Below are 72,089 nucleotides of genomic sequence, written 5' to 3'. Positions count from 1 at the left end.
GTAGGACCTTGTTTTTTATCCATTCTAAATGTAATAGTTTGCATCTACCAACCCCAGTCTCCAAGTTCATCCCTCTCTCTGTTCCCAAAGTCTATTTCTAATGAAGGTCAAGTCCCATCTGCTTTTCTCTATACTCAGTTTTGCCCCACTGTTATTCCACATCTCACAATTATAAAACATACTGTGAGTCTCAGTTTCAGTATCTGTAAAACAGTGCATAGTGCATCATGGTGCTATTGCGGAGTTAAATCACTGAACCAGACCCGAGGATTGGCCAGTATAAGCACTCTGGCAGCCATGCTGACTATTACTTACTCCCAGCACCGCCCCTCGGGCTGGATAAAGTCTAAAGGATGAGGGTGAGCACGTGGCAGGGTCATGCCATAGAGGTAGGTCTGAGATCACCCTGCCCCAGTCCTGACACCTTGGTTGCTACAGGGAAGTGTCCATGAACAGGTGGCTGAGTCCCCTCTTAATAACTGCTTAAAGGTTTATATATAAAGATATATTAATATGTAAAGATACTTGTTCATTCTACTTGGGCAAGTCCCTTGACTTTTCCCTATTGAAGTTCTTCATTCTTTTGTAAATCACCCTAATTTTCTTACATCTATAAGACGCATAAAGGGAAGGTGTTGATAGTGATCTACAAAATGAGATAAGTCCTTGTTATGACTTTGTTAAATTAAAATTTGTTAAATAGAGGCCTGGGGAGCTGAATGGAGAGCCTAGATTTAATAAAGAAATTGATATTAAAGAGGTTTATTTTTTATACATCCTGGAAGGGGCACACATTTGTAGGCCACACTGGGGGAGGGGGGGCGGTGAATCAAGACAGGGTGCAGGTGGAGAGAGAGGCAGGACCTGGGGCACATGCCTTTATTAAGGTCCGTTGAGTAGAGTGTTTTAGGGTTTCTGGGCTAAGGCTGAATTGATCAATTCAAACCAAAAAAAAAAAATGGGGTTTTGGTAAGTTCCACAGGGGTCTTATCTAAGGGGTACACAAGGGGAAGGTCCTAGGTGGGGAGACTGTTTATCACAAGGGCTGTTGAGGAAGTCATATCAGGAACTTACATTTACTTGCTCTTCTGTGGGCTGTTATCAGTGTACATGCTTGCATGAGTGAGCTAGTGACAGTTTAAGGCCCCCACAGGCTGCTTGGTCAAACAAAATGGATGCTGAGGCAGCAAAACTATGGAGCAGCTTAGTTAAACTCTCAGCACTCCTTTAGTGTGTACCCTCTGGTGTCAATAGTTTCTTTCTTTTGCTTCCCTGCCACCTGCACTACCTTCCTGGTGACCAGGGGTTGTAGAGATACTATCTGGTGCATGCTAAGTTGCTTCAGTTATGTCTGACTCTTTGTGACCCCTAGACTGTAGCCTGCCAGGCTCCCCTGTCCATGGGATTCTCCAGGCAAGAATACTGGAGTGGGATGCCATGCCCTTTTCTAGGGGATCTTCCTAACCCAGGGATTGAGCCTGAGTCTCCTGCATTGCAGGAGGATTCTTTACTGCTGAGTCTATCCAGGCATATTTTTTCTCCTTTGGTAGTGACTCTGAGGCTAGCAGTTATAGTTCAAACCAGCTGAAATCTAAAGTTGGCACAGTGTCATAATCTACTTTGACACCCTACTTTCATTTTAGCTATTACAGATAAAATAACCAAGAGATTGTGTATTTAGCTTGCTTCTTATTAATTTTGCATATCCTTATATTTCAAGTGTGGTGGTTAATTTTATGTGATAACCTGACTGAATCACTGGGTGCCCAGATATTTGGCTAAACATTATTTCTGGGTATTTCTGTGAGGGTATTTTCAGATGAGATTAAAATTTAGATCAGTATTTGGGCTGAGTAAAGCAGAGAGCCCTCCCCAGTGTGGATGGGCCCATCCAATCTGTTGAGGACCTGCATAGAGCAAAGAGGCAGAGGGTGGGAAAGTTTACTCTCTTTTCTTGACTAAGCTGAGACATTGGTCTACTCTTGCCTTTGAACCGGGGGTGGGGTGGGATGGGGTGGGGGAAGGGGTGTGTATACCGTTGATGCTCCTGGTTCTCAATGCTTCAGATTTGGACTGGAATTTATACCACCTGCTTTCCTGGAGTTCTAGCTTGCAGACAGCATATTGCGAGACTTCTCAGCCTCTGTAATTGCATGAGCCAATTCCTTATAATAAAACATATGTGTGTGTGTGTTTGTATATATTTCGTTCATTTGGTTCTGTTTCTCTGGAGAACTTTAATACATCCAGTGAGGCAATTCCTCAGGAGTGAGGTCTGTCATTTCTAAATTCCACTGGTAACTTTTACCTCCAGTAACTGATCAAAGCACAGCTGTTACTTTATACTGTGAGTGACTTGGAGGCTATCCAGGCATCAATGGCTCAACAATTCTTATCCACTCATCCTTCCTTTTTCCCAAACAATACTTTTACCATGTTTCAGTGAGTCAGGGTCATTCTAGTGAATGTCACTTTTGATGTCAAATATGGGGCCTCCAGGAGCACCCTCAGTTTGATGATTAAGTAGAAGGACTCACAGAACTCAGAAAAGTGGTTGTGATTTCATCAAAATATAGTATACCATAATCAAAAGCTCATGACTATGGTTTACTATAGTGAAAAAGCACATATTTAAATCAGCAAAGGAAAAAAAATGCAGAGGGCAGATTGGAGAAGAAACCAGGCCTAGCTTTCAGTTATCCTCTGCCAGTGGTATTGCATGGTCGGCACTTGTTTTTTCTAGCAGTGATGTGTAACAACATGTATAAAGTACTGCCAACCAGGGAAGTTTATTGGAGCCTTGGTATTCAAGTTTGTATTGGTGGTCAGTCACATAGGCATGTAGCACCTGCATGACTCACCTTAACTACTTAGTCTCTAGCCTTCCAGAGGTCAAACCAATATAGTGTGACCCAAAGTCCCAGAGACACAGAATGTACATTCAACATAAATTGGGTTTTAGCATAAAGTATCTGGTGCAGTCCAAGATCTCAGATACACAAAGATGCTCTTATCAGGCAAGATATCCCAAGGATTCAGAGGTTATCACCCAAGAACTGGTTAAGGGCCACTCCTGAAGACGTTTGGAATATGCAGGGTTTGGGAAGCCCAGGCCTGCTGCATTAAATCTTTACTGCATGGGATAAACAAACATCTCACTAGGGACTATATAAATTTTCACTCCTGTTTAGAAAGGCCCCAAGGGGAAGAACAGAGTGTTGAGAAACCAGAGTGGCAAGCATCTTTATATTGGAATGTGTGAAAATGTTGTCTCTTCATATGAAGTACTTGTTGCCCTCTTATGATCCAGTAATTCTATTTATATTTCTAGAAATTCATCAAAGACAATAATTACGGATGTTCACAGAGATTTAACTTTAGGAATCTTCATCACAGATTTTTTAATTAACACCAAGAAATTGGGAATAACCTAAATTACAACCTTGAGTACTGGAGAAAGAAATGATACCTCCAAAGTACGGAATGCTAGAGGATCACTAAAAACAATACTAAAGAGGAAGTTTCCTGATTGCCTAGTGCTTAGGATTCCAGGCATTCACTGCTGTGGCCCTGAATTCAATCCCTGGTCATGGAACTAAGATCCTGCAAGCTGTGTGGTATGGCTAAAAAAAAGCAGTACTAAAAATGATTATGGTACTCCTGAGACATAGCAACCAAATGAAACATGTGGGTTCAGCATTGAGATCTGGATTAGAAGAGGTATTGGTAGTGAAATAATTTTACCAGGGCCGAGTTCAAGGTAAGATCAAAAGGACTGTGTAGGTGCGATAGTAAACAAGGGCTTGGGTTCTACTTCAGACCTGAAAGACATGGATGTTGTAATATTTAACAAAGATCCATATTCAAGATAAAACCAGAGGGATACTGGTGGTGAATGACTTAATAGAAGTCTAGGTTCTATAGCAATGAGAGAGGAGCATGATGGTGAAATAGTTGACAGAGGCCAATTTAAGATCATAGCCAAGAAACACTGATGGTGGAGGAATTAATAGACAGGAAATATTGAATCCTAGACTAGAGATCCATTGATGGTGGGCAGGTTAACAGTAGTCCAATCTTAAGATCCAATACAGAAGAACACTGATGGTAGAAAAGTTAACAGTAGTACAGGATTTGATATCTAGATGAAATTCATAAAATATTGAAGAGTGTTGATGAAAAATTAATCAGTTGATCTAAGAAAAAATTGGAAATTTTTATTTGAGCTAAATTTGAGGAATATAACTCAGGAAGAGCATCTCAGAAAGCTCTGAGAACTGTTGTACTTGTTAGAAGTCAAGGCACAGTTAAATAAGTTTTTTGAGACAGAGGGCTTTGCATTAACTTACACATTATTGACAGTTTACATAATCAAGATCTGTCAGCCAGGTGGATCATGTGACCCCTTACAAGATCAGGAAGGAATGCTATCTTTTTAGGAGTTGTTTCGTTGATGCTAGGAGAATGTTGCTCTTTATGGTTGAGTAGGTATTCCCACTGATGGGGGAGGTTTGGTCAATGTATAATTGCAGATACATAATGCACAGTAGTGGGGAGGAACATAAATGCAAGCTTAGTTGCGCAGTCATGTCCAGCTCTTTGCAATCCTATGGACTGAAGCCCATCAGGCTCCTCTGTCCATGGGATTTTTCAGGCAAGAATACTGGAGTGGGTTGCCATTTCCTCCCCCAAGGGATCTTCCCCACCCAAGGATTGAACCCACGTGTCCTGCATTTCCTGCATTGCACGTGGATTCTTTACCCACCGAGTCACCAGGGAAGCCTGGTTGAGGGGAGAGAGGAGGTCAAAGGGTAGAAAAGAATGTTTATGTTTAATTTTTTCTTGTTTTGCCATAAACTATGAATTTTATTTCACATGAATTAACAGAGGCCTAGTTTAGATCATGGGTTCTACTTGTAGAAGCATTAATAATGAAAGAGTAAACAGAGGCCTATGGTCAACATCAGTTCACAGGGGCATCAGTGGTGGAAGAGTTAACAGAGAGTTGGGTTTGTCTATAGAGAAGAGCTCTTTTGTTAGAATAATTAATAGAGTTTTGGATTTAAGTTTAAAACAGAGGGTCTTTTGTGTGTGTGAGTGTGGCTACACTGCAGGGCCTGTGGGATCTTAGTTCCCTGACCAGGGATTGAACCCAAGCCCCCTGCATTGGAAGGCAGAGTTTTAATCAATCACTGGACCACCCAGGAAGACCCACAACAGAGGGTCTTTGCTGATGGAAATGTTGAGAGGAACCCAACATTCCTCTCAACTCGAACCCAGTCTCAAGATGAGACTGTGTGCATGCGTGTTATGTTGCTTCAGTCATCTTCAACTCTTTGCAACACTGTGGACTGTAGCCCACCAGGCTCCTCTGCCCATGGGATTCTCCAGGCAAGAGTACTGGAGTGGGTTGCCATGCCCTCCTCCAGGGGAACTTCCCAACCCAGGGATCATCCAATCCCACATCTCTTATGTCTTAGGCATTGGTAGATGGGTTCTTTACCACTAGCACCACCCGGGAAGCCCAAGATGAGACTAGAGGAGCATTTGAACCATGTCCCCATAAAACGGAATTACCCTACTGAGTTTATGATTAACCTCTCTATCTAAAATTTTATTCCCTTCTTGCCCCTTGCTGTTCCCCTCAGGACAGATGAATATCAAAAAAGAAGGATTGAAATTGAGCAGGACCCTGTGAGACCCTACTGGCTCAAAAGTCCCTCTGTGTCCCCTGTTTCTTGTTTGTAGAAAAAGACCTTAGTCTCCTAGACTTCCCTGAGTTCCAGAGAGCAGACTCAGTTACTAATTAGGGAAGTTATGGAATGCAGAAACAAAGGAAAAGCAGAAAAGAAACAAGAATTCAGTGAAAAGACAGTCTTATTTCCTGCTCAAGGTTTTATATATATATATAAAACAATCTGACACATAACTTTGCATTGTTTGGGGGAAACTAAAGCCCCCTACTCAGGTAAGGGGTGGTGACTCCATGCTGAGCATAAGCACTAGACCTTAGACTGGTTGGAACCAGGTTGATGATTAAAATTCCTCAGACATCACCCTGTTATGTTACCACCAACAACCAATCAGAAGAAAGTCCATGAGCTGATTACACACCCTGCAGCCCCCACCCCTTATGTTGCTTTAAATATCTTTCCCTGAAAGCTGTCAGGGAGTCTTTTGAGCATGAGCTGCCCCTTCTCCTTGCTTGGCATCTGCAATTAAAGCCATAATTCCCTTCACCATAACCTGGTGTCAGGAGTGCTGTGTAGTAGGCAAGCATACTCAAGTTTGGTTTGGTAATGTTCTGATGATTGAAAATATAATACAAGGCTTTATTTGAGGACAAACCAAAAAGACCTTTATGGTGAAATTTGTTCCATATGTCCAGGAACAAAATCCAGACCAGAGGAGTATTGATGGTAGAAGAATTCACAAAGTCACAGATTTTACTTAAGAATCATAGGCCATTAATAATGGAAAGGTTAACAGAGACCTGGATCAGCAGTGATGTGGGGATTATTAACAATTGTGGTAGACTGCTATATTATTGTATCCAAATGAGTCATGCTTTCCAATGAGTCACTCCTGGTATCCATGCTCTTGTGTAGTCACCTGAAGAAGGCCTGAACTGAGATTGGACCATAGCGACATAAATGGTGGAAAGTTGAATAAATATTCAACTTTTTGGTCTGTCCAGAGGGGCATTAATGTTGGAACCATTAACAAGTACTTGAACTGACAATAAAAGCTAGAAATACTGATGGCAGAACAGAGCTCAGAGGCTTTGAGACTTTAAGCAAAGAACCATTGATAGTGGAAGAGTTAAGAGTAACCTAAATTTACAGTCAAGGCAGAGGGGCACAGTGGGGAAAGTATTATCAGAGGCCTAGGATTTGATATCTAGATTAAAGAATCATTGCTGATGGAATGGTTAGCAGAAGGATTCAAAACATAGACTAGAGGGCATGGGGAGCAAAATGGTGACTGGAATAGGAGGTCATAGCAGACGGATGATGGTGATGGAAGAATAAAAACAAACCCAAGTTCAAGTTAACAACAGATGATAGAAGAGTTAACAGAGACAAATGTTTGAGTTCACAAAAGAAAATTGTCAATGGATGAATAACAGAGGCCTGGATCAGAGTAGCAATGATAGTGGAATAGTTCAAGAACACTGAGATTGAAGTCATTGATGGTGGAAAGTTTAACAGAGGCCCGGGCTGAGATTATAGCAGAAAGCTAGTGAAGATGGGATGCTTAGCAGAAGCCTGAGTTTTAGGTCAAATCAGAAAAGCATTAATGATTAAATAGTTAACAGGGGCCCAGGTTCCAAATCAGAACAAAAGGGTTGTATTAGTCTGGGTTTTTTCAGAGAAACAGAACTGATTGTGTGTATGCGTGTATGAGTGTGTGTGTGTCTAGTGGTGTGTGCACATTTGTGCACATGGGCATGCATACATAAAAAGATTTATTGTAAAGTTATTGGCTCACACAGTTATGGAGGCTAATAAGCCCCAAGATCTACAATCAGAAAGCTGGAAACCCAGGAGAGCCAATGGTGTAAGTTACAGTCAGGGTGCACAAGAATGGTGTCCATCTCAAAGATAGTTAGGCTTAGAGAGTGCATTTTCCCTTACTAAGTCTTTTCTTTTATTCATGCCTTCAATAGATTGGATAGGGCCACTCACTTTAGGGAGGGCAGCCTTACTTGTCTACAATTCAAACGTTAATCTCATCAAGAAACACTCTCAGACACACAGAATAATATTCAGCCAAAGTCATGGTCCAGTAAAATTGATATAAAAAATTAATCATCACAGAGTCATTGATAGAGGAAGAATGAACAAAATCCCAAGCCATCAGGCCAGAAAGGCTGTTGGTTTGATGTTAACATAGCATAGTTAACAAAGACATAGGTTCTAGTTCAGAGTCAAGGGGCACTGATTGTATAAGTGAAGGTGGAGGCACAGTTTCAAGGTCTAGAACAGAGAGTTACTGATGGAATAATTTGAAGAAGCCCAAGCTAAGGTCATGCCAGAGCAGCATAGATGGTATAATACTAAAAAGAGGCTTGATAGACAAGAGATGTCTAGTGTTGGTGAGAGTGTGCAGAAAAGGGAACATTTATACATTGTTTGTGGGAATGTGAATTGGTACAGCCACTTTTGAAATGTGGTGCTGGAGAAGACTCTTGAGAGTTCCTTGGACTGCAAGGAGATCAAACCAGTCAATCCTAAAGGAAATCAGTCCTGAGTATTCATTGCAAGGACTGATGCTGAAGCTGAAGCTCCAATACTTTGGCTACCTGATGCGAACAGCCAACTCACTGGAAAAAACCCTGTTGCTGGGAAAGATAGAAGGCAGGAGGAGAAGGGGATGCAGAGGATGAGATGGTTGGATGGCATCACCAACTCAAGGGACATGAGTTTGAGCAAGTTCTGGGAGATGGTGTAGGACAGGGAAGCCTGGTGTGCTGCAGCCTATGGAGTTGCAAAGGGTCAGACATGACTAAGCAACCGAACAACAATAGCCACTATAAGGAAAAGTGAGGAGATTCTTTGAAAAATTAAAAATTGATCCAGTATTCTCACTTCTGGGTATATACCCAGAGGCAATGGAGTCAGAGTCTCTGAGAGATATCTATACTCTCATGTTCATTGCAGCATTATTCACAATAGCCATGGTATGGAGACAATCTAACTGCCTGTTGACAGATGAATGGATAAAGAAAATACATGAACACACACACTATAGAATATTATACAGCGATAAAAGAAGAAACTCCTGCCACTTGCAACAACATGGATGAACCTGAAGGGCATTATGCTTAGTGAAATAAACTAGACAGAGGGATACAAATATGTATGGTATAACTTATATGTGAAGTCTAAAATAAGCTAACTCATAGAAACAGAGAGTAGAATGTTGGTTGCCAGGGGTTAAGAGATGGGGGAAATGGAGAGAGGTTGGTAAAATGATACAAGTTTTCAGTAAAAAGAGGAATAGGTTCTGGGGATCTAATTTATAGCATAGTTACTATAGTTAATAATACTACATTGTATACTGGAAATTTGCTAAGAATGTGGATCTTAACTGTTCTTACCACCACTCCCAAGGTAAATATGTGTGGTGATGAATGTGTTAATTAACTTAATTGTGGTGCTCATTCAAAGTCGTGTCTGACTCTTTGCAACCTCATGAACTGTAGACCGTCAGACTCCTCTGTCTATGGAGTTCTCCAGGTAAGAATACTGGGGTGGATAGCCATTTCCTTCTCCAGGGGATCTTCCTGATCCAGGGATTGAACCTGGGTCTTGTGCATCACAGGCAGATTCTTTACCACTGAGCCACTAGGGAAGCCAGTATGTATGTATGTATGTGTATATATATATATATATGTGTGTGTGTGTGTGTGTGTATATATATATATGTATATATATATATATATATATATACTTTTTGTTTGTCAGTTATACCTCAATAAATAGGGCAAAACTGAGAAGCTTGGGTTCAAGTTCATACCTGAAAAGCTGGGTATTAAAATATTTAACAATAACCCAGATTCAAGGTTAGACTAGAAGGGTATTAATGGAAGAATAGTTAACAGACACATGGGTCACAGGAGGAGCACTGATAGCAGAACAGGTAATAGGTGTCCAGGTTCAGTATCAGCCCAGAGAGAATTTGAAAGTAAAAGCATTCATTCTAGGTCCTGAGTTGAGAAGAACATTAATAATAGAACTGGTAACAGAGGTTCATGATTTTAGATCTAAGCCAAATGGACACTGATTTTGAAAGAATTCACAGACCAAAATTTGAAGTCAGACCAGAATAAAATTGATAGAGGTAGATAAATCAGATGCCTGGGATTTGAGATCTAGACCAGAAGGTAATTTGTGGTGGAGTGGTTAACAGGGGTCTGGGATTAAGGTCAATCCACAGAGACCTTGATAGTAGAACAGTTTAAAACATACTTGAGTTTGAGGTCTGTCCAAAGGGGCATTCATGTTGGAAGAGGTAATAGAGGCTCTGAGTTTGAAGTTACAGCTGAGGGACACTAATGGAGACATAGTTAACAAAAATTCACTTTCAAGGTCAGACTCAAGGGGCATTAATGGTGGTAAAGTGACCTGACTTCAAGGTCACAGCAGATGGATATTCACAGTGGAGAAGTTGACAGAGATCTTTTTCAAAGCAGAGAGGCATTGATGAAGGAATTGACAGAAGCCAAGGATTTGAGACCTAGACCCAAGGGTGATTATTGTTTGTATTACACTAATTATTAAAGAGTTAATTACTATAGTTTCAAGGTATAGGTGGAATAGTTTAGAGAGGCTGACTTTGAAATCAGTCTAGAATATCAGAGATACTGAAAAACTTAATAGAGGCATTGATCAAAGACAAGATAATAGAACCAAAGACAAGTTTTAAAAAGGAAGGAAACTGATGGTAGTCAAGTTAACAGAGACCCAAATTGGAGGTCAGTTTAGGGGGACAGTGATGATAGAAGAGTTGTCTGATGCTTGGGATTTGGTATCCAGATCAAAATGAAATTGATGTTGGAATAGTTAACACAGGGCCAGATACAAGTTTAGAGCAGAGGGGTATCGATAGTGGTATTGTTAATAACAGTCTGGATTCAAGATTTACACCAAAATAGCATTTATGATGGAATAGTTCATAAAGGGCTGGAATTGATGTGAGATCATAAGGCTATTAATGGCACAATATTTAACAGAGACCTGGGTTCAAAGAGTGGGACATGACTGAGTGAACTAAACTGACTGACTGGGTTTAATGTTAGACCAGAAAAGTGTTGGTGAAAGTGTTTACTAAGGTACAGTTGGGATGTCAGATTATGGTGAAATAGATAAGAAAGTCTCAGGTTTATGGTCAGGAATATGAAACAGGTGATGGTGGAATAGTTTGTAGAAATCCAGATTCATGGTTAAAGCAAAGGGATTTGGTTGATGGCTCTTCAATGTGGCAGAGCCTATCCCCACCTGTCACTCTTTGTCCAAACATTACCACCTGTAGTCCTCCTATTGGCTTCAATGCTGGTACCACTTCTCCCAGGCTTGGGGTCACTGCCTCATATCAGGGCTATATGTTGGCAAGGTCAGCCCCTGCCCATCACTCACAACCCAAGAGTCACTGCTGTCTAGGCTTTTCATTGATCCTTTAATGGTTTCAGGGTGTGCTCCCAGGCTGTCACTCATAGCCTTAGCATTACAATTTCCATTGAGTCTTCAATCCAGTAGAACTTGACCTGGCCTGTCACTCACAGACCCAGCATCACCACCTTCCATGTCTCTTATTGGTCCTTAGACCCAGTGTCACCTTCCCTGCAACCTCCCATTGGGCTTCAGTAGGATGAAACCAGCTTCTGCCTATCACTCACAGCCCTCCAGAATTTCTACTGTTCCTTCAGTGCTGGCAGGGCCAACCTCATCTGACCATCAAACCCCAGCACTGCAATCCTTCAGATCTACCACAGATTCTTACTGCTGATAGAGCCAACCCTAGCTTGTCACTTGCAGCCCCAGGGTCAGCACCTTCCAGGACTCCCATTGACCCTTTTATTTGGGCAGGATCCACCCTAGCCTGTCATTTGCAGCACCAGCATTACCACTTTCCAGGCCTATGATTGGCTTTTTTTTTTTTTAGGCTATTCTGGGTCTTTATTGCTGCACAGCCTTTTCTCTAGTTGTGGCGAGTGGTGGGTACATGGACTCCTCATTGCAATGGCTTCTCTTGTGGAGCTCTAGGGTGTGTGGGCTCAGTATTTGCATCTCCCAGACTCTATAGCACAGGCTCAATAGTAGTGGCCCTCAGGCTAATTTGCTCCATGGCATGTAGGATCTTCCTGGACCAGGGATGAAACCTGTGTCTCCTGCACTGGCAGGCAGATTCTTTACCACTGAGCCACCAGGGAAGCCTTCGCTGGCTTTTCAATGTGACAGAGCCCATTCCAGGCTGTCACTCACAGTGCTAGTGTCACATTGCCACTGTCTCCTGAGCCTCCCATTGCCCCTTCAGTAGGGCAGAGTCAACTCCTGCTTGCCACTTATAGCCCAAGCATAATTGTCTTCCAGGCCTTCCATTGTCTTCCCAGTGTCTATCCTTGCCTGTCACTTTCAGCCACTGGCCCCTCAAATGGGTACAGTTCACCTCTGCCTGTCAATCACAGTACTAATATCCTCTCGGCCTCCCATTGGCTCCTCTGAGATCTGCCAAGGCCAATCTTTGCCTATCACTTACAATCTTTCTGGGCTTTCCTTGTGGCTCAGCTGGTAAAGAATCTGCCTGCAGTACGGGAGACCTGGGTTGCATCTCTGGGTTGGGAAAATCCCCCAGAGAAGGCAAAGGCTACCCACTCCAGTATTCTGGCCTGGAGAATTCCGTGGGCTGTATAATTCATGGGGTTGCAAAGAGTCGGACACGACTGAGCAACTTTCACTTTCACTTTACAATCTTTCTGCCCCTGGAATCCCAACGTCTCTGACAGAGTTAACAAAAGTCAGAATAGATTCAAGATACAGATTCAAGAGCACATTTGATCAATACTGATGGTGGAAAAGGGACTCATAATTTGAAACCCATACATTAATTACAAAAGAATTAACATAGTCACAGTTTTATGATCCATAGCAGAGTCATTGATTGTGAAATGGTTGTATGAGATCTACCTTTGATACTCAGGCAAGAGGAACACTGCTGATAGAAGGGTTAAGAGAAACCTGGACACTCTGAATAGTCAGGAGGAGTAGTTAGAGGGAGTAGTTATATCAATACCAAAGATGCAGTTTAGACCTCAGGGATGTTGATCGTAGAAGTAGTAACAGATTCATGAGTCTAAGAAACAGAGAAGCATTGGTGGTGGAAGAATTAATAGCTAATTTGATTTAAGATCTAGATCAGATGGGCATTGGTATTGGAAAAATTAGCAGGAACATTATTTCTTTGTCACATGTAGTAAGTTTAAAATGGCCACAATCCTTTTCATTTTCTCCCATTCTTACACTGGGCTGGCCTGGTTATTTACTTTGACTAGTACAATGTCGGAGAAGTCACTGGCAACCCACTCCAGCACTCTTGCCTGGAAAATCCCATGGATGGAGGAGCCTGGTAGGCTGCAGTCCATGGGGTCATGAAGAGTTGGATGCGACTGAGCAACTTCACTTTCACTTTTCACTTTCATGCATTGGAGGAGGAAATGTCAACCCACTCCAGTGCTCTTGCCTAGGGAATCTCAGGGATGGGGGTGCCTGGTGGGCTGCCGTCTATGGGGTCGCACAGAGTCGGACACGACTGATGTGACTTAGCAGCAGCAGCAGCAGTACAATGTCACAAAAGTGATGTTATGCTTGTTATAGCCCAAATCTAAAGAGTTTGAGATTTGCAGTTTCTGCCTTCACTCTTGTAGAATTCTTCCTCCATTATGCAAAGAAGTCTAGGATGGAAATCTAAGTGGAGCAGAGAGGCCCAGCCATTTTAGCCATTACAGTCACCCCAGGTAAGGCCCCTGACACGAGAGAGAGGCCTTCTTGGACGTTCCAGCTGACTGCAGCTGCATATGTGAGCCCAGGTGAGAACAGCAGAGGAATCACCGGGGCAATCCTCAGACTCCTTACAATAATACATGGTTGTTGTTGTAGGTCACTAAGGTTTGTGGTCATTTGTTACACAACAATATATAACTGAAATCTCATATAAGTTCAGTTCAGTTCAGTCGCTCAGTCATGTCCGACTCTTTGCAACCCCATGAATTGCAGCACGCCAGGCCTCCCTGTCCATCACCATCTCCCGGAGTTCACTCAAACTCACGTCCATCGAATTGGTGATGCCATCCAGCCATCTCATCCTGGGTCGTCCCCTTCTCCTCCTGCCCCCAATCCCTCCCAGCATCAGAGTCTTTTCCAATGAGTCAACTCTTCACATGAGGTGACCAAAGTATTGGAGTTTCAGCTTCAACATCAGTCCTTCCAATGAACACGCAGGACTGATCTCTTTTAGGATGGACTGGTTGGATCTCCTTGCAGTCCAAGGGACTCTCAAGAGTCTTCTCCAACACCACAGTTCAAAAGCATCAATTCTTTGGTGCTCAGCTTTCTTCACAGTCCAACTCTCACATCCATACATGACCACTGGAAAAACTATAGCCTTGACTAGATGGACCTTTGTTGGCAGAGTAATGTCTCTGCTTTTGAATATGCTCTCTAGGTTGGTCATAAGTTTCCTTCCAAGGAGTAAGTGTCTTTTAATTTCCTGGCTGCAATCACCATCTGCAGTGATTTTGGAGCCCCCCAAAATAAAGTCTGACACTGTTTCCACTGTTTCCCCATCTATTTCCCATGAAGTGATGGGACCGGATGCCATGATCTTCGTTTTCTGAATGTTGAGCTTTAAGCCAGCTTTTTCACTCTCCTCTTTCACTTTCATCAAGAGGCTTTTTAGTTCCTCTTCACTTTCTGCCATAAGGGTGGTGTCATCTGCATGTCTGAGGTTATTGATATTTCTCCCAGCAATCTTGATTCCAGCTTGTGCTTCTTCCAGCCTAGCGTTTCTCATAATGTACTCTGCATCTAAGTTAAATGAGTAGGGTGACAATATACAGCCTTGATGTACTCCTTTTCCTATTTGGAACCAGTCTGTTGTTCAATTCCAGTTCTAACTGTTGCTTCCTGACCTGCATACAGATTTCTCAAGAGTCAGGTCAGGTGTTCTGGTATTCCCATCTCTTTCAGAATTTTCCACAGTTTATTGTGATCCACACAGTCAAAGGCTTTGGCATAGTCAATAAAGCAGAAGTAGACGTTTTTCTGGAACTCTCTTCCTTTTTCCATGGAGTTTTAATGGTGGAATAGTTATCAGAGGACAAGGACAAACCAGGGTCCATTGATGGTCCAGAAAGGCATCTGTAACAGTGATAAGAGCCTAGACTGAACAGCAAAGGTTTGATTTCAAGATCACAGGGGTAATGATTATGGATGAATTAACATACAACCAGGTTGAATTTCAACCAAGTGATCACCAACAGTGGAATAATTTTAAAAAGCTCAAGTTCAAGTTCAGACCAGAAGAGCAGATGGTAGAACATTTAGGAAAGCCCCAGGACTCAAGCTCTCTACCAGTGAGATATTAATCTGGAAAACATAACAGTAGCCCTGACTCAAGGTGAAATCAGAAGGACCTTAATGGTAGAAGAGTTAATAAAAATCTAATTTCAAGGTCATTCCAGAGAGATTTTTATTTTAGATGATAGTTTAGATTTCTAATGTACAATGTGAAATAATTTTTAAAAATAAACACTTTGAGTATTTTACTTTTATACTGTAGTATAATGCTCTGCAACTTTTAAGCTTCAAAATAAATGGTAAATATAGTATTTACTTTAGAAAGTCCTGAAAAATGAAAGTTAAAGTGGCATAGAGAGTTTGGAGAAGGCCTTCTTTGAAAGTTTTGATTAGTAGCTACTATCCAAATAATAGGCTTCCCTGGTGGCTCAGCAGTAAAGAATCTGCCTTCAATTTAGGAGCCACAGGAGATGCAGGTTCAATCCCTACGTCGGGAAGATCCCCTGGAGAAGGAAATGGCAACCCACTCCAGGATTCTTGTGTGGAGAATCCCATGGATAGAGAAGCCTAGTGGGCTATAGTCCATGAAGTTGCAAAAAGTTGGATATAACTGAAGTGACTTAGCACATACACATGCATCCAAATAATGTCAAGAAGTTTTAAACAGGGCAAAAGATGAATAAACTAAGGGAACATATGCATAAAGCAAAGGGTTGTGATTAGATATGCTGCTAAGCTGCTGCTAAGTCACTTCAGTCATGTCCGACTCTGTGCGACCCCATAGACAGCAGCCCACCAGGCTCCCCCGTCCCTGGGATTCTCCACGCAAGAACACTGGAGTAGGTTGCCATTTCCTCCTCCAATGCATGAAAGTGAAAAGTGAAAGTGAAGTCGCTCAGTGGTATCCAACTCTTAGTGACCCTATGGACTGCGGCCTATCAGGCTCCTCCATCCATGGGATTTTCCAGGCAAGAGTACTGGAGCGGGGTTACATTGCCTTCTCTGGATTAGATATGAACAAGGCATTATTTGTAGGGAAGAACTAATTATAATACAATGGAACAGCAGCAACTTTATTTCACCTAATTTACGGTACCATCAGTTGTAAGATGTAACATTATTTCATGTACCACTGAGGATAAAAAAAAACCTTTGCCAATGGAGTCATTTCTTCCCATTAATAGTAAAACAACCTGATTTCACAGATGTTTCATTTTGAATAACAATGGATGTCCTTAATAGAATGAAACATGACATTTGTTGGGAACTTGTATAATGCAAATTTAGATGCATGGGTGAAGCTTGACTGTGTAAGGCTTTGTTTGTCAGGCTGATCACTGTAAAATTTTTTCTCATTCAATATCATTTAGAGACATGAAAACTAAGATCTAAAAGTAGGGGATCTTTTAATTTTGGCCATAATGGAGTAGCTTGTATCGGACTTACTCTCTTGCTGAAACAACTATATAGGCTGAATAAATATATATAAAACTTGTTTGAAGGCACTGGAAGCCTACTAATGCATACAGGACTTGAGGAGCTATAATTCTTGAAAGAAGGGAAGCACAGGGAGTTCTACTTTTACCTTGATATTTTCCAAATGGCAGTGCAAGACAATAAGAGGGAAGAGGGACCATTAGAAAGTGACTACCTTGCCAAAACAGTTGGAAGTAGGAGTTAAAAAACCTCAGAGAAGAAGGGGCTGCAGACAGAGAGCGAGCCAAAGTATCTGTGTACAAATACCCTTTTGTCTAAGTTCTATGTGTGCAGGGTAAGATTCCAAGAAACCCAACAGAAAACTATATCTTGGATAGTAAAGAGATGAGTGGAGCTTTTGGTAGCTATTTGGTGCTAGAGAAACAATGGAGTTCAAGCCCCATCAAGGTAGAGAGGCCCTGGCAAGCACTCTAGGCTTTCAGTTGAGACTCAAAAGAGCCGTGTCCTTGGAGTAAGAGCTACAATTTAGTACTAAGGGTTACACCCTATGAGTGAGGGTGTAAGTGGAATAGACTAGCTTCAACAAAGCTAAAATCAAGTCTCAATGGGATCAGTGTGATTTCACCAGACTCTATACGCAGCCAGAAGAAACTATGATTAACAAGTTCAAGAATATGGAGGGAAGGATGGACAAATAAATGTAAAGGTATAAAAATTCAACAGAGAACTACAATCACTAAAAGAAAAAAGGATCAAATGGAACTGCTAGAGCTCCGAATTCTAATATCAGATGTTAAGAACTCATTGGAAGGGCTTAACTTTGTATTGAACACAGCAAAAGACAGGATTAATGAACTAGAAGATAGGACAATAGGAAAAAAAAGTAACACAAAGAGAAAAAAGTAAAGCATAACAATAATCATGATATAAATAATATAAGACCTGAATGGAAGAAAGCTATAGTGGAAGAGTTCCTCTACCATGTACTGGTGGCCTTGTATGTATCCACATGAGCCACATAGAGCAGGTTGGAATTAGAGCTGAGTTGATGTCTTGGCAGAATGCTGTGTTGTTCCTGGAAAATGAGAGCATGAGAGGCTTGTGAGGAGCTTCTATAGACTCATTTCCTACTTGCTTCCCTGTCACCTCTGGGAGACCACTTCTCTCTCCTCCGAGCTTCTAATGAGCTATGAGATTTTCTGCCTTATTCTCTTAAAGTAGAACTGCAGCCTATAAAACTTCTTAGCTGCAGCGTGTTTCAGTATCAGAGGGTCCTATCATTTTTGTTGCATTCATCAGGCCCCTTTGTTTTGTTGCTGCCCTGCATAGGGTTTTAGGGAGCTGTAATCTTTGGTTGATCCTTTTGTTTGCTACTTAAGTCAGTAATAAACAGTCTGAATCTTAAAAAGGGTTCATTGTTTCTTTACCAGCTGAATCTGTCAAGCTTTGGCCTGGCCTTGCTTTGTGCTTGACAAGAGGATAGAGCAAATAGAGGAAGAAGTCTTAGGTTAGTGCAAGTAATTGCAGTTTCAGACTGTGAATTTTAAATCATTATAAGTAGGCTCAAACACATCTTTATTAGTAAAAAAAAAAAATAGGAACCAGTACAAGCAACACATTTTTGCCAATGAGAAATAAGTTTGTTTATTCCTGTAGCATAAAAATCTGTGCTTTGGGATTCAACTAACTCTTGGAAAGCATTTTCTTCATCCTGTTGGTTGTGGAAGTGTTTTCTCTCCAAAAAGTTGTTGAGATACTTGAATAAATGGTAGTTGATTGGTGAGAGGTCAGGTGAATATTGCAAATGAAGCAAAACTTTGTAGCCAAATTTGTTCAACTTTTGAAGCATTGGTTGTGTGATGTGCAATCGGGCATTGTTGTGGGAAAGAATTGGGCCTTTTCTGCTGACCAATACTGGCTGTAGGCATTTCAGTTTTCAGTGCATCTTATCAATTTGCTGAGCATACTTCTCAGATGTAATTGTTTTGCCAGGATTCAGAAAGCTATAGTGGATCAGACGGGCAGCAGACCACCAAACAATGACCATGACCCTTTTTTGGTGCAAGTTTGGCTTTGGAAAGTGCTTTGGAGCTTCTTCTGGTCTGATCACTGAGCTGGTTTTCGCTGGTTGTAGTATATAATCCACTTTTTGTCACACATCACAATCTGATTGATAAATGGTTTGTTGTTGTTGCATAGAATAAGAGAGAATGACACTTCAAAATGACAATTTGTTTGATTTTCAGTCAGCTCATGAGGCATCCACTTATCGAGCTTTTTCACTTTCCCAATTTGCTTCAAATGCCGACTGACCATACAATGGTTGATATTGAGTTCTTCAGCAACTTCTCTTGTAGTTGGAAGAGGATCAGTTTTGATGATGGCTCTCAACTGGTCATTGCCAACTTCTGATGGCTGGCCACTACACTTCCCATATTCAAGGCTCTCACCTCCTTTGCAAAACTTCTTGAACCACCACTACACTCACTATACTTTCATTAGCAGTTTCTGGGCCAAATGCATTGTTGATGTTGCGAGTTGAGTCTGCTGCTTTACAACCCATTTTGAACTCAAGAAACTTGCTGCAATTTGCTCTTTGCCTAACATCATTTCCATAGTCTAAAATAAATATAAAATAAATAACAAGTAATAAGTCATTAGCAAAAAAACATAAAGTGAGAAATGCACATGAAAATGATGTATAATATAGCCACATTTATTTAAGAATGTATTCTAATATCAATGGCAAATTTCAACAATGCAAAAACCGCAGTTACTTTTGCACCAACCTAATTTGTAGAAGTACTGTTTGAGTATTTTACAACATTAATAGAAGTCATCAGGGAATAGTTTCAAGAACCACACCAAACTGTAAGTACTATAAACACAAATAATACCACATCTAAACACACCATACTCAAATTGATGAAACCCAAAGTTATAAAGAAAACCTTAGAAGTTGTCAGAGAAAAAAGGACAAAGGAAAAACAATAAAATGGATGGCTGGGTTTTCAAGAGAAATTCTGGTAATCAGAAAAAAAGGGAATGATATCTTTGAAGTCCTGAAAGGAAAAAAAAAATTGCCAACTGAGAATTCTACACCCAATTCTATACTGGTATTCCAAAACAGCAGGTGAAATAAATACAAATATTTATTACAAATATTTATTACAAAATTTAATACAAAGCTAAGAGAATTCATCACCAGTAGACTTACACTACTAGAAATACTAAGTGGAGTTATTTTAATCTGATCCCAAATGAAAGCAAGAAATATAGAAAGGAATGAAGAGGCACAGAAAAGTTGAACATAAAAGGATGAAAAAATATATACAATGAAATCACTAATAGAAAGCTGTTGTAGCTATAATAATAGCAAAGCAAGTAGGCTGTAAGGTAGAAGTATTGGTAGAGATAAAGAGGGAAATTTCATAATGATAAAAGTGATAAAAGCTTCAGAAGATTCAGCAGTTCTCGAATTTTAATCTACCTGCATTATTAGTTTTTGTTGCTGCTGTAATAAATTATCACAAACTTAACAGCTTAAAGCAACACCCATTTATTAGTTCACAGTTTCCATGGGACAAATGCCCAGGCAAAAATGTGGCTCAGCTGGGTTCTCTTCTGAAGGTTTCATATAAGGTTGAAATTATGGTGTTGGCAGGGCTGTGTTCCTTTCTGGAGGCTCTAGGGAAGAATACACTTCCAAAGTCATACAGTTTGTTGTCATAATTCATTTATTTTTTCACATAGTCCCCTCCATCTTTAAGATGACAATAGCATGGCAACTTCTTTCTATGCTTTGAATCATTGACTTTCCCTTCTGCCTTCCTCTTCCACCAGTATCTGCTTTTAAGGGCTCATACAATTACACTGGGCCTATATGGATAATCTAGGATGATCTCTCTAAATTAAGATCAACTGATTAATAATCTTAATTACATCTGTAATGTCCTTTCTGTCATGTCAAAAACATTCATGTGCATGGTAACTCATCATATTCAGTTTCTGAGGATTAGGACAGGGCATCTTTGGGGGTTCATTATTTTGCTTACTACATCACGTAGTAGCATAGGTTCAAAACATATAAAGTGAAAGTTGATAGAATTAAAAAGTGAAATAGACAAACCCATAACATAGCTACAGATTTGAACACACCTCTGTCAGGAATAGAACAGAAGAAAATCAGAAGTGATATAGAAGAGCTGAACATCACAGTTAACCAACTTCATATAATTAGCACAAATTCATATAATTACTATGCCCAATAACTAAAGAATTCACAGTCCTTTCAGGTGCATGAGGAGTATTTATCCAAATAGATCCCATGTTGGTCCATAAAGAAAGTCTCAACAAATTTCAAAGGATGAAGTTATACAGTGTAAATTCTCTGACCATGTGGAATTAAACTACATGTCTATAATAGATAACTAGAAAATCCTGAAATGTTTGAAAATAAGTCACACACTTATAAATAAGCCATAGATCAAGAGCAAATTACAACTGAAACTAGAAAATATCTCAACCACATGATACCATCTCATTGATGCATTAAAAACCATTTGACAAAATCTAACATCCTTTCATGATTAAAAAAACACTCAACAAACCAGGAATAGAAGGCAACTTCCTCAACCTGTTAAAAGGCATTTATAGAAAACCCATAGCTAATCTCATTCTCAATAGTGAGACTGAAAATATCCTCCTAAGATGGAGAACAAGACAAGAAAGCCCAGTTTTGTCACTTCCGCTAAATATTGTACTTGAAGGTCTAGCCAGAGCGATTTTCAGTCAAGAAAAAGAAATAAAAGGCACCAAAATTGAAGCAAACCTATTTCTATTCCAAGATGATATGATCACACACACACATTCCTAAAGAATCCACAAAAACCTATTAGTGCTTATAACTAAATTCAGCAAAGTGGCAATGTACAAAATCAACATATAAGAATCACTTGTATTTCTATACACTGGCAATGAACAATCTGAAAAGGAAATTAAGAAAAACAATTCTATTTGTAATCTATTTTATTCTATTTATAGTAATTCTGTTTATGATCCATTTTATAAGATCAAAAAGGTTAAAATACTTATTAATAAATTTAACCAAACAGGTACAAGACTTGTACACTTAAAAATACAAAGCATCATTGAAAGAAATGAAAGACCTAAATAATGGAAAGACTTCCAGTGTTTACAGACTGGAAGACTTAACATTGCTAAGATGGCAATACTCCCCAAAGCAATCTATAGATTCAACGCAATTCCTATCAAAATTCCAAAGGCCTCTTTTTTTGCAGGAATGGATACGCAGGTACCAAAATTTATATGAAATTACAAAGGACCCTGAAATAGCTAAAACAATCTGAAAAAGAACAAATTGGAGAACTCACACTTCCTGGTTTCAAATCCTACTACAAAGCTACAGTGTGATACTGGCACAAAGATAGATGTACCTGTCAATGGAATATAATTGAAAATCCAGAAATAAACCCACACTTTTATGGTCAATTGATTTCAATAAGGGTGCCAAGACAATTCAATGGGGGAAAGAGAAGTCTCTTCAGCAGTGTGCGAGGACATCTGGATTTCCACATACAAAAGAAGGAAATTGGAACCTAACTTCATATCACATGTAAAAATTAATTCAAAATTTACCAAAGACATAAATATAAGAAGTAAAACATTCTTATATGAAGAAAACATAGGGGTAAATCATTGTGACCTTGAATTTGGCAATGGTCTCTGAGATATGACACTAAAACCATAAGCAATGAAAGACATATTAGAGAAATTAGACCACATCAAAATTTAAAACTTTTGGGAACTCACTGGTGGTCCAGTGGTTAGGACTCTGGGCTTTCACTGCCAAGGGCTTGGGTTCAATCCCTGGTGAGGGAACCAAGATCCTGCAAGCTGCACAGTGTGACCAGAAAATAAAAATAAAAACTTTGGTGCACCAAAGGACATTATCAGGAGAGTCAAAAGGCAACCTAGAGAATCAGAGGAAGTATTTGCTAATCATACATTAGATAAGTGTTTGGTGTCCACAATGTATAAAGAACTCTTACAATTGACAACAAAAATCCATTTACCAAAGACATTTTTTTCCAAAGACATTTCTCCAAAGAAGACATACACATGGCCAATAAGCAAATGAAATATTCTCACTGTCTTCAGGCATTGCATGTGTGCTAAGTCACTTCAGTCATGTCTGACTCTATGGACTGTAGCCCTCCAGGCTCTTCTGTCCATGGGATTTGCCAGGCAAGAATACTGGAGTGGGTTGACATGCCTTCTTTCAAGGGATCTTTCTAACCCAGGGATTGAACCTGCATCTCTTATGTCTCCTGCATTGGCAGGCAGGTTCTTTACCACTAGCACCACCTGGAAAGACCTCACTAGTCATTAGGAAAATGTACATCAAAACCACAATGAGGTACCACTTCACAGCTACTAGGATGCCTATAATAAACACAAACAGAAAATGACAAGTGTTTGGGAGAATGTGGAGAAATCGTACACCTACAGTGCTGGTGTGGAATGTAAAATAGTGCAGCAACAGCGGAAAATAGTTCCTCAAAAAGTTAAACATAGAAATACCATATGATCCAGCAATTCTACACTTAGGAATGTACCCAATAAAATTAAAAACAGAAATTCAAACACAATTTGTACACAAATGTTCATAGCAGCACTATTCACAACAGCTAAAAGGTGGAAGCAACTCGAATGACTATCAGCTGATGAGTGGATAAACCAAATGTGGTATAGCTGTACAATTTTTCCATGAAAAGGAATAATTACAGATACCATACCACCACATGGATGAATCTTGAAGACATGCTAAGTGCAATAAACCAGATACAAAAAGCCACATAGTGTATGATTCTATTTGCATGAAATATCCAGAATAGGCAAATCCATAGAGACATAAAGTAGATTAGTAGTAACCATGGGCTGGGAGTAGGAGGGAATAGGAAATGGGTAAGCACTTTTTTGGGGGGTGATGAAGATGGTCTGGAACTAGATATTGGCAATGGTTGCACAGCATTGTGAATGTACTAAATGACACTGAATTGTACACTTTAAAATGATTAAAATAGTAAATTTCATGTTATGTGTATTCTACCACAGTAAAAGAGATGTTGACTGCCTCTCCCTTTCTCCACAGTTGTGGTGTGTGTGTTTGATTGATTCTGTTCCTCGCTATGACTTTCTTCTCATAAGACTTTCAGGATCAAGTGATTCCTGGCCAAGAAACAAAAGCAGAATAGTCCCATTCCCTAATGGATTGGGAATAAACTGGTAATAAAATCAGGTACAACTCCAAGAGGAGACATTGGAGACTAGCAAACCTGGGTCTGTAAGGAATTGCACATGAGATGGCACACATATTTATGCTGTATCAGAGTCACTAGCATCTTACCATACCAAGCTGAAAACATTACTACTATCTGGACATTTGCACAGGTTTTATTAGAAAAGTGATTTTTTCCCTCTGTTTCTATGTTCTCTTTGTTTCTTCACTAGCAGATTAGTTCAGTAATAAATATGTGAGAACATTGTTTGAAATAAAAAGGTATTAGTATGAGGTACAGGACTTCTCTGGTAGTCCACTGGTTAGGATTTTGCCTGCCAATGCAGGGGGCACGGGTTTGATCCCTGGTTGGGGAAGATTCCACACACCATGGGGCAGCTAAGCTCGTGCACCACAACTACTAAGCTTGTGCTCTTGAGTCCACGAGTCACAACTACTGAGCCCACCTGCCCTTCAGCCAGTGCTCTGAAACAAGAGAAGCCACCACAATGAGAGGTCCGTGCTCTGCAACTGGAGAGTACCCTGACACTCACCACAACTAGAGAAAGCCTGCACGCAGCAATGAAGACCCAGTACAGCCAAAAGTAAATAAATAAAATTAATTTATTAAAAAATAGTTCAGTTAAAAAAAAAATGAGGTACAGAGTGTGTGAATAGTAGCCATGAAGCAGAGTAAATGAAAGTGAATAAACAGTGGTACTGAATGGGGTAAATCTGGGGCACAGTGAGAAGGAGTAGATTTAAATGATTGCTAGAGTCAGGAGGAATGGGAGCCATGAGGGGCAGAGTGAGCAGGAACGGAGGTGACTGGAAGTGTTGGACTTTATACCTGAGGGAGGCCTGTGCTTCTGGAAAGTAGTGAAGAAATCCCCCAACCCTTTTGTGTTCCTGAAAAGGGAACTACAAAGTTCCCTGTTTTAATCAGCTCAGGTTGCCATAACAAAATACCATAGACTGGGGGTCTTAAACAACAGAAATTTATTTCTCACAGCTCTGGAGGCTGGGAATTCCAAGATAAAGGGATGGCTGATTTGGTTCCTGGGGAGGGCTCTTTTTCTGGCTTCTCACTGTGCCCCGACACAGCCTCTTCCTTTCTGCAGTTTTCTTATAAGGGCACTAATCCCATCTGACCTGAGTCCCATCTTCATGATATAACTGAATGCTAATTACTCCCTAAGACCCTATTTCCAAATAATAGCACCTTGAGTGTTAAGGATTTAACATATGAATTTTAGGAGGGACACAATTCAGTCCATAGCAGTCCCCCATACTTCTGCATATTCCAAGATAAACCCTGTCCCCGTCCTTCCTCATGACTCACATATGACTCTTTTTTTTTTACCTGCTTCTTTAGATAGCATCACTGACTCGATGGACTCGAGTTTGAGCAAATTCTGGGAGATAGTGAGGATGGAAGCCTGGTGTGCTGCAGTTCATGGAGTTGCAAAGAGTTGGACATGAATGAGTGACTGAATGACTGAACAATAACAACATAAAACCCTAGATTCCTTTCCTTGCCATTGAGAAGTTTCTCTTTAAAGAAAGTCTTCCCTATTGCAAAAGCCTGGAAAAAACAATGTCCTTTAGTGTCCCATGCATTTTGCCTTTCACATGACTAAGTAGTAGAGTATGATTAATATAGAAAGTGAAAGTGAGGTCACTCAGTTGTGTCTGACTCTTTGCGATCCCATGGACTATAGTCTACCAGGCTGTGGGCAAAGTTATACGTGTGAGTATGGGCTTTGTAAAGACGTGAATTTACTGGGCGATTACTTGGAGGGGTGCTCGGATATGACCAATAAAAGTCTCTGGGGGTACGTGGTGAGAGGTCTGTAAGCTGAGTGACAGCATCTGTCAAATGCGTGACAGGGGATGTGGGGTGAGTGATAGGGTGTGTAGTGTGTTTTTGGGGGGGGTGTGTGATGACACGTTTGTGGGGTTTGTGATGGGAAGTCTCTAAAGTCAGTGATGGGGGAATCTGTAGAGTGAATGATGAGGGTATTTGGAGTGATGGGAGGGTCTGTAGGGTGTGAAATGGGGGGCGGGTCTCTGGAGTCAGTAATGGGTGAGAATGAGTGTTGGGAGGTCCCGTGAGGTCCCTGATAGGGTGGTGATGTTGAATGATGGATGGAGGTCTGTGGGGAAAACATGTTCTTTCCCATTTTTTGGCTACAGGTATGGCCATTTTAGCTGGCATTTATGGACTTCTAGCCTGATGATTTGGTGAACTTTCAATCTAACTTTTCCATGCCATCTCCAACTCTTCTGTTTTCTTTACTCAACTGTTCTGCCTTTTTAGACCACTGCCCTCACTCCACAAGTCAGACATGACTAAGTTCCAGGCAAGTTGTTATTTGCACCCCTCCCTGCGACCTGTTAGGACACTTAGAGGTAAGGAACCAATAGTGATTAAGAACACAGACTCTGGAGCCAAAGTGTCCTTTATAGCTTTCTAACTTTAGGCAAGTCTCCAACTTCCCTGTGCCTTAGTTTCCCCATCTGTGAAATGGGGATGATGATGAAGAGAGTGGTAATAATAATACCTACACCATTATGATTGCTGTGAAAATCAATTGAGTGTTTAAACAATACCTGGCACACATATAATAAGCCTTATGTTTTTAGTGTATTATTATTAGTTAGGACTAGAAAAATGGGGCAAAAACCAAAGCAAAATTGAAATTGTATATATGTAGATCATAGGATCTTTCATAATTATGTTGAGCTAGTTATTTTCTGAGCTTCTTGGAAGCCATGACATAAAGGGATGGAAAAACATTTGCTTTATTTATCTCAACCATATAGAGAAAGTGAGCCACTTCTCAGAAGCAAAGATTTCCTGGCATTGAGGTTTGAAGACATTTTTCTGATAGTTCAGCCTCATCTGCAATCTTGTGATAAATGCAGGGATAACATTGCTCTATGTGTGACTTAAAATGTCTTCATGTCAGTCAAAGGTGTCCTGCTGGGGCAAAACTAAAGAGATGCAACTCTTCAGGAAACCAAAGGACTGCCAGCACAAGGGGCTCTCTTATGTTCTGGCTCAATTCAGGGAGCACACCTTGATGGTCAGGAAGAATCAGTAAACCCCATGATATAAAATTAGAGATCTAGAGATAACCACTAAAGGAATAACAATGATATACTGTAAATGTAAATAAATATAAGGGATACATGATCAGAACAATGTGAAGGAAACAGTAGGGCATCAAATCCAGTTTTCAAAAGTAACAACAATTGATAATGCCCGTACTTCTTATTTAGTTGCGCTCAGTATTAGTGGCAGCACTTGCAGTCTTTGATCTTCCCTTGGGGCACGTGGGATCTTTTCATTTACCGCATGTAGCATCGAATTTCCTCATCAGGGATTGAACCCAGGCCCCCCGCATTGGGAGTGCAAAATCATAGCCACTGGACCACCAGGGAAGTCCCAGTGCTAGTATATCTGCCCCGACCTATTCTGTGGTCAAGATTTTGGCTTTTTCTGTGTGTGGACCTTCCCCCTTTCTGAATTTGATCATGCAATCTTCCCAGAAATACTATGAGCTACCTGCTAGGGTTTTAGATCTGCTTTTTACTTAAATTCACCAGAGTTTATCTATGCTTCATTTGATAAATAAGTATCTCATTCAGAAATTGGTATCCAGGGTGATGGTACCTTTTATTGGACCCTCGAGGAAATGTGAAATTTGGTTATCTAGGCTGGTTGAGGCTGAAGGCAGGGGAAATCCAGGTGGCATTAAGGAAGGGGCTCTGGCATTTCTCAGCATGCAGTACAGATAGCTGCCTTAATGATCATCTGTGCTTATCTTGAATGAAGTCAGCACTGAAAACAAGGCTTTGGGTAGCTGAATATCCACTGCAACCAAAGACTACAAAGAATGTGAGAGACTGTTTCCTCATGGGGGTGGCTGCTTCCAATGGGGCTGGCCATCATAAAGGGAAAGAATGGCAAGTTCAAATGCCTAAATTCTCTGCTCAAAATGGACTGTAAAAATAATTATTACCTTGCACAGCTGTTGAATTCCTGGCCTAAATTTCCAGTTTGTCATTTGAAACTTTGGTTATAGATCATGAAAGAAGGAGTTGGGGGCTGAGAGTTAGAATGGTAATATGTGGGAGAATTTGAATGCTTCAAAATCCCAATTCCTACTGAGCTTCCTGTGCAAGCTGAAACCAATTCCATTTTCCCCTGAAGATTCTGTATTTGCCTTAATTAAACACTCTATAGTTACTTCAACCAGGAGTGATACTTTTTAAGGGAAGCCAATTTTCATACCTCCCTACTCCACTCTTCTACCTCCAGACTTAGAACTGTTTTGTGTACCACTTTAACTTACAAACATTAATTCATTTAATTCTCTCAACAACCTCAGGAGATAGTTACTACCACTATCATCCTCGTTTTGCAGATGAGGAAACAGAGGCACAAAGAAATTAAGTGCCTTACACAAGACAACCCAGCTAGTAAGTGGTAGAGATGGTATCTGAACCCAGGAGAACCTATATTCTTAATCACTACATTATCTTCCAGCCCCACCCCAAGTGATCTCATGTCCCCTGATTAGAGCTTTGAATATATGGAGGGAGTGATTGAATAGGGGCACCTTCAAGCACTGGAAAAATGAAGAAAGCCAGACATCAGAGGTTGTTTGCATTGTTTATAGATATCATCCTTTATTATATCCACAGAAGAAAGAACAGAAAAGGAAAATAAAATCTCCATTCCTGGGAAGCTGACTCATGAAATAACTTTTTTGTTAGGTTTTGCGTTCATATGACATCCCCTGAGCCATTCAGATAAATCATGGCCATAACAGTGTTGGTTCCAAGAATCCCTGGGAAATGAAGGGAGAGAGGGAGGATGAAGTGGACAGGCTGATGGGGTGACAGTGGCACTATCCCAGCTACCCAGTGTCCAAGCCATCCCCAGGAACGTACCAAGCACTCATGCCATTCTCTGAGGACACTACCTTCTTGGCACACATGATGTCATCCAGAATATGGCGGTTGAGCAGTTCTAAAGGGAAGAGGTGACAGAGTGATCTGGGGTATTAGGAACAGGGTGACAGTATATGAAGGGACCAGGGGTTCTAGGTTTCTTGGTACCTGAATATCTTCATCCACTATATTGCCTGATTCTAGATGACCTTGATTTACTTATCAGCCTGTTATGAATTACATCAACTACCATGTTGACTGGTTCTATAGAACCTTAACCCATTGACTGATCCTCGGTGATTTTGACTGTCATGTTGGCTGGTTATATATGACCTCACCCACCATATTGACTGGTCCTGGACAACCTCAGACTCCATGTTGGCCAATTCTGTATGACTTCAACTGTCTGTCATTTTGTGTGGTTATGAATGATGTCAACTGCAGTGGATGTTGGCTTGTTAGGAAACCACTCAACTGCAAGGTTGGCCAGTCCTGGGGACTTCAAACACTATGTTGTCAGGTCCTGGATAACCTCAACACCCATTCTTACTGGCTACGAGTGACCTCAGTCTCCATGTTGAGTAGTCCTGTTCAGCTGCAGCTACCATGGTGCCTGGTCCTAAATGATCTCAACTGCTATGGTGGCTGGACGAGGAAGACTTTTACTGTAATTCTGACTAGTTAATGATCTCAACCACCATGTTGACTAGTCCTGGATGACCTCAACCTTCAAGTGGACAAGTCCTGGGTAACCTCTTCTGTCACTGTGGCAGGACTTGGACAGCTTCAACCTCCATTTGGGCTGGTCCCAGATAACCTCAGTCTCCATTTTGGCCAACCCTGAACTTCACTTTTGTCCTTAACAATACAACACTCTTGTCTGGAAAATTCTCTCCTTTCTGCACAGAGGTACCTTGTTTCTGTTCCTACAGACAGATAGCAGCTTCTTCCCTCCAGGCCTGGACAACCCCAATCCCAAATCAGAACAGTTTCCTCCTCCTGATTCCTAGTCCTAGAAAATGGAAGCCTCCATTCTAGGTGAGGGTTGGGAGCTCTGAGTCCTCCTGACCTAGACAGCACCTCAAGGCAGTCTGGGTAAGGATACAGGCTGGTTGGCATCTGCAACAGTCCAGGAAACTCTGCTCCTTTCCCTATAATTCTTCTGCTTGTTACTCAAGATTATGGCTTAGACAGTCTTGCCCTCTGCATGTTGGGGAGTGGTGCCAGGCCTCACCATGACAATCCATGTGGCAGAGGTTCTCGGTGGGTGTCGCACCATTGTAACACCACCAGGCGGAATTCAGCTGAAAAATGCCATATTCACTGCTGCCATCGGGATTGTGGTTCATGAAGGAAGTGTCAAAGCCACTCTCATAGTGTGCCATGCACAGCCCTGGAGCAGGAAGGGAAAAGGTAGCAGAGAGGCATGAGTCCTGGGAAGAGGGAAGAGGGTAGGAGGAGGGAATGGGGCAGGCATGGTTTTCCTCTCAGTTGTGGGGGTGATGATCTTGGTTTGGTGGCGGTGGTGATGTTGGTGATTCTGGAAAGGTGTCAGTAATGGCAGTGGTGATGGCATTCATGGTGATTTAAGCAGTGGTGACATTGATGGTAATGATGGTGGTGTTAGTAGAGATGAGGGTAAATGATTGGGAAGGCAATGATGATGAAACTAGAGTTAAACTACTCATAACAGTCGGAGGGTGACCAAGAGGATCATTCCCTAGCCTGGGGAGACAACAGATAGCAAGGGGGTGGGGTCTGGGTCTGAGTGTGGTGGGCAGCTCACTGCATGGGTAGGATTTGGGGCAACTGGGGTCTCACAGTCTCCAATGGTATAGCCGTTGAAGCCATTGAGGCCTGCCGCTTCCAGCTTCTTTGCCAGGTCACAGCGTTCGTAGATCTTGGCCTCCACATTGGCAGCCATCAGGATCACCACAATAGTGCCTGAGACCTGCATTATGACAGCCACAAGTCTTCCTAACTTACTCCCCTGGCTCCAGACTCACCCTGCAGTATGCGGAACTAGGGGTTACTGGAACTCTGGGCTTTATGAGCAAAGAGCTAGGTGATAGATTCTAGAACACAGAGGCCAGAGAGAGGTTTGGGCATCTCACCATCTTCCCCTGTGCCAGCTCTCTTAAAGACACACACAAAGAAAAAAGAAAGATACTGATATATGCACAGAGGTGGAAGGAGACAGGGACAGGGAGAAACCCAGAGATGTCAGAAAGGGATGCAGGGAGAGAGGAGGGGCTTGGAACACCCAAGGGACTGACAGGACCCAAGTGCTAGACCTCACACTCAGCACATATTCCCCGATGTTCCTTAACGCTGTCCCACTCTACTCCCATTAATCATGCTCTACCACTTGGTCACCTCCATTTCCCCCACTCCGCTGAGTAGCCGGCTCTAGTTACTGCACCATGCCTACTACTACCTCAGATTCCTCATGCCCTATAAAATATGACTACTGTGCCCTCACCCTCTGCTCCACATCACCTCCCTTTACTCATTCTCAGCACCTCCTTCACCTCTCTTTATTTAATGTGCTCTGTTCCACCCTCATTTACTGGAATCTGCCCTACATTACACCCGTTTAATCAGACTCTGCCCCACATTATATATTACATATGCATGTTCACTCTACTGCTTTTTCACCCCCATTCTCATTCTACCTTTTATTCCCTTGTCTCCTTACACTGTCTTGTATCCACTTATATTCATTCACGCTGGGCCTTGTGTTACTGTAATTCCGTAACCCTCTACTTGCTATAACCCAAGCTCTCTCACATGCTTTCCTTCTCCACCTCCTTTCACTCCCACTCAGACTCTCATTTCCTACTTTAACCTTCACTGCCTGACACTGCATCAAATGACTCCCATCCACTCTCATGTGGCCCATCCTTCAGCTTTATTCATTGACTCTGGGTCTCATTCCCGCCTCATTCACTCTCTTTCTGCCCCTTCTTCACTTCTATTTTCCCAAGGGCTGCCCCCATATTACTTGCATTTCCTGGAACTGTATTACTCTCAAACACTAGCCCAAGTTATCCACACATACTCACTCTACGCTTGATCCCTTCTGTTCTTTCTCATTTTTCACTGCCTCTATCCTCACTGCCTCCATTTACTTGCATACTGCCTCTCATTATCTCATTCATTTAAAGTCCCTCCCAATGTAACTCCTGTTTCCACTCATCACTCTTGTTCTGCTCCTGATTCATGTTGAGTTGCTCCCACTTCATCCCATAGTACCCTCATTGAGTCATACTCTGTCTCAGATATACCACTTTTTACTCACATTGGGCCTCATTTCCCCCACTTTACTCACCTTGGGCCAAGTGACCTGCACCCTCTCTCCTTTTGCTGTATAATAGCCAGTTCTTCACCTTCTTCTGCTCTTTAATTCCATCTTCTATCACTCTGACCATCTTCACCTCCATTCACATACATGCTTCAGCTCATTCACCTGGGCTGATTCTCACTGGGATCCCTACCCATTACTGGAATGCTACCCTGCATTATCCCAATCTAATCCCAGTCAGTCCAATCTAATCTAATATGCCAGCAAATTTGGAAAACTCAGCAGTGGCCACAGGACTGGAAAAGGTCAGTTTTCATTCCAATCCCAAAGAAAGGCAATGCCAAAGAATGCTCAGACTACCACACAATTGCACTCATCTCACATGCTAGTAAAGTAATGCTCAAAATTCTCCAAGCCAGACTTCAACAATACATGAATCTTGAACTTCCAGATGTTCAAGCTGCTTTTAGAAAAGGCAGAGGAACCAGAGATCAAATTGCCAACATTTGCTGGATCATCGAAAAAGCAAGAGAGTTCCAGAAAAACATCTATTTCTGCTTTACTGACTATGCCAAAGCCTTTGACTGTGTGGATCACAATAAACTGTGGAAAATTCTGAAAGAGATGGGAATACCAGATCACCTGACCTGCCACTTGAGAAATCTGTATGCAGGTCAGGAAGCAACAGTTAGAACTGGACATGGAAGAACAGACTGGTTCCAAATAGGAAAAGGAGTATGTCAAGACTGTATATTGTCACCCTGTTTATTGAACTTATATGCAGAGTACATCATGAGAAATGCTGGACTAGAAGAAACACAAGCTGGAATCAAGATTTCTGGGAGAAATATCAATAACCTCAGATATGCGGATGACACCACCTTTATGGCAGAAAGTGAGGAAGAACTAAAGAGCCTCTTGATGAAAGTGAAGGAGGAGAGTGAAAAAGTTGGCTTAAAGCTCAACATTCAGAAAACAAAGATCATGGCATCTGGTCCCGTCACTTCATGGCAAATAGATGGGTAAACAGTGGCCGACTTTATTTTTGAGGGCTCCAAAATCACTGCAGATAGTGACTGCAGCCATGAAATTAAAAGACGCTTACTCCTTGGAAGAAAAGTTATGAGCAACCTAGATAGCATATTCAAAAGCAGAGACATTACTTTGCCAACAAAGGTCCATCTAGTCAAGGCTATGGTTTTTCCAGTAGTCATGTATGGATGTGAGAGTTGGACTATAAAGGAAGCTGAGTGCCAAAGAATTGGTGCTTTTGAACTGTGGTGTTGGAGAAGACTCTTGAGTGTCCCTTGGACTGCAAGGAGATCCAACCAGTCCATCCTAAAGGGGATCAGTCCTGAGTGTTCATTGGAAGGACTGATGTTGAAGCTGAAACTTCAGTACTTTGCCCACCTGATGCAAAAAGCTGACTCATTTGAAAAGACCCTGATGATGGGAAAGATTGAGGGCAGGAGGAGAAGGGGACGACAGAGGATGAGATGGTTGGATGGCATCACCGATTCAATGGACATGAGTTTGGGTAAACTCCGGGAGTTGGTGATGGACAAGGAGGCCTGGTGTGCTACACTCCATGGGGTTGCAAAGAGTTGAACACGACTGAGCGACTGAACTCAACTGAATCCCAGTCTGCCTCTCATTCACCTCTGGCCAGTTTCCTTCCTCATAGTATCCTCACTCAAACAAACTCGACCCAATTCACTTATTTACATTCTACCACATATTCATTTCCATTTCATTTTATTCTCTCCCTTGTGCACCCCATTCTTCCTTCTGTGCCTCACATGACTTTCATTCTCTGCTACTTTTCCCCTAAATTAGCCTCTTTTTACTCATACTGTGCCCCATAGACTGTCATTCATGTACACTTCAATCCTTGGTACTCATATCAACTTGCACGCTCTTGCTTTATCAACCCCATTCACATTCACCACCTTTCATTGCCCCATTCACTCACAGTCCCCTTCCAATTTCACTTTTTGTCCCTTAGATGGTACCTCATTTTCCCATCATTTACTCAGTGTCATCCATAAATTGATTCAAATCGATTCAAAATTGAATGCATAGTCATTCCCTCATGCCCCACACTACCCACATTCACTCCACTCTACTGCTCATTCATCTCCCTGCCATCATCCTTTGTCTCTCCTCATCCTTTCATTCCCAATCTGTCCTTCATCATTATTCACCCCTCCTGCCCCCACAGATCCCATGTGTCTCTGTTTAGTGACACATCTGTCAAGACAGAAAAGTCTGATATATTGTTCAGGATTCAGTTTGGCTGCACATACAAACACCACTCTAAATGGATGGAACAGGATGGAAAGTGATCATTCTCTTGGAGGCAGGCAGTTGAGGGCTAGAGCGGCAGCTCCAAGATCACCAAAGAGCTGGCTGCTCCTGTGCTGTACCTCTGCCAAACTCATCTGCTACCTCATGGTCCAAAATGACCACTCACAATAGCAATGGTTTTGAGAAAATGTATCTTAAGAGCAATTGTAATGACTCACCAGTGAGGCGGGGCGGGGGCTTTGAGTGAGAGTGTCACATGGTGCAGATTCTGTGGTGGGACCAGCTAGCTGTCACATTTCCACACCCCTTCACCTAGCTATCTGGTGCTTAGGCTACTGAATGAATTTGTACCCATAAGGACTGATGGTAGAGGATGCCTAGGACAGAGAGTGGGCATCCTAGCTCCATAGCAGAAAAATTGGTCTCACATAGTTTGTGGATATGCACTCTGAATCCTGGGACAGTTTCTGTAGGTCTGTGTCACTAGTTCAGGGACATTTTTGGATCTGGCAGTCACTGTACTCCAAGACCTACCAACTCTGTAGGATTTTCTCTCTATGTAGGGGTGTGTGTATGTATGTATAAGTACAAGGTGGTAGAGACATTATGTTTACAGGCTGGAAGAGGCCAGAATAACATGGGCCCTAAAGGTCCAGATCCTCCTATTTTCCACCTTCTGATGCATTCAGAGAGTTGACAAGTTTTGTATCTAGGAGGTGCAAATCCTTAAGAGTGCAAGAGACCTGAGTTACTTCTCTGCTTTCTCTCTTTGCTTTGTCTGTTAGGAAGCTCCATATGTATTCCTAGCCAAAAAAAATTTGTTGCCTTTTTTTAAATTGTTCTGGAATAAGGACCCTCAGATACTTTCCAGAAGTTCTGTGGTATACCAAATAAACAAAGTATTATTGGATAGAAGTTAAAGATCTGAACTTGGGAACCTGTGTGACCTCGGGCAAGTTACTTAGTATCTCTGGGACTCAGTTTCCTCAACCGACAAGAGGGAGGACCACAGGATTGTTCACAGAAAATGGGGGAGTATCTGAGGCAGATCATATGTGCTTCACACAGTGTCTGGCACACAGGAGATAATGAGCTAGGTCTGAGCCTCCATTATCACTTACTGGGCCCATTGGCAGAAGCTTCCTCACTATTCTTCCTGTTTTCATCCTTGCCCTCTGAAATCTGTTATCCACAAAGCAGCCTGCAGGTCATCTTTTTATTTTTTCCTTCTTCTTAGTAAAAGTTTTATACAGACACATGTCTAATTTTATCTTAATCATCAGTGTGTCATCATCAGTTATATATTAGCACTTGCTATGTGCCAGGGATTGTTCTAAACTATTTACAATTAACAGTTCATTTGTCACCACAGTCTTATAGGTAAGTGCTGTCATTATCCTCATTTTATAGATGAGGTAATTAAGCCCAGAGGAGTTAAGTCCTGCCCTAGATTACATAGCTGTTTCTATCATTTAATTTGGTTGGTCGGTTCTGTTTTCTTCCCTGCTATATTCCCAATGTCTAGAACACTACCAGGCATACAGGAGGAGCTACTGCGCAGCTCATATTCTAGTGGTGCAATACAGGCAATAGGAAAAAAGAGTCAAATATACATGTATTTTAAAAGTTAATATATAATGCTAGATTGCTTCAGACTGGACTTTAAAAAATCTGACCCCCCTCCTGTTAATGGCATCCCATTATGTCCAGAAGGAAATAGGAGCTCTGTCCCTGGCAGGGGAGGCCGTAGGGCATCTGCCACCCATTCACTTCTCCCTTGCCCACAATTCCTACATTCCCAACACACTGACATTGTTTCTGTTCCTCCAATATGCCAAACCAGTCCTACTTCAGGCAGGGCCTTTGCAACAACCTCACCTTCCACCACAAAGCTCTTTGATTCAGATATTTGTGTGGCTCGCTCCTTTGATCAGCGTAACTGTAACCTCCGACAAAAGGAGATCGTTCCTGCCCATCCTGAGAAAACAGCCTCCTAGCCACTACTTAACAGATCCCCTTCATCCTGGTGTGTGTTTATGTACTAGGTCGCCGTTTATTTATTCTTCAGCAGCTTGTTTGGCTGCACACCGTCCTTCAAACGCTAGACTGTAAACTCCCAGCCTTGGCCACTGGATGGAGCCAGTGACTTTTTCCTACTCTCAGCCTTTGTGCACGCTGAACAATTCTGCCACGCATCCCGAATTCCTATTCAATTACATCTGCACACCTGATGCTGCCCTCCAGGTTCAAGACATCAAATTCCCGCCTGCTATTGTTTTCCTTAATTGGGCATTTCCCCTCCCGCAATAAGGAAACCGGTCTTTGGAGTCTTAGGAATGACGGCCTCTGTAGATCATAAACACCTGTTCTACAGCTGCATCCCTAGAAGGGAGAAGCGGTAGGCGCGGCCATCCCGTCAGAGCAGTGACGTCACCGGAGCGGCCATTTTCTTCTGCGCCTGCGCTGTGGCCCCATTGCGTTCGCGTCCGGCCGGCGGGAGGGGGCCCCATGTTGACTATTGGCGGACGTGGGCTCAAAGGCCCCACTGAGCGTGCGCACACCCGGCTGCTGCAGCCCTTTGGGCTGCGGAGCCTGAGTTGGTCCCAAAGCGGAAGTGCTTCTCCGGCGCTAGTTCTCGTAACTGTCTCCTTTGCACCGAGCAGAAAATCTGTTGTCGAGAAAGAGGTTGAGGGAGCGAGTGGTAGGGATGATGGGCTGAGTGATGGGGAGTTCTGGAGAACGAATGAAGCGGGTTTGGGGGGGGTCATTGACGTGGGAGGTTGTGGGGTGAGTGATGGTGGACCAAGAGGTCAGCGAATGAGGGTTTGTGGGCTCAGTTGTAGACAAAGTTATGGGGCTAGTCAGGGTTGAATGGGGCTTACTAAATGTTGACTTTTACACATTTTCTAGCACAGTGACCTGCGCTAAGGGTTTATAGGCATCCTCAAGCTTCTGCCTAGGCGCCCCCATCTCTCCTGCCCATATTCCCTTTTCCGAGCCCCCTAGGTAGGGGCCTGTTTTGAATGCTCCAGTTGAAGTGAATTTGCACCCGAGGGCTTCCTTCTGACTCCTGGGCTAGACGGCCCCAGTGAGGTGAGGAGAAGGAAGAAGAGGCACCAGAGAGTACACACCCAATAAAGGGCCTCGCCCAGAGTTTGGGGCTTGGGAAGGTTGGGCAGGGACTGGTGGTGTGGATTCTGGGGGGGATCTGGCTTAAAACGCATGGGAATAATAATTTTAAAGTTCAGTTTCTTTTTGGGATTTAAAAGTAGGTAACATTTGCATTGTAGATTGATTAGCAATGAGAGGAGAATAAAAAGGAACTAATTTTATGCCCCTATATTTATATTGTAATTCTTAGACATTTTTTAGTGTGTATAAGGTGTATGCATTTTTAAACATTTAACGCATGGGTTCCTGCAGTTTCATAACTTAGCTTTTTTTCATTTAGAAGTTACTATGATTCAGCTTAAAAATTTATCGTGTAACATTTAAAATACTTGTAATTTAGAAACGTACAGAAAAATAAACATAATAAGTGTACAGTTCCATACAAGATTATTTTAATCGCTACATAGAATTTAATCCCTTATTATGGATCATAAGTTTGGCATTGTTAAAAGTCAATGCTGAGATGAAGCTACTTAAGAAATTGTGATCCATTATTTATTTCATTAAGGAAAATACCTAGAAATACAATTTCTGAGTCAGCACACAAGTATATATACAGAAGAAAACTTTTGTTTTTGCATGAAAAAAAGACTCAAGAATACACAAGTGGTTGTTAAAACCACATGGTTTCCCAAACTTCCACAGAGCAGCCATGTGCCCAGCTGGTGTGAGGGGATTTCTAGGCAGATATTTCTGGGCACTGGGAGCCTGATGGGGTCTCTCATATGCTCTACACTTCTCCACTCTTCTAGCTCAGTCTTCACACATCTCTTATTTTTTCCCAAGAAGAGGAGGGAATGGCCGAACCCCAGGTAAGGATGTTGTCTCTTCCTTTTATTTTACTATGGATGTGTTCAGCAGTGTTGGAATCTCAAACATAAAATAGATTATTTATAAATAAGTGTTAATATCAGGGAAAATGAGAGACAGCAAAGGCCAAATTAAAATGTAGACACATGACTTAGGGGGTAACAGACAGTTACACATTACAATATTAGTTGAGTTGCAAATTTCTCTTTGAGCCTCTGGCAGCCAGAGGAAATCTGGCTCCATTTACTCTTCCGAGAGAACACATCAAGTCCTAAGGGAAGTAAAAGTTTCCTGCAATTGCCTTTCAAGTCATTTATTTGCTGAATCTTCCTTTGGGTGGTGGAGTTGTCTTCAATCACAGAATAATCTGCATTTCTCTAATGGCCAGTGATATTGAATATCTTTATATAGGCTTATTTACTTTTTGCATATCCTCTTTGGTGAAGTGTCTGATCAAGTCTTCTGCCCATTTTTAAATTGGATTGTTTTTCTCACGATTGAGTTTTGAGAGTTCTTTTTATATTCTGTGTACAAGTCCTTTGTCAGATACATGGTTTGTAAATATTTTCTCCAAGTGTGTGGCTTGTCTTTTAATCATGTTGTTCACAGAGCAAGAATTTTTAATTTTGAAAATGTCCATTTTATAAACTATTTCCTTTATGGGTTGTGCTTTTGGTGTTGTTGCAGGAAGGGGGACCCCTTCCAGGGCCCGAAACTGGGCTCTTGTCTAAAACTCGGAAATGAATTGTCCAAGGAGATACATGTGCTGACAAAGCAAGAGATTTTACTGGGAAAGGGCACCCGGGTGGAGAACAGTAGGGTAAGGGAACCCAGGAGAATAGCTCTGCCACATGGCTTGCAGTCTCGGGTTTTATGGTGATGGGATTTTATGGTTTCCGGGTTGTCTTTAGCCAATCATTCTGACTCAGAGTCCTTTCTGGTGATGCACGCCTTGTTCAGCCAAGATGTGTGCCAGAGAGAAGGATTCTGGGAGGTGGTCGGACATGTGGTGTCTCCTTTTGACCTTTCCCGAACTCTTCTGGTTGGTGGTGGCTTATTAGTTCCGTGTTCCTTAGCAGGACCTCCTGTTGTAAAACAGCTCATGCAAATAGTTACTATGGTGCCTGGCCAAGGTGGGCGGTTTCAGTCAGTGTGCTTCCCCTAACAGTGTCAGGTCTAAGAACTCTTTGTCTCAATTAAGGTGGAAAAACTCTAGTCTTGTATCTCCTGTGTAGAGAAAAGCCCAGTTCTTTCCTACTGTGTCACTCCCATAAGTTTTCCTTTACTCTCACAAATAACACTTCTGATACTTCTGGTCACCAAATGTGTGGTGGTTTCCCCCCACAACAAGCAAATCTCTGTGACACCAGCTGGGTGTTCTACAACTTAATACTGACACTGTCCACCTGGAGATAGTGTCAGATCCTATAGGTTCAGGGCTCAGTTCCACAAGACTGCCCCACCTCCCAACTTAAGATGCTGGTCAAAAGCCCAGTGCTTATCACCTGTGCTTCTGTGCAACCAGCTATTGATCAGAGCTTCCAGTGACCCCCTCTTCGAGTTAGATTCATATGCTACAGTGGCTCACAGAACTCAGGGAAACATGTTTCCCAGTTTATTAAAGGATATATTAAAGTATACAGATGAACATGCAGATGGAAGAGATATGTAAAGGCAAAGTATATGGGGAAGAGCTTCCACACCTCCAGGTCCAGGTGTGCCACTCTCCTAGCACCTCCATGTGTTTACAATTCAGAAGCTCTCTGAATCCAGTCCTTTTGGATTTTTATGCAGACGGGGAAGCCTGGCGTGCTGCAGTCCATGGAGTCACAAAGAGTTGGACACAACTGAGCAACTGAACTGAACTCTTTACATAGGCATGATTGGTTAACTCATTGGCCATTGGCTTTGTTGTTGTTATTTATTTAGCAATTAACTTTTGATTTAAACTCCAGTCCCTCTCCCCATCCCCAAGGTTAGGGGGTGGGAGTAAAACTTCCAGTCCTTTAATCACGTGGCTGGCCACCAGCTCCCCCTCCTTAGGTGGGGTCCTAAAGTCATCTCATTAATATATCAAAAGACACTTTTATTGCTTTCCTTGCTTGAGATACTCCAAGGGTTTCAGGAGCTCTTTCTGCCAGAATTTGGGAGCTAAGACCAAAAATTAATTTCTTATTATGAGTCACAATATCATATTAGGTCATGAAGATTTTCTCCTATAATGTTTATAATTTTAGGTTTACTCAAGATTTAGACTCAAGATCCATTTTGTGTTAATTTTTATGTAAGGTGTAAGGATTAGGTCATGGTTCATAATTTTGCAAATGGATTTCTATTTGTTCTAACCCCTATTTGTTGAAAGGACCATCTTTTCTCCATTGAATTGATTTTATGGTTTTGTCAAAAATCAGTTGGCCATATTTGTGGGATCCATCTCTGGACTGCCTGTTCTATTGATCTGTGTATCTAATCCTCCGCCAGTACCACACTGTCTTCATTACTGCAGCTTTATGATAGGTCTTGAAATCAAGTAGTATGGTTTCTCCAACTTTATTCTACCTTTTCAACATTTTTTGGCTATTCTTGTGCCTTTGTCTTTATATGTACATTTTAGAATAATCTTGTTTACATGTCTAAAAATGATCTTGCTGGGATTCTGATAGGAATTGAGTTAAACCTGTAGATCAGTTTGGGGAGACTTGACGTCTTTATTATGTTGCGTCTTCCAGTCCATGAACACAGTATTTATTTACCTCTCCATTTATTTATTTAGATCTTCATTTACTGACTCCATCAACATTTTATAATTTTCAACATACAGATTCTGTATATGTGTATCAGTCTGCTCAGGCTGTCATAGAATGCCACAGACTTGGTGGCTTAAACAACAGAAATTTATTTTTTCACAGTTCTGGAGGCTAGAAGTCCCAGATCAGAGTTGGTTTTGGTGAGGACATTCTTCCTGGCTTATAGCCAGCTGCCTTCTCACTGTCCTCACATAGTCTTTCCTTTGTGCATCTGCAGAGTGAGAGGAAGCTCTGTTGTTTCTTCCTATTTTTAGGACACCAATCCTGTTGGATCAGGTCCCACTCTTATGACCTCATTTAACCTTAATTACCTTCTTAAAGACCCTGTCTCCAAATACAGTCACACTGGGGGTTTGGGCATTCAGCTTAAGAATTTTAGGGGGGGCACAGTTCATTCCACAACAATATGGCATGCTTCATTTTTTAAGCCTCTGTAAATGGTTTTGTTTTTAAAAGTTCAGTTTCAAGTATTCATTGCTGGTATATAGAAATATGATTGATTTTTGTTTGTTGACCTTTGCTATGGTCTGGATGTTTGTGTGCCCCCAAACTTCACATGTTGGAATCCTAATGCCCAAGGTCAGTGATGGTGTTAGGAGGTGGGGCTCCCTCTCCTTTGTTTATATCATTAATACAGAATTTTAATTTTTATGGATTTTAACTTTTCAGTAGATTATAATCTGTTATAATTGTCATTATTTATTTTGCTGCTCACTTGCCCCTGAGTTATCCAGGGGGGTCCCCTAGCTGGCTTTTGTGTCCTTTTGTCACATTCTGATACTTTTCTGAGCACTACCTTAGTGCTGACATAATAAGCTGTTCCAGCTTCCATTTTTTACTTTTCCTACCTCAGGCCTAGAATCAGCCATTTCTCCAAGCAGCACTGGTTCCTGTTAGTAAATAATTATATAGAAATCAAAATCTGGATGGTAGTTGTGCTCATTGCTGTTGGGGCATCATTACTTCTAGGTCTTTTCAGTGAACTGTGTCTCTGTATGTCTGTGTACACACACACATACATACATGCACAGCTTGAATTTATGCAATATCCCAGGAATCTTCCTAGACCTCTCTTACTCCATATTTGCATCTCCCTTCACCAACAGTGAGAGCACTGGCTCCTAACATCAATATATTGATTCATTTTCTTAGTCTTACAATATACAGAAGATAGGCTCAGAATTCCTACACACCTGTGAAAAATCAACCTATTGAGTACAGTACACGAATTGTTTGCATGCCTTTTATACTGAGGAAATGTAATCAAAGTACTCTGTTTAGAAGTTACATGAATTAATTTTTCCTTTTGATTTTTTCCTATATAGTGTGGTTATCTTATTTATTTGGTATACAGTTAGGTTCATTTTTTATGTTTGTATTCCATTTTGATTTTATTTCTTTCCATCTTTGTTGATTTAACTTTATCCTTTATACTATATATAAAATGTTAATATGATTTGAAGACAGAAATATATACACAGAATTGTCACCTCTTCCTGTACCTAATACCTAATTCTCATTCTACCTTGGAGATAACCAGTCTTGTTAGTTTCTGATTTATGCTTATAACATTTCTTTTTAAAAGAAGCAGATAAAGGTATATTTTAAAAATTTCCCCTTTCAGTTCAGTTCAGTCCCTCAGTTGGGTCTGACTGTTTGCGACCCCATGGACTGTAGCATGTCAGGCTTCCCTGTCTATCACCAACTCCTGGAGCTTACTCAAACTTATGTCCATCGATTCAGTGATGCCATCCAACCATCTCATTCTCTGTCGTCCCCTTCTCCTCCCACCTTCATTCTTTCCCAGCATCAGGGTTTTTTAGTGAGTCAGTTCTTTGCATCAGGTGGCCAAAGTATTGGAGTTTCAGCTTCAGCATCAGTCCTTCCAGGGAACATTCAGGATTGATTTCCTTTAGGATGGACTGGTTGGATCTCCTTGCAGTCCAAGGGACTCTCAAGAGTCTTCTCCAACACCACAGTTCAAAAAAGCCTCAATTCTTAGGTGCTCAGCTTTCTTTATAGTCCAACTCTCACATCCATACAAGACTACTGGAAAAACCATAGCCTTGACTAGATGGAGCTTTGTTGGCAAAGTAATGTTTCTGCTTTTTAATATGCTGTCTAGGTTGATCATAGCTTTTCTTCCAAGGAGCAAGTATCTTTTAATTTCATGGCTGCAGTCACCATCTGCTGTGATTTTGGAGGCCCCCCCCCCAATAAAGTATATCACTGTTTCCCCATCTATTTGCCATGAAGTGATTGGACCAGATGCCATGATCTTAGTTTTCTGAATGTTGAGTTGTAAGCCAACTTTTTCACTCTCCTCTTTCACTTTCATCAAGAGGTTCTTCAGTTTTTCTTCACTTTCTGCTGTAAGGGTGGTGTCATCTGCATATCTGAGGTTATTGATATTTCTCTCAGCCATCTTGATTCCAGCTTGTGCTTCATCCAACCTGGCATTTTGCATGATGTACTCATGTGATGATTTCCCCTTTCATATTACTCAAAAAGGTAGTATACTTTATTTATAGACTCTTTTGCACTTTGCTTTTTTCCCTTAACAATATATCCTGAAAGTTGCTCCATGTATGTTTACAAATATTGTCCTCATTCATTTTAATTGAGATATGATTGACATATACATTAGTTTCAGATGTACAACATAATGATTCAGTACTTGTGTATATTCCAAAATGATCACCACAGTAAGTCTAGTTAACAGTCATCACCATGGTTACTCATTTTTTTCTTATGATGAAAACTTTCAAGATTTCTTCTGTTAGCAACTTTTAAGTATACAATACAGTATTAGTAACTGTAGTCATCATGTTGTGCATTACATCCCCAGGACTTACTTACAGATATTTTATAACTGGAAGTTTGTACCTTTTGACCACCTTTACCAATTTTGTCTATCCCCACCCATCACCACCTGCATCTTGCAACTACCAATCTGTTTTTTGTGTCTATGAGGGTTCTTTTGTTGGTTGGATTCCACATACAAGTGAGATCATATGGTATTAACTTTCTCTGACTTATTTCACTTAGTATAATGCCCTAAAGATCCATCCATGTTGTCACAAATGGCAAGAGCTCCTTCTTTTTTATGGCTGAATAACATTCCATTTGTGTATGTGTGTCTATCACATTTTTCTGTATCCGTTCATCGTTCAGTGGACACTCAGGTAAAGTCCATGTCTTGGTTATTGTAAATAATGCTACTGTGAACACAGAGGTACATACATCTTCTCCAGTCAGCGTTTTTGTTTCCTTTGAATAAATAGCCAGGAAAGGAATGGATGGATCATATGATAATTCTATTTTTAATTTTTTGAGGGATCCCCATACTATTTTACATAATGGCTGCACCAATTTACATTCTCACTAACACTGCATAAGGATTCCCTTTTCTCCACATCCTTGCCAACACTTGCTATTGCTTATCTTTTAGATAATAGCTATTCTGACAGGTGTGAAGTGATAGCTTATTGTGGTTTTGATTTGCATTTCTCTGATGATTAGTGATGTTGAGCATTTTTTCATGTGCCTGTTGGCCATCTGAATGTATTCTTTGGAAAAATGTCTCTTCAGATCCTCTGCTTATTTTTGTTTTGATTTAAAAATATATTTATGACTGGGTCTTCATTGCTGCACCCGGGCTTTCTCCAGTTTTGGCAAATGAGGGCCACTCTCTAGTTGTGATGCATGGGCTTCTCATTTCAGTGCCTTTTCTTGTTGTAGAGCAGGGGCTTTAGAGCAAGGGCTCAGTAATTGTGGTGCATGGGCTTAGTTGCTCCACAGCATGTGGAATCTTCCCAGACCAGAATTGAACACATGTTCCCTGCATTGGCAGGCAGACTTAACCACTGGACCACCAGGGAAAAGTCCCTGCTTATTTTTTAATTGTTTTTTTTTTTGATACTGGGTTTATTTTTGATACTGAGTTGTGAGTTCTTTATATATTTTTGATATTAACCCCTTATAATTTATATGATTTGCAGATGTTTTTTCCTGTTTGGTAGGTGGTTTTTTCATGTTCTTGATGGATTCCTTTGCTGTATGGAAGTGCTTTATTTTTATGTAGTCCTGTTTGTTGAATTTTGCTTTTACTGCCTTTGCTTTTTGGTGTTAATCATTAAACCAATGATTTTTTTATTAACCAAAAAAATCATTGCTGAAACTGATGTCAAGGGGCTTACCACCTATGTTTTATTCTAGGAATTTTATGGGTTTGGGTCCCATATTCAAGTCTTTAAACCATTTTGAGTTAATTTTTGCATGTAGTATAAGATAGTGTTCCAGTTTCATTCTTTTGCATGTAGTTGTCCAATTTTCCCAACAGAATTTATTTTAGAATTTATTGAAGAGGCTATCTTTTCCACATTGCATATTCTTGGCTCCTTTGTCATAAGTTAATTGACCATATATGCATGGGTTTATTTCTGGGCCTTCTGTTCCATTGATCTGTGTGTCTGTTTTTATGCAAGTATTCTGATTACTATTTTGATTCAATCAACTCAAGCTATTTTGATTACTATAGCTTTGAATACAGTTTATTTGTAATTATGGAGTGTGGTTCCTGCAGCTTTGTTGTTCTTTCTCAAGATTGCTTTATCTATTCAGGTCTTTTGTGACTTTTATATGAACTTTAGGATTGTTATATTTCTGTTTCATTCATTTCTTCGGCTGCATAGTATTCCATTGGTGGATGCACCAGTTTGTTCAGTCATTCTCCTATGTATGTGTTACTTTTGGTTGTTTCCAGTATTTTGCAATTAAGAATAATGCTGGGGACTTCCCCAGTGATCCAGTGGCTAAGATTCTGCACTCTCAGTGCAGGGGGCCCTGGATTGATCCATGGTCAGGGAACTAGATCCCACATGCCACAACTAAGACCTGGCACAGCCAAATAAATAAATAAATAAAATTTAAAAAAGAATAATGCTGAAATGAAATGTATTGTGCATAAATTATTTCCTTTTCATTCAGGTATATCTTCTATATAAATTTCTACAGGTGGCATTGCTGATCAAAGGGTAAATACAGTTGATTACATATTGCTAAATTCCCTTCTATATGAGTTATACTGTTTTATATTCCTACCAACAATGTATGATAGTGCCTTGTTTCTCTGTGACTATACCAATAGAGTATGTTGTCTGGCTTTTAAACTTTTTCCAATCTGCTAGATAAGAAATGGTATCTCTATTTAGTTTTAATTGCCATTTCTGTTATTATGAGTAAAGTTGAATATAATTTCATATATTTAAGAGATATTTTTATTTCTCTTGTTAATTGTCTTACATTTTTTGCCTGATTTTCTGTCAGGTATTTGTCCTTTTTTCCCCCTTGATTTTCAAGAGTTCTTTATATGTTAAGGATATTAATCTTTATCTGTGATATATGTTATACCAGTCTTTATTTGTGATATATGTTGCAACATATTTCATCCCTGCTTTGTCCTTAGACTTACCAAAGTGTTTTTATATTGTATTTTGTGGTTATGTTTATTAATCTTTTATTATATCTGGATTTTTATTCATATTTAGAAAGTCTTTCCTTGCCCCTGGTGGCTCAGCAGTAAAGAATCCTCCTGCAGTGCAGGAGACTTGCAGGAGATGTGGGTTTGATGCCCTGGAGAAGGAAATGGCAACCTACTTCAGTATCCTTGCCTGGAAATCCCCATGGACAGAAGAGCCTGGTGGGCTACAGTCCATGGGGTTGCAGAGTCAGACACCACTGAGTGAGTAAACAACAACAACAATATCCAGGTTATATGGACATTCACCCATGCTTTCTTCTAGTACTTTGTTTAGTTTCTTTTTTCTTTTTTTTTTTACATTTAGGCCTCTGATCCATTTGGTGTTTATACCTTATGCAATGAGATGTGGATCCAATCTAGTCTTTCCAAAATGGCTTTTGAGTTAACTCAGCACCATTTATTAAAAAGTGGGTCTTTTGAACCCTGTGCTTTGATAGAATGCCTGTATCAAAATATGTTTTGGTATCTGGTAGGGCTGCTTCCTCCCTAGACAGTTTTTCTTTTCCAGAAATTTTCTAGCTATTCTTGCATATTTATTTTTTGATATGATCTTTAGTACTACCTTGTTTAGTACCATTAAGAAGCTTGTGTTTTAAATTGGGATCACATTACATTTATAAATTAACTTAGGGATAACTGCATCTTTGTGACTTTGTGTCATTCTATCTATGAAGAGTTTGACAACTCTGAAGTTAGAGAAAACTGTTCTGATAAGAGACCACCCTCACTTCTGAACACCACTTGCAAGTTTGGGGGTCCCCAAGGTCACTTTTAGGTTTGACAGTTCATTGGAGGAAGTCAGAGAACTCACTGAAAGCAGTAATACTCATGGCTATGGCTTGTTACAGGGAGAGGACACAGATTGGAACCTACCAAAGAGAGAAGTATATAGGGCAGATCCCCAGAAAGTACCAAACATGGAGCTTCCATTTTTCTGTCCCCATGAGGTCAAGATGCATGACTTTGTGTAATTGGTATTGATGTGTGGTAGTACACATGGAATTCTGTCAACCAGAGATGCTCTGGTGAGCTTCAGTATTCAGAGTTTTTAATTAGGGCTTCATTTTATAGACTTTCCTCGTGGCTCAGACGGTAAAGCGTCTGTCTACAATGCAGGAGACCTGGGTTCGATCCCTGGGTCAGGAAGATTCCCTGGAGAAGGAAATGGCAACCTACTCCAGTACTCTTGCCTAGAAATTCCCATGGACAGAAGAGCCTGGTGCAGGCTACTGTCCATGGGGTCGCAAAGAGTCGGACACGACTGAGCGACTTCACTTTCACTTCCACTTTTATAGGCGTGATTGTCTATGTGGTTGCTCTGTCTGTCCAGCCCCTCTGGGAGTGACCCAAAGCCCCTACCCTAAATCATGTGGTTGATCTTTCTGGTATAGCCAGCCCCAACCCTAAATCACATCATTACATTATCCATGGTGATCCAAGGCCCCTATGCAAAACATACATTCTGTCCTTCCTTCCAGTCCAGTCCATCCCTCTGTCCATCCTCTCTTTTCTTCCATTCCAGTTTGCCTTTCCTTCCTTCCTTTCCTTCTTCCTTCCATTCCTACCTTCAGTTCTAATCTTTCCTTCATTCCTTCCCTCCTTCCTATCTTATTTACCAGTATTTATCTATCTTTGGTTATTTTAAGGAAATTATCGTTTATTCTAATCTGTAGTTTTCATTGATCAGGATTGGGTATTGAATTCTATTTCAATATTTTTGTATTAGCATTTCTTATATTAGTTATATTCATATAAGTTTTTTCTTTATGTCTGTTTAATGGTGATTTATGTTAATGAATATTCTAATATTGAACTATCATCGTATGGCTGGAATAAATCTTAATTGGTCATGATGTATTATTGTCTTAATGTGGGTCTATTGTTTGCTTATGCAGCTGACTTTTGAACAAGGTGAGTTTGAACTGTTCAGGTCCATTTGCATGTGGATTTTTTCAATAGTGAGTACTACAGTACTACACAGTCCTGTGGACTTGGTTGAATCCATAGATGTGGAAGAACCTCTGATATGGAGGGCCAATATAAGTTATACGGGGATTAACCCTCAGTTGTTCAAGGATCAACTGTATTTTATTTAGGATTTTTGCACTGTTGTTCATAAGTGAGATTAGTCTGCATTTTCCTATTTTGTACAATCTTAAATAAGTTTATGTGTCAATTTTACATTCAATCCCTGTAAGAATTTGGAAGCTTTTCATTTTTCTATGCTCATGAAGAATTAGAGCAGTTAGTCTTCTCACATCTTTTTTTTTTTTTTTTTTTTTTGAGCCAAAGTCCTATCCTGGGCATGTATGTGGCTTTCTACCTTTCCCTGTATGTGGGTATTTTTGAATATCCCAACTTCCTACAGAATCTCAGGCCTTAGGCAGTCTGTTGTCTGTCTGGGCTGTAATCTTTGGCCCCAGGCATCTGTGGGATGTTAGTTTGCCTTGCAGTCTTTTAGAGCAATGCCTACTGCTTTTTGGCCTGAGTTCTGAGTTAGGCGAAACAGAGAAGAGCACCTCACATCAGTCTTTCTGGTTAAGGCTCTGAGTTTTCACTGCTGAGGGCCCAGAGTTCAACTCCATGGCCTGGAACTAAGATCCTGCAAGCCACATAGTGTGGCCAAAAAAAAAAAAAATCACCTTATGTCTATGCAAGGATAGAACAGTATCTACATATATACTATTTTTTCAAGACTTTTTCTTAATATTTTCTATATTTCTCGGGCACACAGTTTATCTGTGAGTTTTTCAAATTGTTGCAAATCTCCAAAAATTTGCCAATATATTTAATTGAAAAAAATCTGCATATAAGTGGACCTATGTAGTTCAAACCTGTGTTGTTCAAGGGTCAACTATATTTCCCCTTTGTAGTTCACTCCTTGCCACACCCTGGCCCCTAGTAATCATTGATATATTTTTGGTCTCTATAGTTTTGTCTTTTCCATGTTATAGAAATGAAATCATATAGTATGCTCAGATGGTGAAGAATCTGCCTGCAATGCAGGAGACCTGGGTTCAATCCCCAGGTCAGGAAGATCCCATGGAGAAGGGAATGGCAACCCACTCCAGTATTCTTGCCTGAAGAATCCCGTGGACAGAGGAACCTCATAGGCTACAGTCCGTGAGGTCACAGAGTCAGATATGACTGAGTGACTAACACTACTTACTATTACTATATAGTATGTAGCTTTTTGAGTCTGGCTACTTTCACTTAGCATAATACATTTGAGGTTCACCGATGTTTTTGCATGTATCATTAGTTCTTTCATTTTTATTGTTGAGTTGGATTACATTATGTGTATTACAGTTTATTCCTTCACAGGTTGAATAACATTTGAGTTATTTACATATTTTGGTGATTACAAATATAGCTGCTTTATAAATGTTCATGTACAGGATTTGGGGATTTACATAAGTTTTCATTTCACTTGGGTAAATATACCTGTGAGTTGGATTGCAGATATTATGGAAGTATATGCTTAACTTCATAAGAAACTGGAAAACTGTTTTCCAAAGTGTCTGTGCCACTTTGCATTTCTATCTATGATAAATGAGACTTTGTTTATTCCACATCATCACCAGCACTTGCCATTGTCATGTTTTTTCCCATTCTAATATGTATGTAGTGGTAGCTCATTGTGGTTTTGATTTGGTTTCCTCATGGCTAATGATGTTGAGCATCTTGGTATGTGCTTATTTGCCATTTAACTTTGATAAAATATGTCTCTTGGCTTTTTTTTTTAAGTTTTGAGAGTTCTAGTTCTTATGTATTCTCAATACAGCTTCTTTGTCAGATGTACAATTTGTAAATATTTTCTCCCATTCCATGGGTTTTTATTCTTTTAACAGTGTCTTGAGTTTTGGTGTCACATCAGAGAAATACTTGGCAAATCTAAGGTTAAAAAGATTTTCTCCTATATTCTAAAAATTTTGTGGGTTTAGATTTTACATTTAGGTTTGTGATCCATTTTGAGTTAATTTTTATATATGTTGGAGGTATGATTGAAGTTCTTTTTTTTTTTGCATATGGATAGTCAGTTGTTCCAATACCATTTGTTGAAATGGAACTCCCATTTTCCATTGAAGTGTCTTTGCATTTGTCAAAAATAATTTTAGGTATACAATTATAACATACATGAGGTATGGTTTTTAAGTGTACAGCTTGATGAATTATGACAAAGTGAACACCCTGTGGAGCCACTCCTGGAAACAAGGTCAAGATTAGGACATAATCAGGACCTCCAAATCCCCCTTCATGCTGTTCTAATCAATACCAGCCCCAAAGGTAACCACTTCCTAACTTGTAACAGCATGGATTAGGCCTGCCTGTTCTCTTCCTGTATATAAACAGAATCATGCAGTATGTGCTCTTCTGTGTTTGGATTCTTTTGCTCATTAGTACATCTGTGACATTCATCTGTGTTGGATATGCAGTTGTAGTTCATTCCTTTTTGTTACCACATAGTATTCCTTTGAAAGATTGTCCCACAATTTGCCCATTGTATTGCTGAGGGACATTTGGGTTTTCCCCACAACTTAGCATTAGAAATAGTCCTCCTGTGAACATCCTTGTACTTGTTTTCTAGAGTACATGTGCCTGATTTTCTCTAAGGTGTTGCTGGATCATAGTATTTGCAGTCATTGACTTTAGTAAACAATGCAACTGTTTTCCCAAGCAGTTATACCAGTTTTTATATTCCTGTTAACAGTGTGTGAGAGTTCCCATGTCCACACAGTTTTATGGCATTTTAATCATGTAATTATAATGTTTCTGGTGAGTGCCAAGTGGTGTCTCAATGGGGCTTAAATTTTCATTTACCTAAGTGCTAATGGGGTTAAGTACATTTTTTTCCTGTTCACAGAACATATGTCCATATGATTTTCATTTTAGTATTCACATCTCTTGTCTGTTTTTCTGTGCTGCTTGTGTTTCTTTTGATTTGTAGGGGTTATTTTATATGTTCCAGATAAGAACCCTTTATCACTTATGAAAGCCGAAGATAATCTCCCCATCTATACTTAGCTTTTTACTGCTGTATTGTTTCTAACAGTACTGTATATTCTTTTTTAAAGATTTTTGGTATGCATTTTAAAATTTTTATTTCTTTGTGGCTGTGCTGGGTCTTTGTTGCTACCCACGGGCTTTCTCTAGTTGCCGTGCATGGGATTCTCATTGTGGTGGCTTCTCTTGTTGCAGAGCATGGACTCTAGGTATGCAGGCTTCAGGAGTTGTAGCAGGTGGGCTCTGTAGTTGTGATGCACAGGCTTACTTGCCCTGTGGCATGTGGAATCTTCCTGGACAAGGGATTGAACTATATGGATCTTTGTTGGCAAAGTGATGCCTCTGCTTTTTAATACACTGTCTAGGTTTGTCATAGCTTTTGTTCCAAAGAGCAAGCTTCTTTTAGTTTCATGGCTGCAGTCTCGGTCTGCAGTGATTTTGGAGCCCAAGAAAATAAAATCTGTTACTGTTTCCAACTTTTTCCCCATCTATTTGCCATGAAGTGATAGGACTGGATGCCATAATCTTCGTTTATTGAACATGAGTTTTAAGCCAGGTTTTTCACTCTCCTCTTTCACCCTCATCAAGAGGCTCTTTATTTTTAGTTCCTCTTCTCTTACTGCTGTATTTTTAATCTTGTAACATATATCTTTTCCTTTATGAGTAGTGCTTTTCATGTCTTTGTTTTTGATTTTCCCTACCCTAACCTTACAAAAACATTTTCCTATAGTATTCTCCAGATACTTCATTGTGTTTCCTCTCATGTTAGATTTGCAATTTACCTGTAGCTGATTTTTGTGTATGGTGAGTTAGGGGTTAAATATAATTTTTTTGGTTCACATAGATATCCAGTAACCCATCTATATTTATTTGAAAATATCATCCTCCTCACTATTTTGCAGTTTCAACTTTATCATTAGTCAGGTGTCCCTACACATTTGGATTATCTTTTTAGTTCTACTGGACTACTTGTCCATCCTAATACAACACTGTCTTAAATATTCTGTTATTTAGTATGATAGTTTCTCAGCCATGACTTGTGATTTTTTTCCCCCCACCAAGTAGGTCAATAACTTGACAGACATCCTGTATTGTCATCATCGTGAACTGGGAACCCAAACAGAAGTTCCCTTACATTTATCCCATTCTTATCATTCAGTGGTCAGCGTTTTCAAATAAAAGAATATACAGTTACAGGGACTCATGACATTTGAGGATGTGGCTGTGGATTTTACCCAGGAGGAGTGGCAGTACCTGAACCCTCCACAGAGAACCCTGTACAGAGACGTGATGCTGGAGACCTACAGCAACCTGGTCTCTGTAGGTAAGAATGGCTTCCTCAGGTAATTTTGCTATTTATGATTACTCTGTCCAACAGAATGCCTTTTCCTTTCTCAAGTTGGAAACTTGTTAGGCCTCTGAACTATAGAAGAGTTTGACATTAAATTCCAAGGATCAGAGTTCCTTTTCCTCCTTTGCTTTCCTGACAAGGTGTTTGGGAACTCAAAACCCAGGTGAATTGGTTTGACTACCATTGTGTCAAGTGATACATCCCTTGTACTGCCCCACACTCCACCTTCCTTTTTCTCAGAATCTCTGAAGATCAAGGAGGTATTGCTTTCATTTCTCATTAGCAGGGTATCATGTTACCAAACCAGATCTTATCCTCAAATTGGAGGTGGAAGAGCAATGCCTGCCAGAAGGAAAAATTCCAATTTGGAGCTTTCCAGGTAAGTGGCATTGACCCAGGCTATGGGGGCAGGAGATCCCAGCTTGTCAGTCAGGGGTGCTGCTGCTGCTGCTAAGTTGCTTCAGTCGTGTCCGACTCTTAGTGACCCCATGGACTGCAGCCTACCAGGCTCCACTGTCCATGGGATTTTCCAGGCAAGAGTACTGGAGTGGGGTGCCATTGCCTTCTCCAGAAGTCAGGGGTGAGGTCTGTGAAATGACTTTCAGGAATATCTCAGGGATGGTTTATGGAGGACAGGGATATCAACACCTAAGACTAACACCTTCTCCCCTGTTCTACACCCACCAGGCCACTCTCCTTAAGTTGGTGCTCACCCATAAGTTTCTACACAGTCCCGTTTCCCTGTAATACAGGTGTCTTGTAAGTGCCAGCCCCCTGGCCCCAAGCCCTGCCTCTTCTGTTGTTCTCATTTCCCACTGCTCGTCAGAAGCCAGGCCCACATTAGTCACAGGCTAGGCACTAGTGGTCTAATTCTGGATTGGATTACCTGATTCTATTCAGTTTAGATATTCCTATCAGATTTGGTCTCCTAAAGCATCTTGATTTTCTTAAAAAATATCTTTATTAAGATATAATACACATACAATAAAATTCATGCTTTTGAAGTGAAACTCAAAAACTCAGTGATTTTTAGTATGTTCACAGAATATTCTATCTAACTCCACTATCTATTTCTAGAACATTATTATCACCACTCAAAGAAACTCCTGTCCCTTATCAGTCAGTCTCCATCCCCCATCCCCCATCCCCTGGCAAGCACTAATCTAGTTTCTATCTCTAATTTTGCCTATTCTGGACGTTTCATATAAATAGAACCATACAAAATGTGGAATTTTATGTCCAGTTTCTTTCATTTGTATGTTTCAAGGTTCATTCGTATTGTAGTATGTGTCATCCCTTTTTATGGTGGAATGATATTTCATTATATGGATATTCCACATTTTGTTTATCCATTCATCTGTTGATGGGCATTTAGGTTATTTTCACTTTTTCTGTATTAAATATAATGCTGTTATGAATATTCATGCAGAAGTTTTGAAATGTACATTTTCATTTTTTGTGAGTACATACATAGTGGAATTGTTAGACTATGTGATAACTTTTTAACATTTTGTGGAACTGCCAAACTCTGAACATCCTGTTTCTCAAAAATTTTTTACCCAGTGGTTTTAATGTTCACTGATGATTCTTGCCTGAATCAATTACAGTAAGTCCCCTACATATGAACAGGTTCCTTTCTGAGAGTGCATTTGTAAGTCCAATTTGTTCATAAGTCCAACAAAGTTAGCCTTGGTACCCAACTAACACAATCAGCTATATGGTACTACTCTGACTTACGTGAATGGACATGTGAACGCACATTTGCATCTTTTGAAAGTTCGAAACTTGAAGGTTCATATGTAGTGTGCTTACTGTATTACTAAGATAGTTGGAAAAACTATGCATTTTCTATCATTCGTTCTACATTTGTAAGTTGGCACTTTTAAGGACTTCCCTTCTTTGTTGATTAGCTGGAATACTTCCATAAAGAGGGATTGCCCTCCGTCTGTTAGAGTTGACCCTTTAACAACATAGGTTTGGAGCACGCAGGTCCACTTTTATGCCTTTTTCAGTGCTAATAGTACCGTGCTAGACAATCTATGGTTGATTGAATCCACAGATATGGGACCACAGACTTGGAGGAGGAACTGCCTGTATGGAGGGCCAATAAGTTACAATTGGATTTTCAACTGTGCAGAGGGTCAGTGCCCCCAACCCCTGTGTTGTTCAAGGGTCAACTGTATTTGATTATATATGAGTTATATATATTTTTCCATTTGTTTACCAGTTTTCAAAATGAGTTGGTTTTGTTGCATCATTCAAAGGTGCCTAATACGTCTTTTTTGAGTATCATTTATGGACTTATGGATTTAAACACTTTTATGTTTTGATCCATTGCCTTATTATAAATCAAACTGCTCCATCTCTGGCCAGTGGATTCCCCTTTAAGTTGGGTCCTGAGTCTTTGGTAGCTTTCTTGCTTTCTGTTGTTACAAGATATTCCAGGCTCATATTATGTATTTCCTGTACCTGCCCTGAAATCAGCCATTTCTCCAAGGAGCTTTGGTTTGTTCTTTTTAGTGGTAATGTTTCGTGACCACAGTTTGGATAGTAGGGAATTGTTTTCTAGGCTTCTTATTAAATTGACATAGCTAGGAACTATGTAAAAGATTTTTTAAGAGAAAATACATCATATATTCAAATGTATATTTCCAAATCAAATTATGGGCTTAAATTTTTTTAATTTATTAATTTTACATCTGATGGTAGTATTGTTAGTATTTTGAGACTGCTGAATGTATACAGTGGGTTGATTCACTTGAGCTCATCATGTTGGTGCCATTGAGAATCAAGAATTTTTAGCATGGTTGTTAGGAAATACAGAATGAGTTGATACTTATTACTATTAGGTAATCCTTTTATTTTCAGTTTTGCTTTATGATTATATAAAATATTTGTAAAATATTTACTTGATTCCAAAATCAAATCTAGAAAACAATGTATATTCAAAGAAGTCCAACCTCTTTCCCTCTCCATCCTACTCTTTCCTTACCCCATAGGTAACCATTTATTAAAATTTGAAAGTTTATCCTACTGTTTTTTACAGAATGAGCCTATATTGTTTTAAATATATACTTAATACTTATTTCCTCCATAGAAAATGGTAGTCTACTGTGCATATTTTTATTCATCTTTTTTCATTTAATTCAAGAACATATTAAATATCCTGAGACAGTCCTTATTTCTTTTTATAGTATAATAATTCTTAACATAATAGTAGTAGCTATTATTATAGTAGTAGTTGTTCTAGTAAACATTTGAAGTGCTATACATGCCCTATTGTAATTAATTTAATCCTATAGACATACATTTTGGTGGATACTGTTACAATTCCTGTTTTCTAGATGTGAAAGTAAGATAAAAGTAGATTAGCTAATATGCCTAAGGTCACAGAACATGTAAAAGTCTGATCCAGGGTTTGATCCTGGGCTAGAGAACTTACAGCCCTAGCCACATGTGCTGTGTTGCTTCTTAACACCTAAGGAGGTCCAGATTCAGCAGATCCTTGGTGGAACTTGGATCCCATCAAATGTATTTTGTAAAAACTTTTCTTTATGATGTTCCCACCCAGTTAAGAACTAGTGCTTTACTAAAGAAAGAAAGGAAGTCATAGGAAGAGAAGCCACAGCTGCATGATCCATTTTAAAATCCAGTATTACTCTTAAATGTTGCTGTTAAATCTAAGTGGTAATATGAGTAGTTACTGTACTCTTCTTTCAACTCTTCTGTATGTTTGAAATTTTTCATATAAAATTTTAGGAAAAGGTGAAAAGAAAATTAAACTACAAAAAATAAAAATTCAGTATATGTGTAAAAAGTATTTACTGACCAAGATACCATTGATTTTAAAACACACCACTGAGAAAGAAAATTTGCTACCAATTAATGACATGTCATTGATTGTAAGGTGAATCTGGATTCAGGGGTATTAAAATGTGGAGTAATATGCATCTTGTAATTGATATATTAAAAGCAAGGCTTTGTGCTTTCAACTATCTAAATGAGTGGTACAGATAACTGACTACTTTAGAAGTTAATGAAAGTTAAAGTTATATAAAATCAGAGTAAGCTTTTTTTGAAAAGACTAAACTGCTTCTTGAAAGTTTAATCTAGATTATGAATATAGCAAAACATGAAGGACTGGGCTATGTGGGTGATGAAACATGAGGAAGGATTTGGATTAATAATAGATGTAGTTTTTAGTGGAAATAGTATAGGCAAAAGTAGAAGTTGGTATTGAAGAACTGTGAATGCAAACTTGGATGAATGCAAAGATCATTAGGATGAATGCAAAAATCCAAATTCAGCAAAGATCATTAAGTTTCTTTGTTTTTGTAAGGTTAATTATTCTGAATCTTTCTCTCACATTTTACTGAAAATGTGGATTTCAGGATTGTTGGAAGATTTGAGTCCATGAGTCACAGTGTTGCATTTCTATCTAGGTGCAAGTAGTATATCAGGAGGAGAAGGCAATGTCACCCCACTCCAGTACTCTTGCCTGGAAACTCCCATGGACAGAGGAGCCTGGTAGGCTGCAGTCCATGGGGTCGCTAAGAGTCGGATATGACTGAGTGACTTCACTTTCACTTTTCCCTTCATGCATTGGAGAAAGAAATGGCAACCCACTCGTGTTCTTGCCTGGAGAATCCCAGGGACAGGGCAGCCTGGTGGGCTGCTGTCTGTGGGGTCGCACAGAGTCGGACACAACTGAAGCGACTTAACAGCAACAGTATATCAAGAATAGTTAAGAGTTCATATGATAAATGAAGATAAAGGGTGATAAGGTCCCCAGAGTGATATAAAAATAGAAGTAAAAAAGACTGAAGTGTTAGGATAAGATTGTTCTTGGTAACAAAAAGGCTAGCAAGTGGGAGTTAAGTAAAAGAACAGGATTTGATGGTCAAGATTCTCTCTCCAGGAACTCTGATAAAATGACATATCAGTATCAGCTTTCATATGGCAAAACATTTCTAAAGACGGTCCATTCCATAATGTCAAAGTATAAAGGTGGTTTATTGTACTTCTTTCTAGAAGAAGCCTGCCAGGTTGATGAACAGATTGAGAGACAGCATCAGGATGACCAAGATAAATATCTGATGCAAGTTGGATTCCCTGACAAGAAAACAATTACCAGTAAGAGTGGCCTTGACTATAATGAACTTGGAAACATACTTTATCTGAGTACAAACCTTTTTGCTTCAATACAAAGGCCCCATAAATATGAATCATTTGGATATAATATGGTTGATAATTTAGACTTATATAGTAGAAGTTCTGTGGGAAAGAAATATGATAATGGATGTGCAAAATTATTCTTCCATACTGAGTATGAGAAAACAACTCCCAGAGTGAAACCTTATGGATATAAAGAGTGTGGGAAGACCCTCAGGCAAAAGAAGGGTCTTAGTCTACATCAGAGAATTAAAAATGGAGAGAAACCGTTTGAATGTACTGCCTGTAGGAAAACTTTCAGCAAGAAGTCACACCTCATTGTACATTGGAGAACTCATACAGGAGAGAAACCCTTTGGATGTACAGAATGTGGAAAAGCTTTTAGCCAAAAATCTCAGCTCATTATACACCTGAGAACTCATACAGGAGAGCGACCCTTTGAGTGTCCAGAATGTGGAAAAGCTTTCAGAGAAAAATCTACTGTCATTATACATTACAGGACTCATACAGGAGAGAAACCTTATGAATGTAATGAATGTGGAAAAGCCTTCACTCAGAAGTCAAACCTCATTGTCCATCAGAAAACCCACACAGGAGAAAAAACTTATGAATGCACCAAATGTGGGGAATCTTTCATACAGAAACTTGATCTAATTATACATCATAGTACTCATACAGGAAAGAAACCCCATGAATGTAATGAGTGTAAGAAAACTTTCAGTGATAAGTCAACTCTCATTATACATCAGCGAACTCATACGGGAGAGAAACCTCATAAATGTATGGAATGTGGGAAATCTTTCAACGAGAAGTCAACCCTCATTGTACATCAGCGAACTCATACAGGGGAGAAACCCTATGAATGTGATGTGTGTGGGAAAACCTTCACCCAAAAGTCAAACCTTGGTGTTCATCAAAGAACTCATTCAGGAGAGAAACCCTTTGAATGTAATGAATGTGAGAAAGCATTCTCTCAGAAATCCTATCTCATGCTACACCAGAGAGGTCATACGGGAGAGAAGCCCTATGAATGCAATGAATGTGAAAAAGCATTTTCCCAGAAATCTTACCTCATTATACATCAAAGAACACATACAGAAGAAAAACCTTATAAATGCAATGAATGTGGCAAAGCCTTCAGAGAAAAGTCGAAGCTCATTATACATCAGCGAATTCATACAGGAGAGAAACCCTATGAATGTCCTGTATGTTGGAAAGCTTTCAGCCAGAAGTCACAGCTCATAATACATCAGCGAACACACACAGGAGAGAAACCCTATGCATGCACTGAGTGTGGCAAAGCCTTCAGAGAAAAATCAACATTCACTGTTCATCAGAGAACTCATACTGGAGAGAAACCCTATAAGTGTACAGAATGTGGGAAAGCCTTTACTCAAAAATCAAATCTTATTGTACATCAGAGAACGCATACAGGAAAGAAAGCCCATGGGAAAGGCCATTCTTGGAAGTCCAAGCTCATTGCACATTAGAGAGTTGATGGTGCATTTGTGTTCATTGAAGGACATTTTTGTCAGTTTAATTAAACATTTAAAAAGTATATTCTGACTGCTGGTTTAAATATAAGGAGTAAAATCAGCCTTTTCTTTTTTTCTTTTCATCTCAGTCTTCACCCAGAAGCTACAAGGAGAAAAGGAAGGACTTTGTATCTGACAAATTAGGAAATAGCTGAAAACAGATGAGAGGGCTGCCAGAGGCAGAGGAAATCAAGCACCAGTGCAAGGAGATTTCAAAGGCTAGAGAGGAGTGGTCAAGGGATAGCACTGGTAAGGACTCTTCGCCAAGTTTTAGTCTGTACTCTAAGTGCAAGATCATATAGATACATAACAGTGGTAACAGAGCATGGGCAGGTGGGATGTTTCCTCAACCCATATGGAAGTCTCAGGAGAGACAGGCAGGGACCTCAACAAGGAAGTACTCAGACAAGCCATATTTGCAGAAAGTAGTCTATACTTGTGAGAAGAGCAGTTGGTAGGGGTTAGGGAAAGAGAAGGGAGTGTTCTTGTGAAGAACCCAACAGCTGGCCCCTCTTTACTGACTCTGGAGAAGTCTGAAAGAACTACCAAATGGGAAAAAAAAATTCCAGTTGTAAAAGCTCTGATCTGCCTAGAACATGGCCCCATTTCTTCCCCTACATGAACTTCCAGCAAACAGCAAGTCCAGGAAAACTTACTCAAGGAGGAATGATTCCAAAGAGTCAAAACCAAAAACACACATGGCTTTTGAGCCAGCAGTTCCACTTCTAGGACTGTATATACTCATGCATGTACCAAAAGACAGACATATAGAGGTATTCAGTGATGTACTGCTTGTGAAAACAAAAAGTTGGAAGCTTTCCACATGGCTCATGAAATCCTGGAATGTTCATACAGCAACCTTTCAGGTAGACCAAAAGAAAAAAAAAGATAAAACTTGGACACCATTTGTGTAGTGATGTGGGATGATATCCAACATACATTATTGGGTGAGAAAAGCAAGGTGCAGGATAGTGAGAATACTATGCTGCCATTTGTATATAAAAAGGAGACTAAATGGTAAATACATAATTGAGTGTATGTGCATAAACTATCTCTGGAAAGATACACAAGAAGCTGGGAACCCTGATTACCTCTGGGAAAGGGATGGGGAAGTGGGTGGCATGAGGGAAAGAATTGGGAGTGAGATAACTTCTGAAAATTATACTGTGGATGTACTAGCGTCTCAAAAAATAACTTTTAAGCAACATGTTTTGTTCTGTTACTGTTTAAAGGAAGTCAGATTCCAGATACAGGATTTCATAACATTTAAATATAGATATGCTTAAGGTGGAGCTTAGGGCTTCCCAGGTGGCTCAATGATAAAGAATCTACCTGCCAGTGGAGGAGACACAGGTTTGATTCCTGGGTTGGGAAGATCCCCTGGAATAGGAAATGGCACCCCACCCCAGTATTCTTGCCTGGAAAATCCCATGGACAGAGGAACCTGGTGGGCTGCAGTCCCTGGGGTTGCAAAGAGTTGGACACAACTGAGTACATACAAAACAGACAAAGAGAACAGACTTGGGGTTGCCAAGGAGAAGAGGGGGAGAGGAGGGACGGACTGGGAGTTTGGGGTTAGTAGATGCAAACTATTACATTTACCATGGATAAACAGCAAGGTCCAACTTTATAGCACAGGGAACTATATTCAATATCCTGTAATAAACCATGACTGACAAGAATATGAAAAAGAATATGTATCACTTAGCTATGCAGAAATTAACACAATATTGTAAATCAATTATACTTAACAAACAAAAGGAAATTCATCTTCCTGCTGATAGAAAAATATTCCTGGGGTTTCTGGCCCATCAAAGGTCACCCTTAAGTAGGACTGGGAGGGGTGGTCAGGTCTTGCCACTTCAGGTTGATTCTGGACTCCTGCTTCCTGGAGCCCAGGTGGCAATCTGACGTGATGGGCCATGTAGGTAATCAGAGGTGAGTGAGGCAGGGACCCAGAGGCAAAGGAGTGGGGATGAACAGCAGAATGTGGATAAATGGAATGGAATTGGGGGAAAGACCATGAAGGGCTGAGTATGGGAATGGGTCGATGAGGGGCAGAGTGGGGGTGAACAGGGCAGGGCAGAGAGAAATGGAAGTATCCAATAGAGTGAGTTACTGGAGAAGAAACAGTTGAATGTAAGCAATGCCAGGGAGAATGGGAGTGAGTAGTTTGAGCAGAGGGTGGATATTGGAAATGTGGACCAAGTGGAGTAAATTGGGAATAATATGAGGCACAGTGGGAGTGACAGTGGTGAATGGGGCAAAGTGAAAAGCAGTCAGGCTCATGGCAAAATGGGGCAGAGTGTTTAGTAAGTGCATAGAGGAAGACTGTGGGTGGGCAACGTGTGGCAGACCACCAGACCAGGCGAGTGCCAGGTGCTATGTGTGGTGAGTGAGGGGGATCTGTGGAGTTGGGCTGTAGGGTCTCAGAGTCTCAGTGATGGAGAAGCTTGTATTGATGAGAACTGAAGGGAAGAAGTGGGAGGTGGTCTCAGAAGTTTCCCCAGGCCCCCCATTGGTGACCACAGGTATATGGGATGGGAGCAGCCTATGATCAGGACACACAGCTCAATGAACAGTTCCTCCATGTCAACAACATGCAGAGAGGGCAAGGCCCTGTGACAAGTGTATCACTGACACCTTCCCCAGATCGACTTGACATTTACATTCCTGTATTTCAGTAACTCTTGTTTCTTCCATAGTAATTTCATTTATTCTCTTTAATGCATCCTACAAGCTATTAACTTACTTGCTGACTATATTTAACACATCTTAGGAATTCTGCCTGCATCTCAAAAGCTGCTTGCTTACTCATCACCTGTACTTCACACATCTGCTCATATTTCAAGCTCCTAGCGTACTTACTACCTATGTTTAACACTTCTTAGGAGCTTCCTCCATCACATTTGTTTTCTTGTCCTTCAGAAGTGATGAAGCAATAGAGAAAATCAGATTCTTTGAAAAGATTAATAAAGTGAGAAACCCTGGGCTGATCGAGGGAGGAAAAAGGAAAACACAAATTTTCAAATCAGAAATGATATAGTGGATATCACTACAGATTTAATTAAACATCAAGGAATTATGAAAAAACTCTGACAGTAAAGTTGATAATTTAATGTAATTAATAAAGGAGAAAAATATAATGACCTCTATAGATGCAGAGAAAGGATCTCATAAAACTCAACACCTTTCCAAATATAAATTAACAAACTAGGACTAGAAGAGAACTTCCTTAAGTCTGATAAAGGGTGCATTAAAAGAAACTGCAAAGACTTAATGGTGATATGGTAAAAACTTGTCTTGAGACAAGATACCTGCTATGCCCACTCCTATTCAACAATGTACTGGAGGCCTTGGGCAGAGAAATAAAGCAAGAAAAAGGAGTAATGACTGGAAAGGAATAAATAAAACTTTCAGTGTCTGCAGATGACATGTACACACAGAAAATCCCAAAGGACCTACAGATACATTCTGAATAAGTGAATTTAGCAAACTTGCCAAATATAAGCTGAAATTACAGAAAGTGTTTATCTTTGTACTGGCAGCAAACAACTAGAAAACTGACACCACAGTTTCAGTTTTGGGGAACAGAGAAACAAGCAATGGGGCCATATAATGGAAGTCCTTGAAAGTTTAAATTTGGATGGAGTGGATTCTGACTAAAACACAGGGAGAAAAACACCTTGAGGTTTCTCACAAGGGTGAGAGAAGTAGAAGAAATGAAAAGTCACAAAGGTAAGGACAGCTCTTTAAGTGTCTGTGTAAGGAAAGGAATTGATGACAACTGGAGAGAGGGAAAGTAAAAAGGCCAGGGAAGGGGAGAATGGTTGAGAAAAGTTCATTTCAGCCTGAGGAGGCAGGGATAACATCCTGAGGACATGGCAGGCAGGCAGCATTCTTTTTTCTTTTTATATGTTGATTTTATATTATTTAAATTTTTGGTTGCACTGGGTCTTTGTTGCAGCACATGTGCTCCAGAGCGCACAGGCTACATAGTTGTGGCATGAAGGCTTAGTTGCCCCACAGCGTGAGAGATCTTAATTCCCCAACCAGGGATTGAACCTGAGTCCCCTGCATTGGAAGATGGACTCTTAACCACTGGACCACCAGGGAAGTCCCAGGGTTCTTTCTCAAAGCTAAGCAAAGAGTAGGGGAAGATACATGGAGAGGTCATTTAATCTAAGGAACTCCTATCCATGTCCTACCTCTTTTCCTTTGAGGAATACTGTTGGCATGTCTGTGGCACGTCAAAGGAACCTCTTCCTCACTAGCTAGAATCTTCCATCCACCATCCATTATCCCCAATCTTTCTAGTTCTCATTCATGTATGCAATTTTAGAGTTTTCTCTGTGCTCTTCTTTCCCAAACATGAAGATTAAGTCTGGTTTGATAACTTGATACCCTGTTAAGAGGACATTCAGGATTTAAGGCACCTGCTTGGGCTTGGGGCCCTCTTAAGACTGAGGAAGGGGCAGTTTCAGTGGCTACACAACAAAGCTGCTCAATTTTATTTTGGCAAAGGCTGCCCATTTCCCTTGAAAGGTGAGAAAACAAATACCCACTCCAGGGTCTAAAAGGGATGAGAACATTTCAGTCCTGAATATGTTTAGCACTTCAGAGGTAAATAAGATCCCACGTATCTTTTCCTCATCACCCAAGGATGATGTTGCTTCACAAACCAGCCCCTGTACACAGAGGGTGGCCAGGGGAAGTGCTGGGTATCTTGGCAGGGGTCCCCAGTCTGGCATATAGGGCTACAGGCCCTACTGGTTGGTCATTCAAATTTACTGAAGCTGGGGGCAGTACTTCGTTCTATGCAGCCAAAGTGGTTTTACCTTTGGTTAGCAATTTAATCTACTGCTTTAACATTGCATGCAGTCTACCAGCCCTGTTATAGAGGAGATGAAATCTCCACTCAGTGTCATGATCCTTTGCCCAGTCTTTCACATTGTGAACTTTGAAATGAGACACCTGATCACTGTCTAGTTGATGACGGTATCTATTTGGTACTGTTTCTCTAATCCCTTAATGGTGGCAGCCTGGTTTGTGCAGTGACAGGAAAGCTTGGGTTAGGCCAGACGCAGTGTCCACACAAACCAAGGCATTTTTAGAACCCTTGCTCAGAGGGAGGGAGTCAATATTATCAACTTGCCAATCCCTCACCACTTGGGAACTCCAGTGGATGGCCCCAGACCCCTTTGACAGCTGCCTTGGACATTGCGTAGAACACACAGGACATGCTGTTACTGCATTAACCAAGTCACTGCATTTCAAGGGCAATCCAGCGTCTTTGGCAATATGGCATTCTACCTGGATGCTATGGTAATGGCTTTTCCTGTGCACTCAATCAGTTGTGTCTACTGAAGGGTCAGTTACTATGTCACATACCTGAGCTAGGGCATCAGCTTCCTGACTGCCAAGGAGTGTCAGTGCTTTGCAAGCTGGGATCTGGAAGACAGTAAGGACAGACTCAGGCTCTTGCAGGTGACCCCAAATGTCTTCACATATCCTGACTCCACAAGGGCTTGTTCATGATTATCTACCCCTCGGCTTTCCATTGTGCAAGTCATAGAGTTAACCCCTTTAGAACAGCCCAATTGTCAATGCAAAGGACTAAGAGCCAGGCATCATGAGTGATCACCAGCTGAACTGCTCTGAGTTCAGCCCACTTAACACTTCCCAAGGAGCATATGATTTAGTCTGGGGCAAGGCCAAGGAATCTATTTTTACTGTACTCAACTGTATTGCCCTCATGTCATCAGCAAATTAAACCAATATCATGTGTGGTAATATCCACTTAATGGCACCAATCATAAAATAGATAACCAATGGGAATTTGCTGTATGACTCAGGGAACTCAAACAGGGGCTCTGTGACAATCTAGAAGGGTGGGATCAGGAGGGAGGGGACATGGGTGTACCTATGGCTGATTCTTGTTGATGCTTGACAGAAAACAAAATTCTGTAAAATGGGTGTACCTATGGCTGATTCTTGTTGATGCTTGACAGAAAACAAAATTCTGTAAAATGGGTGTACCTATGGCTGATTCTTGTTGATGCTTGACAGAAAACAAAATTCTGTAAAGCAATTATCCTTCAATTTAAAAAACTTAAAAAGTATAATTCATGTATCTTTTTGAAAAGAGATGCCTCGAGCTTTAATCTGCTTCAATAATATTTTTGGCTCTTAAAGGCAGTTTGCTGTTCTGATCCCCAGTTCCACGTGGACTTGCTTCCACAGATCATGCTAGCCACCACTCTCCATCACTGCAAATGAGCTTTCCAGAGTCCCTCTTATACTAACCACTCTAGGATCACTGGTTTGGGGGGCAGTAGAAACAGTATACATTTGGGACATCACATAACAATGAAAAGACCAGAGAGAGCTATGTCCACATAAACTAGCTGTCCATGAACTGGCACTTGACTGAATCTTACCATAGTTTAGGAGCCATGGTGTTAGATAACCACATAGCCCTAAATTACTTATTGGTTGCTTGTCTGGGGATGAGGGTGGGGTCCTGCATACTTGCCAATACATCTCTCTGCATGTGAGTAAATAACACCAAGTTTTACTGAAAGTCAAGGATATACACCATAGAGGTCATAATATCACTCTACTGACTAAACAGATTGAACAAATAAAATCTTTCCTGATTGATTCTCCTGGGTTTCCCTACTAAATTGGCAGACTTGGCTGTGAAGGGGCTTTGAAATCTGTTTGTGTCTTTATAGAATTCTGGGTCTTGAGGATGCTTTGCACTGACTCCAAACTCATGTGTTAAGAAATAACATACAGGGGCTTTCCTGGTGGTTGCAAATCCACCTGCCAATGCCGAGGACACTGGTTCAATCCCTGGTCCGGGAAGTTCCCACATGCCGCAGAGCAACCAAAGCCCCATGCACCACAACTACTAAGCCAGTTCTAGGGCCCATGAACCACAATTACTGAGCCCCTGTGCTGCAGCTACTGAAGTCCACATGCTTACAGCCTGTGTTCTACAACAAGAGAAGCCACTGCAGTGAGAAGCCTGTGTACTGCAACAAAGACCCAGCACAACCATAAATAAATAAATCTTAAAAAAAAAAAAACTAACATACAGCTCAGGTTGCAAAACAACATGGGACCGGGGGATGAACTGTTACATAAATGAGACAAAGATGGCCCAAGTATACTAGCCCTATATTGTTCCCTTTTTCACAGCAGGCCAATACCCTTAGCTGAAAAGTTGCTGGTGCCAAACTCAAATTTTTACACATGCATTTGTTTTAAATATAGCTCCAATAAGCAGACTTTTAGCCATTTAGAGCCTGCCTGCTTTGTATACTCCTCAAAATTACAGGCAACATTTGCTAGCCATTTGAAAAGATAAATCCTAGGTCTATAAAAGATCCCAAACCACTTGTGCTCCTTAGGGTGCTTACACAGAGGCTTTCTACCTTGATATAAGTCCCCTCTTAGATACCCCTCACACTGGAGTTTCCTTGTCCTCCCCTTCTGAGTGGCATGGTTCCTAGATGTCAGGAAACATTTAACAGGAGGCTTCCTGTGTGCTGTTTTGGATCTGTCATGAATCCTCTGTTTCTTATTAATTCCTGAATTAAGTGGAGTGGCAAACTGCTCCTGGGGCTAAGGAATACATGCATTTCCTTCGTTAGTTTTTCCATGGTGATAAGTAACTATTTACAACCCTCTTCCTTTTTATGAACCATACGGTAAAAGTGATTATTTACAACTCTCTCTCTTTGATATGGATTGCCTTATGTTTCCTTGATAATTTGTAAGTCTGGACTTTTGGTCTTTATCTTTGCTGAACAAAGCTACCTTGTAAGACAGTATATATACCCACATTATTTTGAATAAAACACCCTTGTTCCATCAGAGCTTGGGTCCCCGTGCCTTTCTTTCTCTGTCTCTCTCTGGCTAATTCTCTGTAGCGTAGAAACCCGTTGTGCTCACTCTCCTGCCTGGGCTTCTAAGACCCTCGAGAAGGCGCACTGTGCCTTCATCCCCTTGAGAGGGCACCCGGTGCCTTCGTGAGCGATGCAAGCCTTGTGTCAAGAGCTTTATTGGTTTTCTGCATAAACCAGGGTATATCAGCCTCTGTCTCTCTTTTACTTTCTTATCGTCGACTCTGGACCACCAGGTTCTGGTCCATTAAAGGACCTCAACACCTGGAAGGTCTTCAGCTATGAGGACATCCTCTTGCCTGTATCCTTTCAAAGCATTATTTTAAAGCTGTTGTGTGCTTCTACCACTTTGTGGCCAGACTTTTTTCCCTTGACCAGACCTGAAAACTCTTAAAAAAAAAAACTTTATATTTTGTTCTGAGGCATAATTAACAATGTTGGAATAGTTTTAGGCAAACAGCAAAGGGACTCAGCCATACATAAACATGTATCCATTCTCCCCCAAACTCCCCTCTCATCCAGGCTGCCATATAACACTGAACATAGTTCAATGTAGGTCCTTGTTGGTTATCCATTTTAAATATAGCAGTATGTACATGTCCATCCCAAACTCCCTAACTATCGCTTCTGCTTGACCCTCCCCCTCCCCTGGCAACCATAAGGTTTTTTCTAATTCTGTGAATCTGTTTCTGTTTTGTAAACAAGTTCAGTTGTATCACTTTTTAGATTCCATATATAAGGATGTCATTTTCTCCTTCTCTAACTTCACTCAGTATGACAGTCTCTGGGTCCATCCATGTTGCTGCAAATGACATTACTTCATTCTTTTTAATGGCTGAGTAACATTCTGTTGTATATATGTACCACATCTTTGTCCATTCTTCTGTCAATGGACATTTAGATTGCGTCCATGTCTTGCTAATGTTAACAGTGCTGCTATTAACACTGGGGTGCATGTATCCTTTCAGATCATGTTTTTCTCCAGATACACACACAGCAGTGGGACTGCGGGGTCGTATGGCAACTCTATTTTTAGTTTTTAAGGAACCTCCACACTGTTTTCCATAGTGGCTGTACCAATTTACATTCCCACCAACAGTGTATGATTGTTCCCTTCTCTCCATCATTTATTGTTTGTAGATTTTTGGATGATAGCCATTTTGACTGGTGTGAGGTGATATCTTATTGTAGTTTTGGGTTGCATTTCTCTAATAATTAGCAATGTTGAACATTTTTTCATGTGCCTCTTGGCCATCTATATGTCGTCTTTGGAGAAATGTCTATTTAGGTCTTATGCCCATTTTTTGATTGGGTTGTTTTGATGCTGTCATGTATCATGGACTGTTTGTAAATTTTGTCAGTTACTACTACTACTACTAAGTCACTTCAGTCATGTCTGACTCTGTGCGACCCCATAGACGGCAGCCCACCAGGCTCCCCTGTCCCTGGGATTCTCTAGGCAAGAACACTGGAGTGGGTTGTCATTTCCTTCTCCATTTTGTCAGTTAGATATTTGCAAATATTTACTCCTCATCTGTAGATAGTCTTTGTTTATTATTTCTTTCCCCTCTGCAAAAGGTGTTGAGTTTAAGTAGGTCCTAATTGTTTATTTTTGCTTTTATATCATTTATTCTGGGAGACAGATTGAAAAGATATTGCTGTGATTTATGTCAGAGAGTGTTCTGCCTATGTTTTCCTCTAGGAGTGTTACAGTGTCAAAAAGAGACATGACTATTAATGTGTGATCCTAGATTGGATCCAGGACCAGAATTGGTAAAAACAAATGAGATAATATATGATACTGATGTTAAATTTCCTGATTTAAAATTACTGCTTTGTATTCGTGGTTGTTATGGACTGACTGTTTATGTCCCTCAACAAATTCATATGTTGAAGCTGTAACCCCATGGTGTGGTTGTGTTTGGAGGTGGGGAAAAAGGGAGAACAAGATGGCGGAGGAGTAGGTGGACCTGGAATACATCTCTCTCCATGGATACATCATGAATACACTTTCAGACACAGAAGATATTGCAGAACACCATCTGAGAGTGGGCATGAGTACCTGGTTGCCAGAAAAGAATACATAGACCCATGCAAAATTTGGTAGGACGAAGGAAGTGGGAAAAAGATGAGAGTGAGCAGGACTAGACCTGCACCTGGCAGGGGGTGGCTGTGTGTGAGAGGAACTGAAGCAGGGATTAGATCCCCACACTGGGGCATTGTTTGGAACAGAGTAGCATTTGAGGCTGAGAGTGAAGCAGCTGATCCTGTGACAGTCTGAATGTAATGAGAATCACACAAACAATCCTTGTCACAGCCGCACATAATGTTGGACAGGGATGCAAGTCCCTTAGAAAGTACAGTGGCTGGGAGTTGGAGCATAGGTATTGGAGAGCAATCTCAGGGTGAGGTCTGCTGTTGACTGTAGGGAGATGGCCCGAGGGGATGTGAGGGAGGAGATCGTGGAGGGAAATGCTTCTGGAGGAAAACCAGGCAGCCTTGGAGGCAAGGCATTACTGCTGAGTCATGTGCAGGGGGTGGAACATTCACTGTAGCTTCTCTCTCCCCAAATGCCAGCACCAGCAGCTGAACAATAGAGAAAGACCCCAGAGAGGGTGGCCCGTTAAGTGCCTGATGCACAGAGTAACAGGGAAGGATCCTAGCAAGGGTGGCCATTTAAGCACCTGACACGCCAAGCAACAGAAAAGGATCACAGCCAGGGGGAACGTTTAAGCACCTGAAATGACAAGCAATAGGCAAGGACCCCAGCCAGGATGGCCCATTAAGTGCTTAAGGTGCCGAGCAACAGAAAAGGACCCCCAACTAAGTGGGGAGGTGTCCCTTAAGCACATGACATGCCAGGCAACAGAGAAGGATCCCGGCCAGGGTGGACATTTAAGCACCTGACACACTGAGCAACAGAGAAGGACCCCAGTCAGAGGGACCCTTAAGTGCCTGGTGTGCCAATAGAAAAGGACCCCGACCAGGAGATGGAGAAGGGAATGGAAACTCACTCCACTATTCTTGCCTGGGATATCCCATTGACAGAGGAGCCTGGTAGGATACAGTCCATGGGGTTGCAGAGAGTCAGGCACGACTTAGCGACTGAACAACAAAAACCAACAAGGAGGACGTTTAAGTGCCTGCTGCGCCAAGCAGCAGAAAAGGACCCCAGTCAGGGTGACCATTTAACCTTCTGACGCACGAAGTAATAGAGAAGGACCCCAGGCAGGAAGGCCATTTAAGGGCCTGTCATGCCAAGCAACACAAAAGGACCCCAGGCAGGGAGCCCTTTAAGTGCCTGACACGCCAAGCAACAGAGAAGGACCCCCCCCCCCAACTGCAGGTGGGGGGCCATTTAAGCACCTGACACATCGAGCAATAGGGTTGGGACCCAACCAGGTGGGTCCTTTAAGTGCTTGATGCACCAAGCAACAAAAAAGGACCCCAACATGGGTGGCCATTTCAGCGCCGGATGCACTGAGCCAAAGAGGAGGAGCCCAGCCAGGGGCACTTATAAGTGCCTGATGTGTCAAGTAACAGAGAAGGATCCCCAGCCAGGGGGCCCTTTAAGTGACTGACACGAAAAATAAGACACGGATGCCACCCAGTTTGGCCATTTAAGTGCTTGATGTGCTAAGCAACAGAGTAGGACCCCAAGCAGGGGGCCCCTTATGCCCCTGACACAGAGGACACAGAGAGCAGTAGGGAAGGACCCAAAATGGGTGGGGGTGGGGGGAAGGGGGTGGGCTTTAGTGCCTGATGCACCAAGCAAAAAAAAAGGAACCCAGACTCCAACGGGGTGGGGGGGGGCCTTAAGCACCTGACACATTGAGCAATAGGGAACGACCTCAGCCAGGGGGTCCCTTTAAATGCCTGATATGCCAAACAACAGAGAAGGACCCCAGGCAGGGTGGCCATTTAAGGGCCTGTCATGCCAAGCAACACAAAACGACCCCAGGCAGGGGGCCCCTTAAGTGCCTGATGTGCAGAGAAACAGAAAAGGACTCCAGACATCATCCCCTTTAAGTGCCTGACATGCCAAGTAACAGTGAAAGACCACAGTCGGGGGCCCTTTAAGTGCCTGACATGCCAGGCAACATAGAAGGCGCCCCCCCCCCACTGCAGGTGGGGGCCATTTAAGCACCTGACACATCGAGCAATAGGGAGGGACCCAACCAGGTGGGCCCTTTAAGTGCCTGATGCACCAAGCAACAAAAAAGGACCCCAACATGGGTGGCCATTTCAGCGCCTGATGCACTGAGCCAAAGAGGAGGAGCCCAGCCAGGGGCACTTATAAGTCCCTGATGTGCCAAGTTAACAAAGACCCCCAGCCAGGGGGGCCTTTAAGTGACTGACACGAAAAATAAGAGACGGATGCTTGCCAGTCTGGCCAT

The 72,089-nt window shown here is 41.0% G+C and overlaps 2 protein-coding genes across 2 annotated transcripts; one reads left to right on the top strand and one right to left on the bottom strand.

Moving 5' to 3' along the window:
• Positions 1 to 28,576: 28,576 nt before the first annotated feature.
• Positions 28,577 to 30,733, bottom strand: LOC138072037 (sperm acrosome-associated protein 5). The gene is made up of 4 exons (XM_068963383.1): positions 30,598 to 30,733; positions 30,011 to 30,169; positions 28,777 to 28,855; positions 28,577 to 28,673 (listed from the first exon to the last, which is right to left on the bottom strand). Exons 1-4 carry the CDS (start codon positions 30,731 to 30,733, stop codon positions 28,577 to 28,579), a joined length of 471 nt encoding a protein of 156 aa, XP_068819484.1.
• Positions 30,734 to 36,895: 6,162 nt separating this feature from the next.
• Positions 36,896 to 59,734, top strand: ZNF182 (zinc finger protein 182). Its single transcript, XM_068963207.1, has 5 exons — positions 36,896 to 37,174; positions 52,904 to 53,045; positions 53,359 to 53,451; positions 55,132 to 55,212; positions 58,104 to 59,734. The coding sequence occupies exons 1-5, from the start codon at positions 36,896 to 36,898 to the stop codon at positions 59,732 to 59,734; spliced, it is 2,226 nt and encodes a 741-aa protein (XP_068819308.1).
• Positions 59,735 to 72,089: the final 12,355 nt, after the last annotated feature.

The sequence above is a fragment of the Capricornis sumatraensis genome, chromosome X (assembly GCF_032405125.1).
Source record: "Capricornis sumatraensis isolate serow.1 chromosome X, serow.2, whole genome shotgun sequence".
Classification (NCBI taxonomy): Eukaryota; Metazoa; Chordata; class Mammalia; order Artiodactyla; family Bovidae; genus Capricornis; species Capricornis sumatraensis.
Note: the sequence above shows the minus strand (reverse complement) of the source record. Positions and strands in the feature narration are given on the sequence as shown.

Bases quoted from the DNA above. Each gene is read 5' to 3' on its own strand.
- LOC138072037 (XM_068963383.1), bottom strand. From the start codon at position 30,733: ATGCAGGTCTCAGGCACTATTGTGGTGATCCTGATGGCTGCCAATGTG. The intron at 28,856-30,010 runs GTGAGGCCTGGC...TCTTCCCTTTAG, and splicing joins CTGCCACATGGATTGTCATG to AACTGCTCAACCGCCATATT. The intron at 28,674-28,776 runs GTACGTTCCTGG...TTCATTTCCCAG, and splicing joins GAGAATGGCATGAGTGCTTG to GGATTCTTGGAACCAACACT.
- ZNF182 (XM_068963207.1), top strand. From the start codon at position 36,896: ATGTTGACTATTGGCGGACGTGGGCTCAAAGGCCCCACTGAGCGTGCG. The intron at 53,046-53,358 runs GTAAGAATGGCT...TCTCATTAGCAG, and splicing joins CAGCAACCTGGTCTCTGTAG to GGTATCATGTTACCAAACCA. The intron at 55,213-58,103 runs GTCAGTGCCCCC...ACTTCTTTCTAG, and splicing joins GATTTTCAACTGTGCAGAGG to AAGAAGCCTGCCAGGTTGAT.